Here is a 72089-nt window from a genome sequence, read left to right as displayed (position 1 = left end):
GAGAGAACAACACACACCAAAATAAAACATTGGTTGATAAGATGCAACCAATCAAATAGGTTCAAAATCTCACTGGTTTTGTGTGTTCGAGCTCTAAAACCATGTTCCAAATATAAATTCTTTCAAGCAATGTTCAACAAAAAAGTTTTTCAAATTAGTGAAATACTTTAAAGCAGTGTCTTGTAAAAGAAATTATCACTTCAACCAAGTAGTACCTAAAGGCAAGCAACTAATTACTCATGCAAGTTATCCTATGTAACATAAGAAAATTAAAGTATTCGTGTTGAGAGAGGGTTGTTACCTTTGGGAGTCAATTACTAACCTCCCCACACTTAATGCTCAGCACGGTCCTCCGTGCCATCACTGATCTGCAAGGTCGGTCTGGGATCCCCAATTTCAATGGCTAAATGATGGGGGAATAGGGGCGCCTCCATGTCCATATCTTGATCGCTCGCCTCGCCATCAATGGAAGTAGAGTCTGAGGTGTCGGGTTCCTCCATAGGTGGGTTAGAACACCCAATGAGCTCCTTCAAGTAGTCATAGCGGCGCTTGTTGCGTCGCTCCATCTGCCAAATTCTCCGGCCTTGCCAGTCTACCTTCTCGATGAGCTCAAGTAACAAATGGTGGGTGGATAGTGGTGGTGCATGTGGTGTCGATGATGGTGGAGCAGAGGATGAAGAGGCGTCAAAGGATGGGTCTTCATTCCGTCTCACAGGTGGCACCAGAGGCCTGGTATATTTTCCATTCGGGACAAATTTGTCATCCCTAGGAATCATGGTCTTCACGTCCCCAGCCCGAGATGAAACTCCCGCTGCAGACACCAAGTTTGTAACCAATGCGAGAAAGGTTAAGTTGCCCACTATTTGCACTGAGCCTATAGTTTATCGGATGAGTCGTGGCAAGTTGAGAGATTTCTTTGTGAGAATGCACCCGATAAGAACGGCCATGTCGATAATAAAAGTGGACTCATGGGTGCTTGGAAATATGTAGTGGGACATGATTTGTGCCCACACTCAAGCCTCCATAATAAGTGCTTAGGTGGAGATGCTCTTGGGTCGAGTCTGGTATTGCCCATGGATCCACTCGCTTCCGGGTTGGGCGATGACTCTATGGACGAGGTTCCAGTCAAACTAGAATGTCTTGCGCTCAAGCTGTGCCTCTTGATAGGCATCCATCCCATCCGGATTAGGTAAAAGATCAAGTACTTCCTGAATAGAACCTTCTGAGATAGGGACTTGCTTTTGGTGAACAAAGACTGACTGAATGGTAGGCGAGTGATAGTTGACATAGAATTCAACTACCCAAGAGAGATTAGCTTCTCGCGGCCGCCTCTTTAAGAATCTCCACTGTCTTCTTTCAATGCGGAGCACCACAAATTCAGCGAAGTATTCTGGAAGAATGAGGAGGTGCTCATTATGGTAGTTTCTCTCTACTAAGACGGGGAACATCCGCTCACAATAGCGGTTAGTGAATCGTGCGGAGTCCCATGCGGGAAATTCTTTCTGCGCTTCATCAACTCAGATGGTTCTCTTCACCTGCTTAATAGGTGGCTTGACCCTTGAGGATGTTTGCACCTTAGCCGGTGCTCTTTTAGTTCCCTTCTTCGTCTAAGGCCCTACATCGGTTGGGGAGGGAAACGAAACATGCCTTATAAGGGTGTGGATACCTCTCCCTAGCATGACGTATTTTGACGAGTGAGTGTGGGGGGCTTCGGCTATCATCCCTATCGTCAAAGGCAAAACCGTGAGGCCTTGTGTGCCAAAGCGGACAATATCGTGCTAGCGGGTGGTCTGGGCTGTTACAGATGGTATCAGAGCCGGAGACCAGATTGATGTGCCAGCGAGGGTGCTAGGCTCCCTTAGGGGGGTGGATTGTAAGGTCTCACATCGGTTGGGGAGGGGAACAAAGCATTCCTTATAAGGGTGTGGATACCTCACCCTAACATGACGCGTTTTGACGAGTGAGTGTGGGGGGCTTCGGCTATCATCCCTATCGTCAAAGAAAAAACTGTGAGGCCTTGTGTGCCAAAGCAGATAATATCGTGCTAGCGGGTGGTCTGGACTATTATAGAGTCTTGTTAGAAGCCTTCTCTTTTTCTCTCTTGATGGCCATCCTGAAAAAAGAAGAAAAAGAAGGAATATTAAACTTAGAGAGCTAAACACCGGAAGTAAGAAAGCGCAAGTGATAATGAATGCCAAAGAAAAAGACAGTGTCTTAAATACATGGTAGCGACAACATGCAAGTAAGACATCAATTAAAATCATGAAGGCATGTCACTAACACTAGATGCAAAAGGGATAAAAGCATGCAAGTAACAAGCATGAGAAGAATAGCTCAAGCATCAATATCAACAATGATAATCACATGTAAAGCAAGCACAGAATAATGAGCATTTTTATGATGAAAATTAATGAATACCAAGCTCAATGCACATGTATTGCAAGTGTTGTGAGAAAGAAGCACTAAGTTGCAAGAATAAGATAGAAAATAAATCAAGATACCATTAGAGCTTTTGCACAAACACTTAGTGTGCATATTAAAAACAAGAAGTAAGATAATCAATCCAAGTGTATAGTAGACCAAAATCGAATGCCAATTGTCAAAGCACGCCTCATAACACAAAGAAGCTAAGAAATATCAAAATAATCCACCAAATGAAATTCCAACACCAAAACAAAAAATGCAAGAAGAGAAAAGAATTAAATAGAAATTACAAATAACAAAACTAATATGTAATTGAAAATAATTAAAATATTCGAATGCCAGAAATAAAAGAAGAATTAAAGAGTAGAAGAAAGTAAGAAAAGAAACCTTGAAAAGAAGATGAAAAGAGGGAGATAAATGGGAGTAAGAATGAGAGAAGAGGGTGGAAAGAGAAAAAGAAAAGAAAAGGAAAGTGGGACCGCCAGAGGTGGTGGTCACCGCTGGTGGTCCGACAGTGGTGGTGGAGGGGGGAAGAAAGAAGGAAGAAGTAAAAAGAAAGAAAGAAGAAGAATGAAGAAGAATTAGGGTTTGAAGGAGAGAAGAATTGGGTGTGCAGCTGGGGTAGCGCGTTGATTTAAGTGATTCGGCGCTTATAACGCATGCGCGTCATCCACGCATATGCGTGGGTAGCTAGAAAACTCAGTGACACGTAAGCATCGGTCACGCGTACGCATGACTGCTTGTCGTGCCAGACACACAATTCTAGCATAGTACCGGCACAACTCTCGGATTTTTGTACCAGAGTGCGCCTCATTGACGTACGACGCGTGCGCATTGCTCACGTACACGCGTGAAAGGATGAAATGGCTGGGTGACGCGTACGCGTCAGTGAGGCGTACGCGTGGGCTGGGGTGTGCGGCAGGCACCCCACCTGCACAGTTCCAGGGCAAATCTCCAGTTTTTTTTAATAACTCAGAACAAAAGGGAAACATGCTTATTGGAAAAGTAACAAAGACAACTAATGAAACAAATATAAGCAAATAAATAAAACAGAACTATAAAAAAGGAAGATCATACCATGGTGGGTTGCCTCCCACCTGGCACTTTTCTTTAACGTCCTTAAGTTGGACGGTCCATATTCTCAATCCTCTTCCTTTGCTGGATCCTTCAAAAGGAAGATCTCCAGCTCCTTGTTGTTCTTCACTTTCACACCATGATACAGCTTTAAACGGTGGTCATTGACTTTGAAGAAGGTAGGGCTTGAGGGGTGACTTAGGTGGACAACTCCATACGGTTCAACCTTCTCCACCATGCAGGGTCCATCCCATCTTGACCTCAGTTTGTCCGGCATTAATCTCAACCTTGAGTTATAGAGAAGGACTTGATCCCAAGCTCTAAACTCTCTTCTCTTGATGTTCTTGTCATATACCGCCTTCACCTTTTCTTTGTAGAGCCTTGAGTTTTCATACGCTTCTAGTCGAAGGCACTCCAATTCATCCAGTTGTAATTTTCTTTCAATTCAGGATCCTCCCAATCCTGAGTTGCATTCCTTCACAGCCCAGTAAGCTTTGTGTTCCACCTCTACCAGAAGGTGACAAACCTTTCCATAGACTAGGCGGAACAGACTCATGCCGATTGGTGTCTTGTAAGATGTTCGATAAGCCCATAGCGCATCTCCAAGCCTAGAGCTCCAGTCCCTTCTATGAGGTTTAACAATCTTCTCGAGTATGCGCTTGATCTCTCTATTAGACACCTTGGCTTGGCCATTTGTTTAGGGATGGTAAGCCGTCACCACCTTGTGAATGATGCCATGTTTCTTCATCAAACTTGTCATTCTTATATTACAAAAATAAGAGCCTTGATCACTCACGACTGCTAGTGGTGATCCAAAGCGACGAATAATATTATTCCTAACAAAAGAGACAACCACGTTAGCATCATCAGTATGGATAGAAATTACTTCCACCCACTTAGAAACATAATAAAAATCTAACAGAATATATAAGAAATCATTAGAGTTTGGAAATGGACCCATGAAGTCAATATCCCAAACATAAAAAATTTCACAAAATAACATGAGTTGTTGGGGCATCTCGTCTCTCTTAGATATGTTTTCAAACCTTTGGCATTGGTGGCAAGAGTCACAGAAAAGATTAGCATCCTTAAAAAGTGTGGGCCACCAAAATCCGCAGTCTAAAATTTTTCTTGCAGTTCTTTGAGGACCAAAGTGTCCACAACTCTCAAAAGAGTGGCATGCCTCTAAAATAGACTGGATTTCAGATTGTAGAACACACCTTATAATTATTTGGTCAACACTACATCTCCACAAATATGAGTCGTCCCATATGTAGTACTTGGACTCGCTCTTGAGCTTGTCCTTTTGATGTTTAGAAATATTTGGAGGAAATGTGTGACTAACCAAATAATTAGCTATGGATGCATACCAAGGAACCACCTCAGATATTGCTTGCAAGCTATCAAGTGAAAATGTATCATTGATAGGAGTGGAGTCACTTTTAATATGTTCTAGGCGACTCAAATGGTCCACCACCAAATTTTGGGAACCACTCCTATCTTTGATCTCTAAATCAAACTCTTGCAATAATAATATCCAATTGATTAACCTTGGTTTAGACTCTTTCTTAGCTAGCAAGCATTTCAAAGCCGCATGGTCTGAATATACTACCACTTTAGTTCCAAGTAAATAAGCCCAGAATTTATCCAAGGCAAAAATAATTGCTAAAAGTTTCTTTTTAGTGGTAGTATAATTAGACTGGGCACCATCTAAAGATTTAGAAGCATATGCTATACTATTGGGATCCTTACCTTCGCGCTGAGCCAGCGCCGCTCCTACCGCATAGTTAGATGCGTCACACATAATCTCGAACGGCCTACTCCAGTCAGGGCCTCTCACAATAGGAGCTTGGGTTAAGGCAATCTTCAGCTTGTCAAATACTTCCAAGCAGTCTTCACTCAAGTCAAACTCTATGTCTTTCTGCAGTAGACGAGATAGAGGTAGTGCAACCTTATTGAAGTCCTTGATAAAATGCCGGTAGAAACCTGCATGACCAAGAAAATAACGGACTTCCCTCACAGAACAGGGGTAAGATAAACTAGAAATAACATCAACCTTTGTAGGATCAACAGATATACCAGTATTAGAAACAACATGACCTAGTACAATACCTTGCTTTACCATAAAATGACATTTTTCAAAATTAAGTACAAGGTTTGAACTAGCACATCTTTCTAATACTCTAGTAAGATTATCCAAACAAAGGTCAAAGAAATCACCATAGACACTAAAGTCATCCATAAATATTTCCATACAATGCTCAAGAAGATCCGAAAATATACTCATCATGCACCTTTGAAACATAACTGGTGCATTACATAAACCAAAAGGCATTCTTTTATATGTATACGTTCCAAAGGGGCATGTGAAAGTTATTTTCTCCTGATCTTCTGGAACAATATGGATCTGAAAATAACCAGTATAACCATCTAAAAAGCAATAGTGTGATTTACCTGACAGGCGATCAAGCATTTGATCGATGAAAGGTAGTGGATAGTGATCCTTGCGAGTGGCCAAGTTCAAGCGCCTGTAGTCAATGCACACTCTCCAGGAATTCTGCACCCTTGTAGCCATGAGTTACCCATTCTCATTCTTCACTATTATGATGCCGGACTTCTTCAGAACCACTTGTACTAGACTAACCCACTCTCTATCCGAGATTGGATAGATAATGGCGGCTTCAAGCAGTCGAGTCACTTCCTTCTTCACAACTTCCAGAATTGTAGGGTTCAACCACCTTTGAGGTTGATGGATAGGCTTGGCTCCCTTCTCTAGAAAAATGCGGTGCTCACAAACTTGAGGGCTTATACCAACCACATCCGCCAAACTCCACCCAATAGCTTTCTTGTTTCTTCTCAGTACATTAAGCAATTGTTCCTCTTGTTGGGAAGTAAGTTCCTTTGTAATGATCACTGGGAGCTTTTGATTGTCTTCAAGATAAGCATACTTGAGGTGAGGTGGAAGGGGCTTTAACTCCATAGTCAGCTCATGACTTGGCACCTGATCATCTGGAACCACTGGAGGTGACAAAGTGTCTTCATCACATTCAGGGGGTTTCCCTGTAACACCCTACCATACAGAGTCTTATGCTTAAGTCATAATTCAGAGATGGCAAGGTATTACGACCTCTAAAACAAAAATTTAGTACGTATAGTAGTATGAATAATTGATTATAACTAGGAGCCTTTATAGAAAAGGGGGTAAACAAAAACCGTAACTCGAAAACGCAACACTCTGATCGATAACGCAACGAGCAAAGGATAAGCGAACGCGAGATAACATATATACAAAGGAGTGTCAAAAACAGGAATATCAAGACTCAAAATCCGGCCGCGAAGATAACCGGTCCGAGCATAGTAATATATATAAATAATAAAATAAGGAAAACCCCAAAGGAAACCCAAAGGGACACAAATACAGAAAACCTATTCTCCAAAATCCCCTCTAGAAGGAGTCATCACAGTTTGTATTATTAAATGGAGATAAAAGTATCTAAACAAGATATATAAACCAAAACAGAGTCCCAAGAACAAAGGATCTTCGCTAATCCAGAAGTCTCCAGCATGCCTCAGCGAGAAACCTCACGTCCTGCATCTGAAAACCACAAAATCCGCATGGGTGAGAACCAAAGGTCCCCAGCACGGTAACAGCTTCCACATATATAATACATAATAATAGAGGAAAGCCGAAGGCAATCCTAGAACTTCCTCCAGATAATATCAAAGCTTATAAACAAACTAAACCGTAAGTGGCAACTGACTAAAGATCCTTCAGTCTAACTAATACTTCCCTTTCCAATTCCTTCAGACCTCCCGACCACCAGCAGGAGTATAATATAGCAAACACAGTTATATCAGACAAGAGATTTACAAATAGAAACAGATAAGGCATTTAGTCAATTAGCAAGTAATATGCAGTCAAATAGGCAATCTCAAACAATTCATGTAGTATGCTTATGATGCATGCCTGTCCCTAGTGGCTGATGATATCATCTGTCGGTTATAGAGCCAACCCGACAAGTCCTAGTAGCTAACCATTGGACTGTCCCTCTGTCGTGCATCCCCAACTCGAGTTATACTCATCATAAACTTGATCATAATCATGATCCATATCCATCACCCTCACTGGTGAATATTTATCCATCACCATCACTGGTGAATATTTATGGGGGCGAGCTCATCCGGGCCTTTCACAGTGCCCGGCCACACTTACGACATTGGGTTAACAGAGCTTCGAGTCTCAATCTGGAGCACATGGTGGTTAGCCATTGCTACTACCCAGGGAAACCCTCATCTCCAATGGTGGAAGTGCAAACAATCACAATTCATTCGATAGCATATATGCATTTATACTTAGCCATAAACATGGCTCCGCCATCACACGGTATAATCCAGCCATCCGGCTCACGGTTAAATCCATAACCAGCCAATTCATTAACAATTATGGCCCTTCGGCCCATGGCATAACAAGCACTTCCACCGCCATTCTCTGCATCTCACATAATCATCTTTGATCATCAATGATCATTCATTTTTTCCCTTGCTTCACTCGCAAGTTACCACATTCACTAGCCCTTTTTCTCATGCTAGGCATATCATAATGATTTAAGACATAAGTGGTGAGATCGGAGGCTTAGAAGTATGAAATTTGGCTTTTAAAACTCAAAAATCAACTTTGGGATGAAAATAGGGCCACGCGTACGCGCACTCCACGCGCACGCGTGGATGGCCTTAAAACTCATCGACGCGCAAGCGTCATACACGCGAACGCGTGGGTTGAAAATTAGCCAAACGACGCGCACACGTCAGCCACGCATACGCGCGAATACATTATGCCCCAGGCACAAAACTGGCACAACTCTCTGGAAAATGGCTGGGCATTCGATGCAGCGCATCGACGCGCTCGCGCACACCACGTGCACGTGTGGATGATGCTTTCTCGAAGAACGGCGCGTACGCGCCAAGTGCGCCTACGCGCGAGGGGTCATTCTGCTAAAAATTTTCTAAGTTAAAAGCTGCAGAATTCACAGATTCAACCCCCAATCTTCCGACGGTCATAACTCTCTCATTTTAAATCATTTTTCACCCGTTCTTCGAATGGCATGGACATCCCGGATCCAATTTCATTTCTAAACAGATTTGACACAAATCAGAGATTCGTAGTCCAAGTTATGTCCCATCAAAGTATGCCCAAAAACCATGTTTTCATACAAAACCACAAAGTGCCATTTTCAAAACAAGCCACTTTCAACTCTTTTCAAAATCAATCAAAACATGCCAATTTCATCCCTTTTCTTGAAATCAATCAAAATGTACCAAAATCAATATCAAGCCATCCTCAACTCACACATTGACATTTTACCAAAATTCCCAAACCACATCCAACCATCTTAACCCTTCTCAATCAAATGGCTAAAGGACAAACACAATATCATGTCATACATCCTTCTCATCCCAATTTCTAACAATATCAATTTCCAATCAACCATCATTATACATAATCATCATACTCACCAACAATATGACACCACCCATCAATTCAACCTCAATCATTCATCAAGCATATATCACAACATGCATTTTCTCACATATCACACAATCAAGGCATCAATATTCATAATCACATATATGATCACATCATATATCTCAACCATTCCACAACATCATCAATTCAATGCCTATCTTAGGGCCTCTAGCCTAAGTATTTCCTACCACATTACATATTAGATACGGAAAACCGAAACCATACCTTAGCCGATTTCCCAAGCTCAACCGGAGCACTTCCAAACCACTTGTCCTCAAGCTCTCAAGGTCTCAACACCTCCAAGAACAGATTTTGTCACATAAAACCCTCTCCCAAGCTTTCCAAAATCACCAATCAAGCTCCAATATTCACATATACACAACCTAAGCCACAATCATCATATCCATACACAACATCTCAATACCCAAACATCATAGAACAACAATTTACACTAGGGTTGAGAATCTTACCACACCCAAGGTCCAAGGAGACAAGATTAACCTTCTCCTTCAAGAGAGTTGGGTCCTATAACATCAAAGAACCCAAAATCTCAACATTTTTGCTCATGAAACTCGAAATCAAGGGCTGGAATTTCGAACAGTAAAACGTGGCTTACCTCAAGATTAATTGTATGGGTTTTGTAGAGCTCTCCACGGTGAACGCGTGGCCGCAAACGGAGCGGCAATCGGAGCTCTAGATCAAAAGTTATGGTGGTTTGAAGATCAACCAAGGGAGAGAACTTGAGAGAGTGTTCTTCCCCCCTCCATATTAGTTTTCAGCGTGTTTGAGTGTGTTGTGAGGAGAGAGAGTGCTGAAAACTAAGGTTTTGGTTTAGTTATGTTGGGCCAAAGGCCCACTTTGGGTCCGGTTGGTCCGGTTTGGCCCGTTCGGTCCAATCTTGGTCCGATTTCTATAAAATTGGTACCGAAATTCTCGTCTTAATCTCCTCTATCACATTTAGCCATAAAAATAACATTTTTGGCTTTCTAGAATAAATTCTCATCTTATGGGTTAGTTAGCCGTTAATTGACCGGGTCTTACATTCCGCACACTTGCACCTTGAACCATTTTCTTTTCATCAACTGTCTCCTGGTGGACTTCGGCCACAATTTCATCAATCATATCACACCGAAAAAGAGAGTGGTCTTCCGATGGATGCTTCATAGCTTCATCAAGGTTGAAACTCACTGCTCTTCTATCAATCTCAAAGGAGTAGGTACCCGAGAAGGCATCCAATTTAAACCGAGAGGTTTTCAAGAACGGCCTTCCAAGCAAGATAGATGATGGTCTTCCTGAATCATTAGGGGACATCTCAAGAATGTAAAAATCAATAGGAAAAATCAACCCCTTAATGTTCACTAAGATGTCTTCCGCTATGCCAACCACTGAGATTATGCTTTTATCTACCAACACAAAACGGGCTGCCGACCTTCTCAATGGTGGAAGCTTCAAAGTATCATAAACAGATAATGGCATAATGCTAACACAGGCACCTAAGTCACACATGCAATCAACAAACTGTACACCACCTATAGTGCAAGTAACTATACAAGGACTGGGATCACCACATTTCTCCGGTATAGCACCCATCAGAGCAGAAATCGAGCTACCCAAAGGAATAGTTTCTAAATCATGGATCTTTTCCTTATTCATGCACAAATCCTTTAGAAACTTAGCATACTTAGGAACTTGGCGAATAGCATCAAAAAGGGGAATAGTTACCTCAACCTTTTTGAATATATCCACCATCTTGGGATCTAGCTCTAATTGCTTTTTAGTACTCCTAGCTAGGTGTGGAAAAGGAATGGGAATGGCCTCTTTCAAAACATTGTCTTCCTTAGATACTCCATCCTTCGGTTGGGCAACTTCTTCTTCAACCGCCTCTTGTACCTTATCCTCGTCTGCCACATCTTCTACCTCAACAACATCTTCATCCTGAGTGGCTTGTCTTGAGCTTGGCTCCTCGGGACTCCTCTCTTGTAATGTAGTGCCGGACCTCAAAGTGATGGCATTTATTCCACCCTTGGGATTGGGTAAAGGTTGAGAGGAAAGTGCACTAGAGCTTGAAGGTTGAGTATTGGAGGTAGAGGGTGGTTCCATAAGGGATATAAGAGCTTGGAGAGTGGAGGTAAGACTGGTGAGGCTAGAGGTAAGTGAAGTTTGAAGATCTTTTTGTCTTTGAAGAATAGAACGGAGTGTTTCATCTTGGTTGGAGGAAAAAGGATGGTAGGTAATTTGGGGACTTGTGGTTGCTTAAGTTGAGGTGTTTGAGCTTGCCTTTGGTGAGGTGGTTGGTATCTTTGGCCTTGGTTTTGTTGTTGGTACGGAGGGTTTTGTTGGTAGTTATTATTCCACCTTTGATTTCCACCATTGTCTCTGCCTCCTTGGTTGTAGTTGTCTCTCCATCCTTGGTTGGGATTGTCTTGCCAACATTGATTATAGTTACCACCTTGATTATAGTTACCGCCTTGTTGATAGTACCCTTGATTCGGACGGTTGTAATAAGCATTGGTAGTCGCCAAGGTGTTGTCCTCTTGGAGTTGTGGACATTCATCAGTATAGTGAGAATAGCAAGCGTGAATTCCACATACTCTCTGAGGGACTAACTATTGACATTGTTGTTGTGGAGGGGGTGGAGATTATTGTTGATTGAGTTGGAGTTGCTTGAGTATATTGGTCATCTCTCCCAAAGTCTTGGTGAGAGTGACGGTCTAGTTACTAGAAGAAACTTCCGCAATAGCATTGGGATGATTATTCCTTTGCCTTGCATGTTGGGTAGACTCGGCTAAATCGGTGATAAGTTGCCACGCTTCCGTCACCGTCTTGTACTTTGTCAAAGAGCCATTACTCACAGCATCTAAGAGGGTTTTATCTTGAGGTTTCATGCCTTGGCAGAAGTAACTAATTAACACCAACTAGTCAATCATGTGATGGGGGCACGAATCAAGGAGATTCCTAAAGCATTCACAATACTCATAGAGAGTCTCTGATTCACCTTGAATGACACAAGAAATTTCCTTCCTCCATCTATCTGTGACCTCCGGTGGAAAGAACTTGTCCAAGAATTCCCTTCTAAGCAAATCTCAACTAGTAACAACAGCTTCGGGTTGAGTGTAGAACCACTCCTTTGCCTTTTCCTCAAGAGAAAATGGGAAGGCATATAACCAAACGGCAACCTTATCCGCACCATGCTACCTAGTAGTTGAACAAGCTATTTGAAAGTCTCTAAGGTGCTTGATGGGCTCTTAAGCGGGTAAACCATGGAATTTAGGAAGTAGATTGATCAATACGGTCTTCAGTTCAAAATCGGCAGTCAAATTCGGATGACGTGCTTGAAATGGTTGAAGAGTAAAATTCGGAGCTCCCGCTTCCTTGAGAGTGATCCTTCTAGAAGCGGCCATAGTATCTGCACCTAAATCAATAGAAGAGATGTCAATGGAGGAGTTAGTTTCTTTCTCAAATGACATTTCAGAATCAACCTTGGGTAAGATTGGTGAATTGGGCAAAACCCCTCCACCACCCTCGGAGGCTAACCGACGCCAAGTTTGCCTAATAAGTGAAACGGTTCTTTCAATTTCAGGATCAAATGCGGCTAGGCTCGGATCCGATAATGAACGCGTCATTCAATAAAAGAAACATAGAGCTTAAGGCAACAAAATATACCAAGAAAAATAAATAATAAATACTACTAATAAACAAAAAGCACACATATAAAAGATGCAATTATGTGTATATATATATATATATATATATACAACTTTTCCGCAATAACTTAGCACACATATGCAACTTTTCCGCAACGGCGCCAAAAATTGATGGTCGGATAAATGCCGATTAAGAATTTCTGAAAAGTATTTTCTAAACAGCATTGCAAGTACAGCCTTAACCGATGAAATTTCCACTATCAATTTCAAATGTGTCACAATTAATAATAAATAACCGGGAGTATAATCCCGGTCGTTTCCCTAAGAGTTGACACAAGATGCAAATTATTGGTTAAGATTTTCCTGAATATTTTTTTTTAAATTGAGAACGGAAAAATAAATAGTTAGAAATTAAAACAATGGATAACTAGCAAGAGTTGATAATTAATCATAATAAAAGGCCTTAGTTAGGGGAGAGAATTGGAATTTGTATCCTTGTTGTCTTTTTCAAGTGTAATGATAAAGGTTCATTGCTCCCACTTAGTTATCCTCTAGGAATTGAAGGAAAGTCAAGTGGGCGTTACTAACTCTAGCTCACAAGTCCTAGTCACTTCATGGGGAAGGACTAGAGTTGGTGAGATTCGAGCTAGCCATCAATTTCTAATTACAGATTAATACATGGGTATAACAACTCAAGGGGTTCCAATTACTCAAGCCCCACCCAAGTTGGGAAATTTACTCCATTAACATGAATGCCATTTTCACAAACACATGGTAGGTGTAAATAAAAGACATGATAATTATGAGAAATTAATTAAATCAAAATTAGCACTAACAATAATTAACAATGATCAAACAAGCAATAAAATAAACATAAAAATAATTTAATGCATTAATAAAATTCAAGAGTAACAAGATCCAGACATGAATTCAATAACCAAATGGAAAAGAGTATTAAGGGAATTAAAGAAGAAACTAAAAATAAAATGATGAGGAATGAAGGTAGTAGCAGCTCTATCAAGATCCAATTTGAAAATCAAAATAAGAATGCCAAAATCCTAGAGAGAAGTAGTAGTTTCTCTCACTAGAATTTAAAACTAATCACAAACTAAAGTGAAAAGTGGAGTGTCTTCAGTTTTAGCTCCATCCCAGCCTCTAGTCTGCATTTTCGGGCTAGAAACTGGGTCCAAATCAGCCCAAAAATTACCCCCAGCGAGTTCTGTTAAGTGAATAACGTGACGCTCGTCACGCGTACGCGTCAGCCACGCGTACGCGTCGCTAAACCTTGCACCTGGCCACGCGTACGCGTCATTCATGCGTGTGCGTCCCTACTAGATTCTGAAATCCTTAATTCCTTGTGTTCCTTCCACTTTTTCATGCTTCTTTTCCATCCTCTAAGCCATTCCTGCCCTATAAAACCTGAAAACACTTAACACACATATCACGGCATCGAATGGTAATAAGAGAGGATTACACTTTGCAATTTTAAGGCCAAGGAAGCATGTTTTCAATTATAGTACAAAATTAGGAAGGAAACTTAAAAACATGCAATTTACATGAATACGTGTGAGAATATTTGACAAAACTCACTCAATTCAGTCCAAAATATATCATAAAATAGTAGTGTATCACGTAGCGGTGGCGGTGGATCTATACAAAGGAGGAGACGCAGCGACGGCGCTCGAATCTGGACAAAAGGGGAAATGCAACGGTGGCGGCTGATGAGTCCATATTTGCTAAGATATTTTGACTTGATTTGGATGGATTTCATCACATAAACCTACTTAAGCACCAAAATAGCATACTTTTGTGATTTCTCCCTAATTTGGACTTAAATGTGAAAACATGTGATTTTGTGCTTAATTTAGTGATTTAATTCCACTTTTATGCCATTCGATGCTGTGATATGTTTTGTGAGTGATTTCAGGTCTTTTAGGCAAGAATGGGTTGACGGAAATTGGAAGGAAGCATGTACAAGGGAGAACACTTGAAGAAAACAAAGGAGAAGCACTCACTGACGTGTGCGTGCGCACAACTACCTGTGCCTATGCACAGGAACCAAGTTCAGCAAAGTGTGCGTACGCACACATCTGTGTGTACACACAGGACCCTGCACATGGTTTCATTAAAGAAACACGTGATCCGTGATTTTGGGGGTCTTTGGCCCAATTTCGGAAGGCTTGAAGGCTGAATTGAAGTGCTATATGAAGGGGATATCAACACTTATGAAGGCATGATGACTTAGAACTTTATTTTTACATTTTTTCATATAGTAGGAGTAGGAGTAGTGTAGATTAGGGAGAGATCTCTTAGGGTTTTAATTAGGGTTCATTGTAGCATTTTATAGCAAGCTTTGATTTTGGATTTTCGCTCCTCATTTGTAAGTACTCTTAAATTTCCTCTTTAATTTCACTACTTTTGCCTTTATTTTCTTATGGTTCAAGTACTTTGTTAATATATGCAATTTTGAGTTCTTGAAGTTTTGATTGATGAATTTTATGTTTTATGCTTTATATATGCTTGATTGCTTATTTATAGTTGGTTTTGTGAATATTTTGGTTATAGCTTTTATTTGTCTTTGCAGTTTTCCATGTTTTACTTTTATGCCCACAAGGTATTTGGAAAAATGCCAATTATGAGCTTTGAGTAGATTTTCACACCTTGACTTGGGGTTTGAGTTCCTAGGATACTAAAGTCATAATGTCCGATATTTAGTGGTAATTTTTGGGTAGTTAGTTGACTCTTGTTTCCATTGACGCTAGCTTTTTATCAACTTGTTTGATAAGTTAGCTAGGACTTATGGATTAAGGTCAATTATGCTTGCTTGACTTACTCCTCGATGTTAAGGGTTGACGAAGAGAGATTGACTCATCATAGTTGCCATAGTTGTGGTTATGACGATGATAGGATTCCTTGGATCCTCATTCCCAAGTCAAGGCTCTTTTATGCATATCTTAGCATTTTCACTAGTTTTGATCTTGTTTTCCTTTTTTTGCATTAATCTCAATTTTGATCATTTCTTTGTTCTTTCATTTGTTAAGTTCTTTTAATCTTTCGTTCTTTGATTTCAAAACCTTTTTCTCCCCACAACCGAAAGTGTGACACTTCAATTGCATCCTAGGGAGAACGACGTGAGGTTGAACTACTCTCGATCTCGGTTATTTTAATTTGAAATTAAGCTTTGATTCAGAATTATTTGTTGGTCTAGGCTATACTTGCAACGAACCTATATTTTGTGAAATTCTAGATCGACAATAGTTCTCACATCAAGTTTATGGCGCCGTTGCCGGGGACGCAATTGGTGTTATATCTTAGGTTGTTGTAAATATGTTGATAGTGTAAATAGCTTACTTTTTGGTTATTTGGTTGATTTTGTTAATATTTAGGTGTTTGCTTTTCTTGTTTATTTATGTCTTCTGCTTTTCTCTGTGAGATATCACCCTTGTTGCTTGGAGCTTCGTTGTGAGTATTTTGTAGGGTATGATGAATTCAAGTTGGGATTGTATCAAGGAGCAGGAGAATCGATGGAGGGAGGAGCAATCTTCCCCATACTACAACGAGCCAAACCCTCCCCCAAACTCTCCCCTATGTGAATATCAACCCCAAGGATATGAAAGATACCTCATACACAACCCTCAACCACCAAACCTTCAAGCACCACACCATACACCTCCATGGAATCAAAATGTCTATACACCTTGTTACCAACCATATGAACCATCACCCCTTTATACACCACCTTAATATCCCCGCCCACATGACACACCTTCTAACTACACAACCTTTCTCCCAACCTTTGAACCTTCTCTTTCACCTAAATGTGAACTTTTCCAACCCTTGCCCCAAGAACAATAAGACCTTCAAGTATTCTTCCAAGAGCAAGAAGGATTCCGAAGGAATCAAGGGGAGTTCATGGCTACCATAGCCGAAGCGGTGAACCGCTTAGCCTCACTACGCTCAAGCAATCAAGACATTCTCTTTGAGGAACGTGGAGGAGCAACGAAGGAGTGTAGTAAGGAGGAGAACATGGAGCCTCAAAGGAAAGAAGAAGAACTAGGACAAGAATTGCAAAAAGATGAGGAAGGTAAAGTTAGTGAACCTCAAGAGGTGAATGGAGAATTGAGGGAGTTTGATCAAGAAGTGGATTCCATCATCAATGATTTTTTGTCCACCTTGGTCAACCCCCTCAATAATCTTGATGAAGCTTTCCCCCTTTGAGTTTGAGAAAGATGGGAAAGAGCTAGAAAAGAGTGGTGAGGAAGAGGTAGACCCCCAAGAAGAGAAAGCAATTGTGCAAGAGCTTAATAGGATAACTCCACCCCAAGGACAAATTGAGTAGGTAGCAATATCTTCAATGAGCTTCATAGGCCCATACCAATTTGATCTCTTGGAAACGGATTATCAACTTAGGGTGCTTCTTGAAGTGTGGGATGGCCAAGGACTGGATGTTGGTTGCCAAATAGATTCAAGGTATAAATCGTGCAAGGCTCAAGTAGGAGGATTCCAAGGTTTATTTGGGTACTTCAAAGGTGATTCAAGAGGTTGTTTAGCCAAGGACACAAGTGAAAATCAACAAGAGGATGATAAGGAAACCAAAGTGTGGGATCCGGGCATACATGTCTACAACCAACAATTTTGGCTCCCAATTGCTTGCTTAAGGATGTTTGAGAGCTTAATGTACTTCGTTTAGGATCCCGGAGGATTTTGGGAGAGCAAGCATGGTTAGCAACTCAAGGATGGATGGAAGCACAAGGCTCCTTGATGTGAGCTCCAACTAAATGTCCAACTTGAGGATTTTAAACCAAAGTGCTAGGTGGGAGACACCCCACCATGGTAATTGTAACACCCTCACTACCAGAATGTCACGCTTCCGGCTGCGCCACTCTGATAGCAAGAAGTATTACGACTACTTTATATACTTAATATTAAAATAGGAGCCTATGACCCGACACCGTATCGCTGATTTTTTGAAAACCGGAAATAAATATTTTACCTTAAAAAAATAAACAGGCATAGATTCATATACAATACTTCTTACATATTAGCTTATAATGTAATTTACATATAAAACATACAACTCCTATCCCTCTTATAAAATTGTAATAACAAAGACGAGGGAAGAAAAATTATCTAATTAATACAATATCATATAAACCAAAACGCAATATAACTCTTCATAATACTTCTTCATCCGGTTCCTGAAAAGGTAAAGCTGTAGGGGGGTGAGAACCTAACCACACGGTCTCACCACGGAGTTTCAGAATTGTCATAAGAAGATACTTAATAAGAAAACTATTTTCAAGCTCAGTGATTATCATTGCCTTATGAATCCCTTAAAAAACCAATAACTAATCGTTCAAAACCTTTTCAATGAAACAATGTTTAACCTTTCAGAAATCCAAAACCTTTCTTTTCTTATAAGAAAATCTCAATCAGAAACCAACCACGCGATCAATCAACACAATCATCAATTCAGCACCAAAGTTCATTATCAAATGTAGCACACCAGGACAAACACAGGCAAGACAGATAAGGAAAGCACAAGTTTAGGTAGCAGTTACAGCAAATAGTTCCGGTAGCAGTTAAGAAAAGTTTAACAATTAGTCAAACCAAAACAGAATTCAAACCCAAGCAAAGCATACAAATGTATATGATGCATGCCTGTCCTATGGCTAATGAGCTCATCTATCGGTTACCCAGCCAACCCGACAAGTCCGAAAACCTTAGACTGTCCCCCATCGCGCATCCCCATGAGTCTATGCATAGCTTTTTCTCATATTCAAATATCAATTGCTCAATGGGGGTACCATTCCTGGGAATTTATACGTGCCCGGTCATCCTCACGGCATAGGGTCAACAAAGTATCGAATCTCAACCTGGAGCAAGTGGTGGCAAGCCACTGCATCTACCCAGGGAAACTCGTGTCTCAGATAAATCAAATTCATAAGCCACATGAATAATTCAAAGATCATATCTCAACATTCTCAATCTATATCTCAATATTCTCAACATCATCATCATTCATCAATCCATATCTCGTTTCCAAATTCATTCAAAAACCATACTTCAAAGAAAACCTCATTATCTTTCTTTCCATTCCGTTCATTATAAATCAATCTCAAAACATATAATGTTTAAAAACAAATCTTTTTAAATAATTACTTCGAATGAAACTTCTATTTTTATAAAATTTCAGCAGTATTTCCTCTAAAACTCGAACTCTGCCACCCTTTTCGGGTCCCTTCCAAACATTTCTCAAACCCTTCTCAACCATTTTCAAGTCTCAATCATTTTCTAAATTTCAATTAGTTCCAATATCAAATTATTTTCAAATTGAACCAATTCCAATAATAAAACTCTTTTTAAAATTAAACCAGCTCAAATACTAAATCATTTGTAAAATCATACTAACTCAAAATCAAACCGCTTCCAGAATTAATTTATTTTCATATCTCAAATTATTTTCAAAATCGATTCATTTACATTACCAAATAAACTCCAAAACCAAGAAAATTCACTTTTCATAATAATCAAGTAAATAATATTTCAAACCGATTTCTTATCAACAACCATACACCACTCACGCAATCAAGCAACCAATAATTCAGTCTAACAAACAATCACATCCACAAGACAAATATAATCACAGAAGTATATCTTTTTGCATTAATATCTATTTATAACAACTCTGTAATATAAAATAGATTTTAAGAAAAACCCTACCTCAATTAGTCGAAACCCACAAAGCCAAAAGCGACTAAAAATCCTTTTCTCTTGGCCCAAATTCAATGACATCGAATCCAACCATTTTCCGTAGCAGTGACAGCCATAGAAGCACCGTACACAATAGTCAACCCTAAAACATTAACGTCGCAAAATCCTCAATAAATTATAACAAATCACTAACAGCGAGAGTTCTGAAACAAGAAAAACTCACCGAATTAAGAAGGAAACAAAGGTTGGAGCTGTTGCAAATCCAACGGCCATTACCGGCAAGAAGGAACCTGACAAAAATAATGGAAAGTGAAGGTGATGCAGAATAGCTATGATGGTTGATCCGATTAGCACCGAGAGCGGCGTCAGTAATCCCGACAACACTGACCATGGTTACAGTAAAATGGAGAATTCAAACCCAATGGAATTGAAAACATAATTGAATTCAATGGAACTAAAAACAGAGACCGCTTACGATAAAAGAACGAAGCAACAGCAATAGGAGAGGCTGCCCCCTTCTCTCCAGTCCGTGATTCCAGCGACCAGAGGCACGACGGTTGTTCCCCAGTGACAATCGATGGCGGCGGCTGAAGCTTCATCGACGGTGACTTGGCAGTGGCTTGAACGGCGACGGCGAGGCACGAATGGCAGCGACTGGGCAACACTGGCTCTGACGGCGCACGGGTCTCCTTCCTACTCCTCTCTTTAATCGCGTCACTCCCTCTTTCCACGGCAGTGGCACAGCAGTAGTGACGAGCTTCAGCGGCGGCGAATCACTGGCGACGGAGGTTTGGCAATGGTGAACGACTTCTCCTCCTCTGTGCGTGCTCTGCTCCTCCCTTCCACCAATCAGCGACGGCAACGCGGATAGGGTGCGGCGATGCAGATGGCAGCAGCTCCCTCCCTCCCTCCCTCTCTCTCTCTCTCTCTCTCTCTCTCTCTCTCTCTCTCTCTCTCAAATGCGTCGCTCTCTCTCCCCTTGGTTCTCTCCTGCGATGGTGGTGCGGCGCGATGGCAACAGAGCGGCGGTGCAGCAGTGATGACTGCACGCGGTCCCCTCCTTCTCGGTCTCCCTTTTACTCCCAGATCTCTTTCTCTCTGCCCTCACCATTTCTTTCTTTCTTCTTTTTTTTTCTTGCTTTCTACTGTTGCTGCCGTGTGTTTTATTAGAAAGGGGAAACAAGGGTGGCTAGGATTAGCTTAGAAGGAATTAGGGATTATTATTTCAATTAGTGTTTTATTTGGAAATTTAGAGTTAGGATAAAATTCATATGAGTAATATAACAATTTTATAAAATTAAGAGTAATAGGATAATTGAAAACCTGTTTTATCCTAACACTAGTATTTATTAAAAAAATACTATTTAATTTTCAACTCACAAATTATTTTCAAATAAATATTCTAATTTGATAATTAGAGATAATATAATTAATTTCCTTTATTCATTAAAATTAAAGTATTAAGGTTTCAAATCACAATTATTTAAATCAAACCATGTAAATTCTTATTATTCTACAATTCCTAAATTTTATAATTTAAATATGGAAATTATCCAATAATTATAAAATTAGATAAATTTTCTAATTTAATTATCAAAACTTGATTTAGTTAGCTTTAATAAAATAATTTCTAAAATTAAAATCTTTAATAAATAAATAAACTGAAATTGACTCATAACAAGATCTTTCAAAAATTTTGGGCTTACATCCTACGACCCACCTTATAAAAATTTTCGTCCTCAAAAATTAAAGTAATATACAAGATACTACATATTTTTAATGGTTTGCTTTTGAATATTTTAGAAAAGCAAAAAGTCTTGATATATATATAAATTTTCAAATACCGGTTAAGCCATAAGACTTATATATAAGAAAAGAGTGTGGTGTAAAGCAAAAATTACAAGATAGGCTCAAAACAAGGAGGTTACATGGTAACAACATTAAGGGCTTAACATAGGTCACCATCGCGACTCCCAACTGTACTTTATCACACAATTCATCTGAGAGTTCTCAACTTCAATTATTTCTCAAACCCACACTCGGTCACAAGCATAACATCGAAAAAACTCTTTCGCGTAGAACATAGTTCCATAACATTTTGTGGCATCTCACATTTACAAGTTTCACCGTTCGCATTCACTAACCGTGTCCTAAGAATTAACGTATTACTTGCCGTATCTAAGATCGCACATGACATTGAGACAAATTTCGAGTTTACTCATAAGGATACAAGACCTCAGAAAAGAAGGATAAATGACAATGACAGCATTCACAAGGATTTGAAAAACTGCTGAGATCACAAGTACACAAGGATATACAAGCAATAAAGAATGTTGGAACGAAAATCAAATCACAAGTTTAAGAAAGGATCTCAAATCAAAGAAACTCAATAGACACATTAAGAAGAAAATAGTGCAGCAGTTTGAAACAAAATTAAACCGAGTCAAAGAAGTATGAGATCGTAGGAGAAAAATAACTAAATCCAATGATAATGCTCACAAAATTTTAAAAGTATGATTAGAAACGTCTTCGAATACATTGTTCATAAAGAATGAAAAACTTAAGGAAAAATCATTTCATGTTCTGAAAGAGAAAATGAGTAATAAATATCCTTCAAAAGATTAATAAAAACGTAAATATGGCATTATTTCAATATAAATTCAAGTGAAAATAGATTACACAAAGTTTGTAAATGGAAGGATTAATTTGGCTAAAAGCAAAATTGTATTTTCTCTTCTTTTTCAAGCATGCATGAGAACTATGATCTTGTTGGAAGGAAACCTGAGATAAAGTTTTGCTTATAAGAGGAAAAGAAGATGCATTACAATGAAACAGATTTAAATCACATACAAAAATTTTCAAAGTAAGGGAGTGTAAACTAAGTTAAAAGCAATTTTATTAAAACTTCAAGAGATGGTTGTGTCACTCCAAAACAAATTCAAATTACAGCAAAGAGAGGCACTGCCCAAGTAAAGGAATGCAAAGTCAAGAACAACCTTGCATAAAAATAAATCAAACCTTGTTTAAAAAGGTTTAAAAAAAGTTTAAAACAATCCAAGAATATACTAGAAATCACACCTTATAAGGATATTCAATAATATTAAGATGCATTAAGTATGTTCAAAGAGATATAAATCGCAAGAAGAGAAGAATAAGCGACAAGGATAAGATTCATATGAATTCGGAAGGAGGTGTAGGATTACAACTAACCAACAATGTATAGACATAAGAAAACGTTCCAGAAAGAGTTATTTCGCATCTTAACAGGAAATATTGAATCTAGGAACTCCAAAGAAAACAAGAGAAGGGTAGTGGTAAATTAGATCAAAACAAACTGAAACCAAATTAGGGAAGCACAAAGTTCACATAAATATGAAGGAATGGTTCTAGTCACCAACAAACTAGAATGGTCAAAAGTCGTGAAGTATGTCAGAAGAAAGAATCGAAATGCACATAGAAAAGAATTTTGACTTCAAAGAACTTCAATAGAAATCCTAAAAGAGAACATGGCGATTATTTATAAAATTCAAGAGAATTAGTAAAAACATAAATATTGCGTCATATTAAAACAATTTCAAACCGAACTAGATTATGCAAGATTTGTGAAATAGAAATTAGCTAGGCTAAGGATAAAATATTTCCTCGAAAACCTTGAAAGACACTTTACATAATCAAATAAGAATTTGCATAAAAATAAATGCGAGGTTGGTAGGAAATCAAGTTGTAATCCTAAGACGAAATTTGAATCTAAAAACTTCGAAAGGAACAATCAAGAGGAAGAACGGTGCATTCATTTAAACCGGATTTGACCTGAGTTGTAAAATGAAATTTAATTGGGCTATGAATAAAAATATTCTCTCAAGAGTCTTGAAAAATACTTAGATGCAAAATCACATAAGAATACGTTTAAAAATTGTGATAAGGTTGAAAGTAAATCAAGTTGTAGTCAATGAAAGAAATCCAAAGTAGAAATTATTTTCACATGTCTATAGAAAAATAGGTGAAGTATTGCAGATAAATAGATTTAAACCATATAAAGAAATTCTTTAATCCATATAAGAAAGTATATGCTAAATTAAAAATGATCTTATCAAAAATTCGAAGGGTGGTTGTGAAACAAAATTTGGTAGGGAAAGAGTCAATTCAAAACTTTTTCAATTTAAAATAAAAACCCTAGAAATAGTCTGTAAGAGATGATGCATCTCACCAACAAAAGCTCAGTTTACGTCAAGGAGATACACAGATCACAAAGAAGTCAAGGTTAGAAACTATGATGTTGAAAATTTAAGAGATAATCAAGAATATGATCAAATCAAAGTATACATTAATAAGTATAATGCAAAAGAATCAAGTTACATAATTAGCTTAGTTCGAACCATAACTTTCAAGGTTCAAATCGCTCAAGACTTAAGAATCATACATCACACCAAAACAGGTTTAAGATCAAATTAATGAGAACAAGATTTCATGAAGAAGAACATAGTCAATAATAAAGATAGATATGTTTTAAAAGTCTCAGGTAGATCCTCAAGAATACAACTAAACAAGGTTATGGACGAATAATAAAATATGGTTAGAGAATGGTCAAATCATGGTTCAAAGAAGAAACCCGAGTCAAGGAACTTCCATGAGAATAGTAAAGAAGAAACAATATGCCAACCTAAGCAACATGAACAAGAATCATAAGTTGAAACCAAGCACGAAAAGTGAATTCTAGTAACCCCGAACCACGTGACTCGTATTACCTATTACTTATCAATTCCAATTCGCCTATAATTACCTATTAACTTTCCCGTTCACATAAATTATTAACATTAAGTTGGCCAGACTTAACATCAACAGATATGCAACGGTAAGCTAACAGTGTTAATTGATAGGCAATTATGTGCATAGAGCTCTAACTCTTGTTACTTGGATAAGACCTACAACATGACAGATACTCAGAGAATGCAGTGAAGCATAATCAGTCCATTCCCAAGGCTCTAATCAGGATGAACTGCTCTGATACCATAATGTAACACCCTCACTACCAGAATGTCACGCTTCCAGCTGCGCCACTCTGATAGCAAGAAGTATTACGACACACTTAATATTAAGATAGGAGCCAATGACCCGCACCGTATCGCTGATTTTTTGAAAACCAGAAATAAATATTTTACCTTAAAAAAAACAAACATGCATAGATTTATATACAAGACTTCTTACATATTAGCTTATAATGTAATTTACATATAAAACATACAACTCATATCCCTCTTATAAAATTGTAATAACAAAGACGAGGGAAGAAAAATTATCTTATTAATACAATATCATATAAACCAAAACGCAATATAACTCTTCATAATACTTCTTCATCCAGTTCCTGAAAAGCTAAAGCTGTAGGGGGTGAGAACCTAACCACACGGTCTCACCACGGAGATTCAAAATTTTCATAAGAAGATACTTAATAAGAAAACTATTTTCAAGCTCAGTGATTATCATTGGCTTATGAATCCCTTTAAAAACTAATAACTAATCGTTCAAAACATTTTCAATGAAACAATGTTTAACCTTTCAGAAATCCAAAACCTTTCTTTTCTTATAAGAAAATCACAATCAGAAACCAACCACGCGATCAACTAACACAGTCATCAATTCAGCACCAAAGTTCATTCTCAAATGTAGCACACAGAACAAACACAGGCAAGACAGACAAGAAAAGCACAAGTTTAGGTAGCAGTTACAGCAAATAGTTTAGGTAGCAGTTAAGAATAGTTTAACAATTAGGCAAACCAAAACAGAATTCAAACCCAAGCAAAGCATACAAATGTATATGATGCATGCCTGTCCTATGGCTAATGAGCTCATCTGTCGGTTATCCAGCCAACCCGCAAGTCCGAAAAGCTTAGACTGTCCCCGTCGCGCATCGCCAAGATTCTATGCATAGCTTTTCCTCATATTCAAATATCAATTGCTCAATGGGGGTACCATTCCCAGGAATTTATACATGCCCTGTCACCCTTACGACGTAGGGTCAACAGAGTATCGAATCTCAACCTGGAGAAAGTGGTGGCAAGCCACTGCATCTACCCCGGGAAAATCGTGTCTCAGATAAATCAAATTCATAAGCCACATGGATAATTCAAAGATCATATCTCAACATTCTCAATCCATATCTCAATATTCTCAACATTCTCAACATCATCATTATTCATCAGTCCATATCTCATTTCCAAATTCATTCAAAAACCATATTTCAAAGAAAAACCTCATTATCCTTCTTTCCATTCCGTTCATTATAAATCAATCTTAAAACATATAATGTTTAAAAACAAATATTTTTAAATAATTACTTCAAATGAAACTTCTATTTTTATAAAATTTCGGCAGCATTTCCTCTAAAACTCGAACTCTACCATCCTTTTCGAGTCCCATCCAAACATTTCTCAAACCCTTCTCAACCATTTCCAAGTCTCAATCATTTCCAAATTTCAACTAGTTCCAATATCAAATTATTTTCAAATCGAACCAATTCCAATAATTAAACACTTTTTAAAATTAAACCAGCTCAAATACTAAATCATTTGTAAAATCAGACTAACTCAAAATCGAACCGCTTCCAGAATCAATTTATTTTCATATCTCAAATTATTTTCAAAATCGATTCATTTATATTACCAAATAAACTCCAAAACCAAGAAAATTCACTTTTCATAATAATCAAGTAAATAACATTTCAAACCGATTTCTTATCAACAACCATACACCACTCACGCAATCAAGCAACCAATAATTCAGTCTAACAAACCATCACATTCATAAGACAAATATAATCACAGAACTATATCTTTTTGCATCAATATCTATTTATAACAACTCTGTAATATAAAATAGATTTTAAGAAAAACCCTACCTCAATTAGTCGAAACCCACAAAGCCAAAAGCAACTAAAAATCCTTTTCTCTTGGCCCAAATTCAACGACATCGAATCCGACCATTTTCTGTAGCAGTGACAGCCATAGAAGCGCTGTACACAATAGTAACTCAACCCTAAAACATTAACGTCACAAAATCCTCAATAAATTATAACAAATCGCTAACAGCGAGAGTTCTGAAACAAGAAAAACTCACCAAATTAAGAGGGAAACAAAAGTTGGAGCTGTTGCAAATCCAACGGCCATTACCGGCAAGAAGGAACCTGACAGAAATGATGGAAAGTGAAGGTGATTCAGAATAGCTATGGTGGTTAATCCTATCAGTACCGAGAGCGGCGTCAGTAATCCCGACAACAGTGACCATGGTTACAGTAAAATGGAGAATTCAAACTCAATGAAATCAAAAATAGAATTGAATTCAATAGAACTGAAAACAGAGACCGTTTACGATAAAAGAACGAAGCAGCAGCAATAGGAGAGGCAGCCCCCTTCTCTCCAGTCCGTGATTCCGACAACCAGAGGCACGACGGTTGTTCCCCAGTGAAAATCGATGGCGGCGGCTGAAGCTTCATCGACGGTGACTCGGCAGTGGCTTGAATGGCGACGGCGAGGCACGAACGGTGGCGACTGGGCGACACTGGCTCCGACGGCGCACGGGTCTCCTTCCTCCTCCTCTCTTTAATCGCGTCACTCCCTCTCTCCGCGGTGGTGGCACAGCAGCAGTGACGAGCTTTAGTGGCAGCGAGTTGCTGCGATGGAGGTTTGGCAGTGGTGAACGACTTCTCCTCCTCTGTGCGCACTCTGCTCCTCCCTTCCACCAATCGGCGACAGCAACGCGAATAGGGTCCGGCGGTGCAGACGGCAGTAGCTCCCTCTCTAGAAATGCGTCGCTCTCTCTCCCCTCGGTTCTCTCCTGCGATGGTGGTGCGGCGCGAAGGCAACGGAGCGGCGGCGCGGCAGTGACGACTGCTCCCAGTCCCCTCCTTCCCGGTCTCCCGTCCCTCCTCCCCCCAGATCTCTTCCTCTCTGGCCTCACCATTTCTTTCTTTCTTCTTTTTCTTTCTTGCTTTCTATTGTTGCTGCCGTATGTTTTATTAGAAAGGGGAAACAAGGGCAGCTAGGATTAGCTTAGAAGGAATTAGGGATTATTGTTTCAATTAGGGTTTTATTTGGAAATTTAGAGTTAAGGTAAAATTCATATGAGTAATATAACAATTTTATAAAATTAAGAGTAATAGAATAATTGAAAACCTATTTTAACCCAACACTAGTATTTATTAAAAAAATACTATTTAATTTTCAACTTACAAATTATTTTCAAATAAATATTCTAATTCGATAATTAGAGATAATATAATTAATTTTCTTTATTCATAAAAATTAAAGTATTAAGTTTTCAAATCACAATTATTTAAATCAAACCATGTAAATTCTTATTATTCTACAATTCCTAAATTTTATAATTTAAATATGGAAATTATCCAATAATTATAAAATTAGATAAAATTTCTAATTTAATTATCAAAACTTGATTTAGTTAGCTTTAATAAAATAATTTCTAAAATTAAAATCTTTAATAAATAAATAAACTGAAGTTGACTCATAACAAGATCTTTCAAAAGTTTTGGGTCTTACAGTAATATCCTTCTAACTTTCTCTCTTTTAGTTTTTATCCATTGAATAATTGGTTATTTTGCTTGGTTGGTTAGTTTCATTTTGATGTTTGTTAGGTAATTTTTGTGGAATAATATGTTTTTGAAGTTTTTTAATGTTTTGGGACTTGAAAACTTGTTTTGGATGTCATCATTGGTGCCTTAGAGGCATAATTTTTGTTGCAGGAACAGAGTCCTGTGCGTACGCACAGCATCGTGCGTGCGCACACGCCCCTTATTTTTTGTTCCTTATGCGTACGCAGAGCCTTGTGCGTATGCACACCCCCTTAACATCCACTATGTCCACAGCACTCGCACGGCTTGTGCGTGTGTACACCACCCTCTTTTCTCCCTGTGCATCCGCACATCATGCATACGTACGCACATTTCACCCTATTCTTCTTTTAAAAAAAAAAGTAAAGTCCCTGTGCGTGTGTACAGCCTCGTGCGCACGCACCTCATTTAGCAACACTTCTGTTCATGGCGCCCGCACAACTTGTGTGTGGGAACAATCTCTCTTTTCCCTTCTGTGCACACGCACACTTTTCTGTGCGCACGCACAGGTCCTACTACTCATTCTGTTCGCAGCGCCCGCACGCGACTGTGCGCGCTCATACCTCGTCCTTTTTCCCTTGTGTGCGTCGGCACATAGCCTTGTGGCACTTTTTGAATGATAATTCGAAAAAGAGACCCCTCTCGCGCTTCACTTTCTTCCAAACCCTTTCTTCTTCCTCTTCTCTGCAGCAACACCACCACTCAACCCAAACCACCACTACAGCCACCACCTGCGTCCGACCGCCACGCCACCACCGGCGACCACCGTCGCGCCCTCTCTCTATCTCCCTTCTTCTCTTTTTTCTCCATTTTCCCATCTCCTTCCCCTCTGTACGCGACAGCAACCCCAGTCTCCGCACCAGCCGGCCCTAATCTGCGTTCTTCAGCGCCGGCGAGCAACCACCCGCAGCGGCAGATTTCTGTGTCGCTGCGACTCCGCCTCGCTCCTCTTCCTTCCTCCTCCCTTCTTCTACATCGCAGGTTCCATTCCCTTCCCCCCTACATGTCCTGCTTCTTTCTTTTCTTTATTTTCACTGCTTTTAAATTCTGTTTTAATGATTAGGAGGCCCTAGGTTAGATGATTTCTATGTTTTGGATTGAACATTGTTGTTGGCTGATTGTTTTAAATTTTTTCTGGGTTGCTTCAAGCTTGAAAATGAACTGTGAATGCTGCCTGAAATTCCTGCACACAACCTGCATGATTTATTGCCTGAATGAGTGTTTTTTATTTGATTCCCTTGTCTGATCAACATAGGCTTTGAATTTTGTTTACATTTGGCATTTTAATTCATACTTGTACAATTTTCGGTAATTTTGGATGATGGATAAGATGAATTTTGATTATGCATTTCATGCTATTTTTTCTTGAACACCAAACTGAACTTGAAATTGCAGCTGTGATCATTTTGTTTGGTGCATTATAAGTGCATATCATGTTGTGTTAGTGGATTGACTGAACATCCTATTCATGTGATTTTGAACATAAATGATCACATATATAGCCAATTGTTCCTTTGGAGTTTTTGAGCAATTCAAATTGAACTTTTTCAACTTATTGCTTTGTGAACAAGTGCTGTATGTGTTTGATTATTTTCCACTTTTAACATGAATAAGTGAGCTTATCATTGACAGGTTGATTATTCTCTTGGTGCTGAATTTTGATTGAATCTTACACTGTAAATGCACAATTAGGCAATAATCAATCTCTCTTGATTCAATTCACTTGCATTGATTATACCTAAGTTGTTTTTGCTTTGATTTTCAATTATTCCTTTATATGTTACTTAGGTTGCTTGATGTGGAAAACTTCATTTCTTTTTGAGCATTTAACTATTTCTGATTATGTTTTCCTCAATTAAGTGTCTACTTATCTTATTGGCTCTAATTTGAATTGTTTGATTATACCCTCTTTGTTTTGTGATTTTTATATGTTTCTCCTAAGTTGTATTCTGTTTTTGTCTTTTGCAGGATGCGTCGCAAGGGTAAGGAGAAAGCCAACCCCTTGGCTCCTTTCCCTGCACGTCCGAGCACTCAGCCGGATACTTTCATCAATGAAACGGCCCAAGAACAATACAGAAAATTAGAAAAGAAAGCCTTCCACTATGAAAGGAAGCTCAATGTACCGAATAAATATGCGGAACTCATTCATAACCGACTTGATTTCTACTAGTGGAAGTTCGTAGAATTTGACCCGGTGGAAATTAATGAACACCAGGTCAAAGAATTCTATGGAAATCTGCTGAAGAGGGAGGCCACCACTGTTTTTCTGAGAGGTGTCACCCTAGACACCTCTGATCATGCTTTAGAGGCCCTCTTACAGATTCTGCATATTTCTTTGGCCAATGATGCTTACCCTAAAATAGTGATGGACTTGACATCGGGCAAGCTTTTATTGGACGTGGTTCTGAAGAAGATTGGCCTACCTGAGGCCCGCTGGGAATACAACAGAGGAGAGAACGCAATCCTGCAAAGCATAGCGTGCTCTGACTTACATCCTGAGGCAAGGATCTGGCAGTAGATCATTGTCGATTACATCCTACCGAGCATGCATGCCACTCATATTCGCGTCCATGTGGCCGTTCTTCTTTGGGCTATTCTGGAGGGGAAGAGGATTTCTGTTCTTCCCCTTATCAGAGATTCGATGTGGAAGATGACCCAGATGCAGAAGTATAACATTCCCTTCCCTTCGATGATCAGCAGATTGGCTACTTTATCTGGGATGGAGAGACGCCCGATAGACCGGACGTCTGTCTTCCTGAGCAACCAGCCATACCTGCCATACGGGGAGTATGATGGACCGCCACCACAGAAGAAGAGGAAGACCACTGAGCCACCATCATCAGCAGAGTCTTCAGCACCTCCTGCACCTTCCGAACCCACACCCCTACTTCAGACACCTTATGAGCTGGGTCGGGAGATTCTTCAGGCCATCCACCGCTTCGAGCGCCGCAACGCTCGCCGCTTTCAGTGGATTGTGGCAAAGTTTGAGGGTAGAGACCCTGGGCTACCTCCTCCGGATACACCAGAGCCCGAGCCTGAGACTGAGCCTGCAGCTGCGAAGCCGGCAGTCGAGCCAGCAGCTGAAGCTGGCCAGGCAGTTGAGCCCACTGAGCAGAGAGCCGAGGATAGGGCTGAGGAGGCAATAATTCAGAGAGTTGAGGAGCCGATAGCTGGAGTTGAGCCGATAGTAGAGGTAGCAGCAGAGCCAACTAACCATGCCGCTCAGGAGCTGGCAGCTGAGACCACCACAGAGCCGACCCGTGCTATCATTGTTTATCAGCGTCATCAGCACCTACCACCATCAGCTGGTGGAGATTCTCTGAGTTAACCACCCCCGGTCCAATTTTTTGGCACGGAGGACCATGCATCATTTAAGTGTGGGGGAGGATCTACGATTTTTTGGGTGTAAATATTCTCTCCTCAACACTTGTTATTTAGTTTATTTTGAATTTTATTATGCTTTTGGTGAATATTTCTGGTACTTTGACTTATGCACTACATTTTAGTACTTTTTGTATATATATTAGTCGTTTCTAGTTATCTTTAGTATTGCACTTCTATTTTGGTATATATAGAGATATTGCACTCTATTTTGTTTGGTATATAGTATAGATATTGGTTGCGATTGGATGATGTATGTGAATAGCATATGCTTAGTTCATTTTGATCCTAATTGTTCATGTTAATTTTTTTGTTGTTGAAAATTAGGAGAAGAACTAGGAAATGTTGAAAAAAATTTGCATCCATCACAACATGCATACATATAGGAAATAATTTTGGTGAAAAACAATAAAGATTTTTCCAAGAACTTTTGTTATAGGGCATTCTATTGAATTGATTTGGAAAATTGTTTTTTAAACCTGCTTGAATGATTTTTTTTATGGAAGATAGAAAAGGAAAGAACAAATACCTTGTGAGCTTTGAGCTATATTGAGTGGTTACACATTTTAACCACTAAATTTGTTCATTGTGTGTTATACCTCTTCTATGATTGTGATCTTGGTTTTGCTTGATTCTTTATTTCCAATAATTGATGTTTTAAATGCATTAAGCATGATTGATGCCATCTTTGATAAAAGCTTACTTTACCCATATGGCCTACCCTTTTACATTTACCATTGTTAACCCCTTTGAGCTTTATTTACCCCATTGTTCTTGATATTAGCACATTACAACCTTAAGCAGAAAATCATGATTTACCTTGATTTGTATCCTTGATTAGCTTAGGTTAAGAAGTGTGTTATATTTAAGTGTGGAAAAATTTTGGAAAACATTGGTAGTGAATGAAAATGTTTAATTAGGGTGCTTCCTTGAAAATTTTGAAAAATGGGAACACTCATGTATGAACTATATAACCATATGCATTTACTTTTACTTTCAAAAAAAAAATCATCAACAAAGGGGACAAAAGTTGCCCCAAAAAAAAAAGAGAATGAATAAGGAATGCATATGTGGTGTGAATGAAAAAGCATACATAAGTGTTTGTGGAAAAGTATGATGGAAGGTTAGGATTGCATATTTTTGTTATTGGATTGATAAAGGTTGAGTTGGATACTTAAACTAATCAAGGATTCAAATCAATTTAGTCCACTTAGCCATATCTATCTTACCTTAGCCCTAACCTCATTACAACTCATGATAATTGCATTCGGGCATTACTTGTTTGTTAATTGTTAGATGAAGAGCGAAACCTTAAGAGCATGATTAGGAGGAGACTTGAGTGATTAAACCCTTAGACACCGAGTGATTAGAGTATATACACACCTAGTGAGGGTTCAATTACTCAACTCTATGTTCCCATCTCTTTTGTCATGAATTCTTGCAAGTTGCTTCATTTTGATGAGTTGAATCAATTCTCTAGATTTTGGTTGCATTGGATTATTTCTTTGCTTAGCCCTATTGGTCTATACTCTTGCTTGGGAATATAATTGTTTGTTTTCACCAATTTCATAGGAAACTATAGTATAGATAAGTATAGATAGTATATATTATACTTGCATGCATATAGATAGTTGCATTTAATAAGTTGATTACCCCTTTTTATCATTCTCCTTGTTAGTTTAGCATGAGGACATGCTATTGTTTAAGTGTGGGGGAATTGATGAGTCCATATTTGCTGAGATATTTTGACTTGATTTGGATGGATTTCATCACATAAACCTACACTTAAGCACCAAAATAGCATACTTTTGTGATTTCTCCCTAATTTGGACTTAAATGTGAAAACATGTGATTTTGTGCTTAAATTAGTGATTTAATTCCACTTTTATGTCATTCGATGCCGTGATATGTTTTGTGAGTGATTTCAGGTCTTTTAGGCAAGAATGGGTTGATGGAAAGTGGAAGGAAGCATGTACAAGAGAGAACACTTGAAGAAAACAAAGGAGAAGCACTCACTGACGTGTGCGTGCGCACAACTACCTGTGCCTACGCACAGGAACCAAATTCAGCAGAGTGTGCGTACGCACAGGACCCTGCACATGGTTTCATTAATGAAACACGTGATCCGCGATTTTGGGGGCCTTTGGCCCAATTTCGGAAGGCTTGAAGGCTGAATTGAAGTGCTATATGAAGGGGATATCAACACTTATGAAGACATGAGGACTTAGAACTTTATTTTTACATTTTTTCATATAGTAGGAGTAGGAGTAGTGTAGATTAGGGAGAGCTCTCTTAGGTTTTTAATTAGGGTTTATTGTAGCATTTTATAGCAAGCTTTGATTCTGGATTTTTGCTCCTCATTTGTAAGTACTCTTAAATTTCCTCTTTAATTTCACTACTTTTGCCTTTATTTTCTTATGGTTCAAGTACTTTGTTAATATATGCATTTTTGAGTTCTTGAAATTTTGATTGATGAATTTCATGTTTTATGCTTTATATATGCTTGATTGCTTGTTTATAGTTGGTTTTGTGAATATTTTGGTTATAGCTTTTATTTGTCTTTGCAATTTTTCATGTTTTACTTTTATGCTCATAAGGTGTAACAGCTCAGACCACCTGCTAGCACGATATTGTCCGCTTTGGTATACAAGGCATCACGGTTTTGCCTTTGACGATAAGGATGATAGCCGAAGCCCCCACACTCACTCGTCAAAACGCGTCATGCAAGGGAGAGGTATTCACACCCTTATAAGGCATGCTTCGTTCCCCTCCCCAACCGATGTGGGACCTTACAATCCACCCCCCTAAGGGAGTCCAGCGCCCTCGTTAGCACATCGATCCGGGCTCCAGCTCTGATACCATTTATAACAGCCCAGACCACCCGCTAGTACGATATTGTCCGCTTTGGCACACAAGGCCTCACAGTTTTGCCTTTGACGATAGGGATGATAGCTGAAACCCCCCACACTCACTTGTCAAAATGCGTCAAGCTAGGGAGAGGTATCCACACCCTTATAAGGCATGCTTCGTTCCCCTCCCCAACCGATGTGGGACCTTACAATCGGTTTTGCCTTTGACGATAGGGATGATAGCCGAAATCCCCCACACTCACTCGTCAAAACGCGTCATACTAGGGAGAGGTATCTACACCCTTATAAGGCATGTTTCGTTCTCCTCCCCAACCAATGTGGGACCTTACACAAGGTGTTTGGGAAAATGCCAATTATGAGTTTTGAGTAGATTTTTCACACCTTGGCTTGGGGTTTGAGTTCCTAGGATACTAGAGTCATAATGTCCGACATTTAGTGGTAATTCTTGGGTAGTTAGTTGACTCTTGTTTTCATTAACGCTAGCTTTTTATCAACTTGTTTGATAAATTAGCTAGGACTTATGGATTAAGATCAATTATGCTTGCTTGACTTACTCCTCGATGTTAGGGGTTGACGAAGTGAGATTGACTCATCATAGTTGCCATAGTTGTGGTTATAAAGATGATAGGATTCCTTAGATCCTCATTCCCAAGTCAAGGCTCTTTTATGCATATCTTAGCATTTTCACTAGTTTTGATCTTGTTTCCCTTTTTTCTTGCATTAATCTCAATTTTGATCATTTCTTTGTTCTTTCATTTGTTAAGTTCTTTTAATCTTTCGTTCTTTGATTTCAAAACCCCTTTTTTCCCACAACCGAAAGTGTGACACTTCAATTGCATCCTAGGGAGAACGACCCGAGGTTGAAATACTCTCGATCTCAGTTATTTTAATTTGAAATTAAGCTTTGATTGAGAATTGTTTGTTGCTCTAGGCTATACTTGCAACGAACCTATATTTTGTGAAATTCTAGATCGACAATAGTTCTCACATCAGCGGTGCGCGGATCTGGACGAGGAGGAAATGCAGCGGCAGCGGATTTGGACAAGAAGATGTAGCTGGCAGCGAATCTGGACGACGAGATGCGGCAGAAGGAGGGAGGAGGGAGGAAGGAGAATGGTCAATCATCAGTGGGTAGAAAAGGAGAGGGAGAGAAAATGAATTAGAGTTAAGGATAAATATGTTATTTTTCAAATTAATAAGGGGTAAAAAAGTAAAAAATTATGTCTAATTGATTGTATCTCTGTGTCTCAATATTTTGGAAGTATACTAAATACATGTATTTTGTGTATATTTGTGTACTAACGTGTCCATCAAAGATTTGTGTCTCAACAAACAAACACAGGACATGTTCTAGTGTATCCATGTCTCTATGTCTGTGTCTTTGAAACCAAATGATGCCTTAGTGATTTAGTCCTCTTTATTCAACTTTGTGCATTGTCCATCCAGTTTTTTTTAAAAAATAGCCATTTATGTTTCTAAAATGATTTAGGACTAAGAAGTTCTTGAAAGACTTGCTTATTATGTGATTGATACATCTGATATGATAGAGTCCTTGAGCAATTAAATGGGTAAGAAGATTCTATATACCTGTCTTTCTTTCTTATTTGTTTATGAAAGAATTGTATGCTAATTTTTTTTGTCTATATATTGTGTTTCAATTTTTTTCATTTGAGGGATATAATTTTGGCTTTAAAGATTTTGGATTATCATATTATTTAATTGATTTCAATGCTTATTACAAAGAAATTTACATCATAATCTTTCATGATTTTGGATTTAAAAAAAATGCCTAAGCTATCTCTCCCATATCCTTTTTTCACTTGCTCACTTATTGATTTATTTTACAGTTTAAATTATAGTTGTTAATTTCTAATAACTTATGATAGTTGTATGCACTCTTTTCTCATAGCCATGCTAATTGACATAGAAATATATAATATGCAACAGATTTTGTAATTGACACTCTTCAAATTAAAATGAAAGTTGTAAATAGTTATCCTTTATTCGGTTTCTTTTTGCTTATATGCATTGTATTTTATGTGTGGTGGCTACTTTTTATCAGTGCTATTATATTAACAAGTTATACAATAGCATAATAATTGCTTATAGTTGTAATAATGTAACATGATCTTGGCTAATGAAAATTTGTTGAAGTAAATAAGTTACTTGTAATTATTATTCATTACTTACAAATATCGTAAATAGGAACAAACAGGGTTTGCTTCTTAAGTCTTTCAATACAGCCACTACTTCTGCTCGTGGCATTCTTCTTTAGATTTTGAGTTCTAATTTTATTCTCCTATTTTTATTTTGTTATCTTTTATTTTATCCTGATTTGAATGATGTTTTAATTTGATTATAAAATTTGTCTTCTTTTTGTCAGATAATTGAAAGTAAGAGCTGAGGTGGTCTCTATAATGCCCTTAAGCCTTCTATACTTGGAACGGCTGCTTTACAGGTTATCAATTTTAATATAATCCTGTGATATGATGATTGTATATTTATATTATTATTGTGTATACTATATTTGTAGCTGCTAGGAAACTTAAATTTTGGGGTTGGAATGCATATATGGTGTTTGTCGATTTGCTAAACTGATAATGCCTTTAGCACATGTATCTTTAGCACATTAATCTATGTTATTTATCATCTTAGTTCCACCTTTTTTTTTCTATTTCTCTCTTGGATTTTTGTTTGCTTTGGAATTTATAATTTCTCTTCGTGTTATTGTTGGTGTGTTTACTATTTAAATATCTTTTTTTTAGTAGTTTAGTTGAACCATACATATCATGATATATTTTGCTAAGAGACATTTTGTCTATAACAATCTATAAAAATTAAAATTCTGCACTATCTGTTTCTTTGGATAATAGGTTTGGATTGGTAGCATTTGCTTTTTTCAGACTTGGATGCAGGAAAGTAGTAATCTTCAATTCTTTTGAACGATTTGTTATACAAGTGATATAACTGGAATTCCAAAAGAGTACTTTGAGAGACTTCTCAACTTCAATCCATTAGGAAGTAGTCTATATATACAGATTAAATTTGTTATATCGTTCATTTTCATTATAAATCTAATGAGAGATCAATGTTATTTCTAAAGTTTATAGAATATATAAGTACATTCTTGCCATATTAAATAATTGTTGACACGAGTATTGATGGTTTAGTTTGAATATAACCATTAATAAAATGGAATACCATGCTTTTATGTTTACTTTTAGTATGGCCAGTAACATTTTGATCAAGTTTCATTTTATTTAAATCTACTTATAGTCTATATAAGCTATAATCATGTGCTATGTAGCTATGCAATAAATTCCACTACTTTGTTTCTGTGCGTGTGTGCACTAAGTAATAAGACTTATATCTTATAGATGATTATATTAAGAAAATTATATTTTTTTTAATTTAATTGCCAAGTAGTTTTTTTATTATTTAACTCTCTTCTTGATTGACAATATGAATATTTAAAAATTTTAATTTATTTTAAAAAATTAAAAGTTTAATTCATCCTCCTAATTATTTTTAGCATAATCACCTCATCAAGTTTTCAAAACAAAATCTTCAATTACTTTTAGATGTTTTTTCTTTTCACAAGTTAAAAATTGTGGGGTGCCACCAAAATATGATTTTTCGTTTTTAATATGAGGTCATATATATTTTTGCAAAGTATTCTCAATAAACATTGCCAATTTTCTCATTTTAATTATTTATTTATTGCTGAAAACTAATGGCTAAAAAATCTTCTATTTCTATAATTCTCATAAACGGTGAAACTTTATGAAAGATATCTGATTGTGTGTGCCAACTATCCTGAGTACTAGAAACATTATGTGGAGTTCATAAAAACTAAGGGAGAAGAGAAATTGCAAACTATTCTCTAGATCAAGCAAGAGAAATTTATTTGAAGGTATTCTTCTTAAAATACATTTATTTGATTGAATTTCGTATTAATACTCAATTTATCATGTGATTTTACTCTTTTTTTACATGAGCTTCTCTAAAGTGATTTGACAAATAATTATAAATGATAAGGCTTTTTAAAGAATGAAAATATGAAGTATAAGAATTAATATCAAATAGCAATATAACACGTCCAAGATGTAGAGACTATATTTTTAATAAAAATTTTTAAGTTAAATTACAAAAGTGAAATCTATGACTTTAGAAGTTGAGGTCAACATGTATTGTAAGTCATCTTTAATGAATTAGAAGAGAAAAGATGAATAATAAGCTGGATAAGTTTGGTTTTTAATTGTCTTTCAAATATTCTGAATATCTATTTTTTGCCTCCATCTTTGTAGTTCCTAAACTATAATAAAACTGAAATTCTATCAAGTAAATGCATAATTTGTGTTTGCACTAATATTTTTTCGTTTTACTATTTTCATGCTTTTGTATTTCCCCTAATTTGGTATTACTCAGGAAAAGTCAGGGATAACTTTGTAAATAATAGTGTACCAAATTTCTGGTGATAATATATTGCAAAACTTATCAAATATATTTTTGTTTTTTTTATTTTCTCTTCATTATTTTTTTTACTCAATTTATTCATTATTATTATTATTTGTTTATTTATTTTTCAGTTCTAACTATTGTATGACTTAATGATCTCTCTTTCTTTTTTCTTTCTTTATAACATATTTTATTCTATATTTTAATTTTTATTCTAACCTTATCATGTTACAAAGATAACATTAAAATGTTCATGTAAATCTTGGATCAAATTACATATATCAATTCTTATTGTGTTTATATGGATTTTAGGTGATTCGAAGGGTATGGTTGAATTTTAAATTTTTGTGTAAATGTGTTGAAAAAATTTGATAATATCAGTGTATTATGGGTACAAAGAAGTTCAAAAAAGAAGTTCAAAAAAGTGTAATACGACATTAATTTTGGTGATGTTAGCATATTTATTGATTATTGAAGGTGAAATTTTAGTGTTGTGTGAGTCATTATGTTAGTAATCGAGATTATTGATAGGTTAAGATTCTGCAACTTTTTCCTTTTAAATTTTTTTTATTGTGCATTATTTTCTTTTTTTTTTTTTTAGATTCAGCCTATTACTTGTAAGCATAAACATATAGACTATGGATGATATTTATAATTGGATATAAGTGAGAGGAATACAGATCAATTTAGTTGAGGCTTAGAGAAGAGATTAAATTTAATTTTACTTTTTCTGGTGTTGCTTTTTGTAACACCCTACTACACAAAGTTTTACGCTTATATCGTAGAACAGAGGTAGTGTGGTGTTACGGACCTCTAAAGAGCAAAATAAATACATAATAGAGAAGAAGATAATATACTAGGAGCCTTGAAACAAAACGGGTAAGCAAAAATCGCAAAATGAAAAGTGCAACGCTCAAAAGAAAGGATTACTTGCGTGCTAAGCAACCTAATAGGAACATGATAAAAATAAACAAAAGGATAAAGGAAAGCCAAGGAAACAGCATAACTAGCCCCTGACTCAGCTTACGAAGCTAAGACTGGCCGGAGGATACATATATACATATAAACATACATAAGTGTCCCAAAATACACTAAAATACCAAAGTAACTCCTATCTCTCCCTCAACCTATAAGAAGAGCAACGTACATAAGTTACTTGGAGAGTAAGCTAAACATATATATACATATATACAAACAGAAACCAAAATACACCCAAGGACTACTTCGCTTCCCAGGATCCAGACGCCTAGCGAGGAGCCTCTCGACCTGCATCTGAAAAGCAACAATACAATATGGAATGAGAACCGGAGGTTCTCAGCATGGTAAAAATGCCACGCGTATAATAGATAAGGTCCTGAGAATGCCATGGGCAATCCTAGAACTCCGTTATTCAGTTATCCAACTAAAGTACTAAACAGAAGCCATAAACAGGGGTAGGTGTTCTAAATCTACCTAACTTACTCAAGTTCAATCTTAACCTAACACCAAATCATTTCCCCGCTTCCTCCATTCCTCCATCATTCATAATGCAACAGAAATAAGCAACCAAACAAGTTCACACACAAGTAATGAGCAGATAGTACAAATAGCAAGTATAATAGATAGCAGATGATATATCAATTAGGCAAACCCAGGAAATGCACAGCAATCAAAACAAACAAATGCATATGATGCATGCTTGCCCTATGGCTGATGGGGCCCATCTGTCGGTTATCCAACCAACCCGACAAGTCCGAAAAACCTTAGACTGTCCCCCGTCGCGCATCCCCAAGAGTCTATGCATAGAGTTCTTATTCATTCATCGTATAATCACTCAATGGGGGCTATCCATACCCGGAAATTTATGCGTGCCCGGTCACCCTTACGACGTAGGGTCAACAGAGTGTCGAGATTCAACCTGGAACACATGGTGGCAAGCCACGGTTTTTACCCAGGGAAACTCGTATCTCAAATATCATTATTCATAAGCCATGGCAATGATCATCAATATATAATCAAATATCAAGCCTTAACTTTAAACTTTATTAACATTCTTATTTTCTTCATAAAAGCCACCATTTACAACTTTCTTCACCCTCAAGTTATCTTGTTTTCCTAGATTCTTTTATCTACTGGACCTAGAACCATACTTTAAGCCTTAAAGGAAAGAAAATGGAGGTTTATAAGTGGAAAATTGGTTTAAAAATAGCCAAAACCGGTTTTTGCAGCGGGCAGCATCCACGCGTACACGTAGGTCACGCGCACGCGTGGGGCGTACATCAAGTCACGCGTACGTGTGAGTCATGCATATGCGTGAATATGCACACACGCGTACGCATGCCTCTCGCGCATGCGTCGCCAAAATTTCACGCCACGCGTATGCGTGAGCTACGCATACGCATGGGTGGGCGTTTTTCAAAAATGGGCAGAATGCCCAGAAAGCTTGCAGCAAACCTATTTGGCCATCCTGAACTCAGATTTAAACACCAAACTTGCAACATCCATAACTTTCTCCACAAAATTCCAGTTTCCACAAAGTTGATATCAATCAAAAGCTCTTAAAACCATCTTTTATTTGCAACAAACCACAATTCAATCCAAAATTTGAGGAGCTCGCTGAAAAGCACCCCAGAACCGTGATGTAAAGCTAGGATCTCTATCCGACACAATGGTGAAAGGTACACCATGTAATCTCACAATCTCCTTTATGTATAAGCGCGGCAACTCCTCCATAGTACAACTTATCCGAATAGGCAGAAAATGAGCTGACTTGGTCAGTCGGTCTATAACCACCCAAATAGCATCACAACCTGTCCGAGTCCTTTGTAATCCCAGTATAAAATCTATAGCAATACTCTCCCATTTCCACTGTGGAATTTCCAAAGGTTGAAGGGTTCCTGCTGACTTTTGGTGTTCAATCTTGACTTTTTGACAAGTTAGGCATTTAGAAACATGTAACACCACATCATTTTTCATTTCTGACCACCAAAACATCGTCTTTAAGTCTTGGTACATCTTAGTGCTTCCAGGATGAATGGAGAACCCGCTCTTATGAGCTTCCTCCAATATGCTCTGCGCAAATTCCCGACATCTGGCACAATTATCCGGCCCTTGAACCTCCACAACCCATCTTTATCTTCTGACACTCTCCATTGCTTGCCTTTCTCAATCGCCGGCAAAATCTTATACAATTCTTGGTTATTCTGATGAGCCTTTATCAGCTCAGCCTTGAAGTCGCTTGAGATCTGTAACTGGCTTAGGCATAAGGTCCCGAACTCCTCTCTGATTCCCAATTTCAATCCTTGGAAGGCTCTCAACAACTCTTCCTCTCTTAGCATCAATGGCATAGAAGCTCACAAGAATAGAGGAGAAGCTCGCATCAATGGAGGAGAAGAAGCCACGGGAGGAGAAGCTCATTGCTCAAAGCCATCAGAAAAGCTATGCTGACCAAAGACGGAAGCCCTTAGAATTTGAGGAAGGAGAATACGTCTTCCTGAAGGTTACTCCGACCACTAGAAAAGGGGGGTCCATCAAAACCAAGAAGTTAAATCCCCGTTACATTGGGCCGTTTGAAATCCTGAAGAGAATTGGACCAGTGGCGTATAGGATCGCGTTACCACCACATCTTTCAAACCTGCATGACGTGTTCCACGTATCGCAGCTTCGTAAATATACTTTTGACCCTAGTCATGTCCTTGAACCAGAATCAGTCCAAGTAAGAGAAGATCTGACGCTTCCAATAACTCCAGTTAGGATTCATGATACCAGCATTAAGCGTTTACACGGAAAGGAGGTTTCCTTAGGGAAAGTAGCTTGGAGTCGGGTTGGTATTGAAGAACATACCTAGGAGCTTGAATCAGAGATACGGAAGGACTACCCACACCTTTTTTCAGGTAATTCCCTCTGAATTTTGAGGACAAAATTCCTAATTAGGTGGGTATGATGTAAATTCCTGCAAAAATTCGGTAAATTATTAGTTAATAAATTGAATTTTAATTAGAAAAGCTAAAAATTCAAAACTAATATCAAAATAGGATAGAGCTCATCGAAACGAGAATTTTGATACCAATTTCGAAAATTTAGCCCAAGATCGGACCGGAAGGGTTGAACCGGTTGAACCGAAGCCCAAATCGGGCCCGTGGGTCCAACCGGACCCAAACACTTAAATGAAACAGCAGCTTTCTTCTTCCTCATCAGCTGTTGGATGCCATAACAGGAAGGGAGAGGAGGAGAGCACCCTAACCCTAACCAAATACTCCAACCACCATATCTTCCTCATTTGAGCTCCGATCGCTGTACCGTTCGCGGCCACGCACTCAGCACGTCGAGCTCTATCTTTCTATTTGAACAACTTCACCGGTAAGCCTCATATTTGGTTCAGAATCTCTATCCCTCTTTCTTTGATAAACTTGAAAACCTATGGTGAATCTTGTCCAATTTTTGTGTTCTAGGTTCAAGTTAGCTTTCGGGACTTGTGGGCTCAAGCTATTGAGCATATGGATATGGTAAAAACACCCTAACCCTAGCTCAATCTTGTATTTATGATGGGAAAACTGAAATTGGAACATGTATATGTATTAGGTGTAGATTAAGTGGGTATATAAGCATTGGAATTGACTTAGGAGTAATTGGAGGCTTGTTGGTGATCAAGCTTGGTTTGGGGGCTGTTTTAATTGAGATTGGAGGGGCTGTAATTTTGAGTTGTGAGGCTGCCTTGGGTGAACTAAGTGATCGGCCAAGGTATGGTTTAAGTTTCGCACGTTTAATATTTACGGTGTTGTGAAAACATAGGTTAGAAGAACCATAGGATAAGTTGAATTTGTTAATGGCATTTAATGAGTAGCTTAGTATTGTTGTTGGTATAATTGTTGATGAACATATATGGGAATTATGAGACATTGAGATTATTAATTTTATGCTATTGGACTTGCTTATAAAGGTTTGTGTTGATGTTGATGTATTGATGGATTGTGGTTGGTGTTTGTTACTAAAATGTGTTATGTGAAGTTGATGGATTAATGTGTATGAAGGGTTGATTTATGTTAATGGCATTTAATTTGTATATGTTGATGGAAGGTTGACAAATATATGATGAAAGTTGGTATAGGTGTAGAATTGATATGAATAAATGAAGGGTTAATGATGTATGAGGTAAATGTGGATAATTGTTGATGATCAAGGTTGGTTAAGTTGATTATAGGTTATATTGGCAATGGTTGTTGATGAATTGGGTTGATATGGTATTGTAAGGCAAGTTTTAATGGTGAGAAACTTAAATTGGTGAAAGTGAGGTTTTGTTGGAAATTGGTTAAACCATCTTTTATTTGCAACAAATCACAATTCAATCTAAAATTTGAGGAGAATATTATGGACGTCCAAAGTTCATCAAAATTTGGTTTTAACCAATTTCCAACAAAACCTCACTTTCACCAATTTAAGTTTCTTACCATTAAAACTTTTCCTTACAATACCATATCAACCCAATTCATCAACAACCATTGCCAATATAACCTATAATCAACTTAACCAACCTTGATCATCAACAATTATCCACATTTACCTCATACATCATTAACCCTTCATTTATTCATATCAATTCTACACCTATACCAACTTTCATCATATATTTGTCAACCTTCCATTAACATATACCAATTAAATGCCATTAACATAAATCAACCCTTCATACACATTAATCGATCAACTTCACATAACACATTTTAGTAACAAATGTAAGACCCAAGACTTTTGAAAAGTCCTATTTTAAACTAATCTCAAACCATACGTTATTTACAGTTTTATTTTCAAGAAATTGTTTTATTAAAAATAATTAAAGGCAGTTTTGATTAATTGGATTTGAGATAAATTAAGATTTTTATCCCAACTCTATAATTATGGATTATTTTACTATTTACAATTTAAAGTTTTAGAAATTCGAAAATAATGAGGTTTGGCTATTTAAATCAGAATTTCATCTAATTTATGATTATTGAATTATTTTCTATATTTAAAATTATAGAGTTGGTAGTTGTGAAATAATAAAAATTTTTATATGATTTGGACTAAATAATTAATATTTTAAAATATTAATACTACTATTTTGGAAAATAAAGAAATTAACTATATTATTTCTAATTTTTGGATTTGAACATTTTATTGAAAATAATTTGTAAAATTGATGATCGAATAGTATTTCTATATATTATTATTATTGGATTAGAATTTATTTCCAATTACCATATTATCCCTATTTTTATTTGAAATTACAGAACTACCCCTAACCCTAAATCTAACCTAACACCCCCACACCCTCACTCTCATCAAACAGCATAGTTTTCCTATGAAAGAAAGGAAGGAAGAAAGAAAGGGGACAGAGGGGAAGGAAGCCGTAGGAAAGGGGAAGGGAGAAGAAGAGGAAGGTGGCGCGGTGGGTGTCACTGCCACCGCCGCCGCCGCTGTTGGCAAGGAATGGAGGAGATCCGAGAGGGAAGGAGAGCGCCGGTGAAGAGAGGAGCCCGCGCCATCCTCGCGAAACGCCATTGCCGCCGCACCATCGAGAGTCGCGAGGAGAGGAAGGCGTCGCCGTTCCGTGTAGCCGCGCCAACATTGCCGTCAGGGTCTTCTTCGCCGTCGTCCTTGCTCGTCGTTTCCCTTGGAGTCATTGCCGTTGATCCTTGCCCCCGTCGCCACTGCGAGTCGCTAACAAGGATCGGAGCTGAGGGAGAGGACAGTGTAAGGAGGGGGAGTTGTTGCTGCCGAAGACGCGAGCTGAAGGAGCTGCCTTCAGCCGCCGCCGTTGCGCCAGTCGCCGCCGTGTGCTATCACTGCTGCGTGTGCCACCGCCGCCACCTCTGGTCTGTCACCGTTGAGCAGATCCGCGAAGAGAGAGAGAGAACCTGGGAAGAGGCCACTGCCGGAGGAGAAACCAATCTCGCCGCCGTGCCTGGCCGCCGGAAAACCTCGCCGCCGTCGCCGAAAAATTTTGCCGGTAAGGATTTAAGTTGGTCTTCGTTTCCTTTGGATTTCCGGAAGCTTCATTGTCGTTGTATGATTGGTTTCAGTTACCGTCGTCGGAGATCTGGTCGCCGCCGCCACTTGAGGTGGTTGCCGGGGATGCCGGCAAACCAGTTCAGCTATCACCGCTGTTTCGTTTTCTTAGTTTGGTAAGTAATTGTGTTTCGAAAATCCCCGCTTTAGTGTTTGGTTATGTTTGGTTAAAGACCTTGAGGTTTGGTAACGTACGTTGAGTCCTGATGATTGCGTGTCGCATAAGTGTTGCTGTGACTGCTGTGCCGTTCCTTTTCTTTCTGTAAGTGTCTCTATCTCGAACCTTCACCTTTAGTTTTCAGTTATGAGTTTTGAGATTTTTCGCGATATTGATGTGTTAGGAATTAGTATCTGAGCTTATATACGTGGCGTTGAGGCTGTTTCTGCTATTGAGAAAAATAAGCGGAGCTGGAATGTTGGTTGTTGGTTTCGGGCCGAGACGAAAGGCTTTCCTGTGACGCATTTGGTTCATGTATTCGACGAGCCAAGGTAGGGGATTTTTATACAAACTGATTCATTTTAAAGTGGAAGTTGTTATAAATAGATATGCTGTACAAAATGTATTTCTGGTGGTTATGTGAGTCTTATGAATTGTCTGGTTTTATCTTGAATGAATATGGGTGCTTGTTTGATTGTAACAATGTCTGATTTTGATAAATTAGAGATTTCTGGATTGGTTGATTTGAATGATTTTTGATAATTTTAAAGTTGAGTTTTGTTTTATTGGAAACTGATTTAGTCTTGAACTTGTCAGAAAGGATTGATGATTGGTTTTGTTGGGACCCGAAAAGGGTGACAAAGTCCAAGTTTTAGGGGAGATGCTGCCGAAATTTCTACAAAATCTGAGATTTTGATTGGAATTGTTATTTTGGAAAAGAATGAATTATGATTTGACTTAAATATTTGAGAAATAAATTATGTTTGAACTTGCCTTAGTAGGAAAATCTCTATATCTTGGATGTAATTATTAAGAAAGGAATTATGCCTTAAAAATCAATTTAAATATGAAATTTTTATGTTTTTAAAATTGATTTACGTAAACAGATTTTGGAAGGGATTTTAATGGGTTTAAAATAAACGTGGTTTTCAATTAATCTATTTCACTTTACGACATTTAGGAAGAGCTTGAAGTATTTTCTGGAACTTTGATTTATTAAAATTGAAACACTTCCCGAGCCCTTGGAAACAGATTTAAGAATGAAACTGAAATTAGTTTTCGGTTTAAAAATAATTTGGTTTTGGCTTAAGTTTGGTTGGTTTTGAAATTGGTTCGGAATAATTGGAAACACGATTTGGTTTTGGGTTTAAACCCTATTCTATTTATTCAACTCAAGAAGTTAAAGTTTCGGAAGTTTTCAAGGAATTTAAGAAATGAGTTAGGTTATTCTCCCCTGAAGTCTTGAGACTCCGCTGAGGAATCTTACGACCAAATCTTGATTTAGAAATGAATGATTTTGAGTCTTTCAAAGAGATTTTGAACTTGGCATGGTTTTGAGATCTTTGGAAGTGTTGGAAAGATGTGAAAAGTGGCTCCATTTTGAAAAGTGATTCTTGGCTAGTTGTGATTTGACTACGTTTGTTACTTAAAAGTAAATGGGCCAAGAATGATTTTGAATTAAGATTTTGAGCCTGATTGATTGTAGATATCATCAAGATTGATGAGTTATTGTTTGGTAGGCGTAAGGGCCGGGTTCGTCCCGCTTATGCTGAGAGATTTGATAATTGACGAGATTGTTGATAAGTCGTTTGCGCCTGGCAAGGACGGTGGTTAATCCCGCTTGTCGAGGTTGCGGCGCCCGCGTAAGGACGGTGGTTAATCCCGCTTACGTGTAGATGTGAGGTCGGAGGCAAAGTATCCCGCTCACATCCTTTCGGATCACAGGAGTGTGCAGGCACTGACATCCTGGACCGTGTGGCGAGCACGTTATCCCAGAGGGTTCCCATTTATACGTGACCGAAAGGCAACATTCCCATGGGAATGTGTCGGGTTGGCAATTGAACCGACAATGTGATATCACAGCCAGTAGGACAGGCATTCATCATTTGCATCTATGTGATATTGTTTGGGTGTGCATATTGTATTTGGTTTGCCTATGTGAATACTTATGTTAACTGCTAACTGTTATACTTGTTGTAATTGCTCTTGATTGTGCTTGAACCACATTAATTGTGATTGTATTTGAATTGATTGGTTTGTGATGAGTTGGTTGCTGATTGAGCTGTTTGGGCCGGGGGCCGTGTTGGATTGGATGGGCTTGAGGCCGTGATTGGTATATCGAGTCCTAGTTCTGTATAAAGTATCTGATCGGTTCAGCATAGACTTAATGAACCTATGCTTGGGACGGGATGATCATTTATACCGCGTAGGTAACTGCTTTCATGATTGCGGTCTAGGAAAAACTTTTCAGACATTTTTTTTAAGGAAAAAGGTTTTGTTTTAGAATATTTGAGAAATTTAGCAAGTCTTCAAAAAGGAATTTTCTGGATTTCGAATGTGAACCTATGGTTTTTGGAAAGACTCATAAGATGAGCAATGATCACTAAACTCTAAGAATGATCTTATCTTTACGTATCTTGTTATAGCAAATTCTGTAATTCTATAGTGAGAACAAGCGAGGACGACGTTCTCACTCCCCTACAGGTTATTCCTTTTCAGGATATGGAAGACGAAGCTTCAGGAGAGTTATGTTTATTTTCTGTTTATTCGGTCTTTTTGTATCACCGTAGCTATTATTTTTCCCTCACCTTTATCTTTATGAAGCTTGTAAGAGGGATAGGAAATTATGATATGTATAATTGTAAACTAGTGTTATGTATATGTATATATATATCTTTAGGTTATATCTGAATTTTATGTACATGTATGTTTAGGTTTTCACGAAAAAGAGTTATCGAAGTGTTATGCGGTTTTAAGTTTTAAACAGGCTCATATTTTAGTCTTAAATATTATAAAACGTGGTAATACTCGAGCTATCAAAGTGGCGCAGCCGGAAGCGTGACATTTTGATAGTTAGGGTGTTACATTTGTGGTATCAGAGCGGTCTTTCCTGTAGAACCTGAGGAATGGACCGACTATGCTTCAATTGCATACTCTGAGCGTTTGTCATGTAATAGGTATTGTTGAATGACGAGAATTAGAGCTTTATGCACATGACTATCTATTGATTAATGCCATTAGTCTTGCGTTGCATAATTCCTGATATTAAGTTTGGCCAGCTTAATATTAGTGAATTATGTATATGAAAGCACTGATGGGTTATCATAGATGATATACGAGTTTTGAGTAAAGTAAATCGCGGGTTTTGGAAACGTTAGAAACTATTTCTCGAGGTTACTCAGTTATGTGCTTTGGATTCTGTTGGATGTCATGTGACTTATTGTTTCTTAGCCTATTTTGATGTTCTTGTCAATTCTTTTGGGAAGCAGTTTGATGTTTTCAATCCTATTTTTTTTGTTCATATGCATTCTTCTTGATTCTAAATTGCATATGCCGGTTTGAATTTCTTGGTGTATCCGTCTTTCTCTGTTTGAGCTCTTTTCTTGATTCATGTAATTTTTCGACATGATTTTGAACTTGTCTTGATGCAACGTGTCTTTTTATGTCTTTACTTCTAGTCTTTAAAAAAAATGGTGATTCAGTTTTTCTCTTAGTTGACTATATTTATAACCAATTTTCAAACTTTTATAAAATCGCTTTTGATTTGATATACACCTATCTATATAAAACTTTGAAAATTCCTTATGCAATTTAAAAACTATTTATTTCTAATACCTCGCATGTTCTTTTACTGGTTTACGGAACTACACTTACTTTAAATACAATTTGACTTTTCAAAATAATTTTATTACGGTCCCTATACGTAACTCTATTTGATTACGTACTTAGGTATTTTTTTAAATTCTTAAAGGAAAGGCTTTTCACTTTATTTCCAGTTAGTTTTTGTTTGACAAATTGACTTTAATTTAGTATGATACATTATTTACGTAATTGTTGTTCTTTTGAAAATATTAGGTTCATACCTTTCCTCTCAAGTATGGGCTAATTCTTTAAGCTTGTGTTTCTATGGTCATGATACTTGATTTTGTTTTTAACTACTCTTTTTCTTTTCTGAACACCACTAGTAGTCGCAGTTTTTCTTCTCTTGTAAATTTCATGCTCCTCTAAGTCAACTTAAATTGTTTCTATCTAGTGTGTTGTTTGTCCTCCCATTTGTCCTTCTTTAGTCAAAGGTTCTTTCTTGAAAATTCACTGTTGATTGAGTTGTTCTTTTTTCCTGACGAGTTTTGCATTCTTTTGGACCAATGGAAAGCTTGTTTAGTATCCCATGCTTCGTGGATCTTATTTGAACTCCCTTGATTTAAAATCTTTTCTTGTTTGGTCTGATTTCTTTTAAGTATATCATAAATATTCTTGAATTTTCTTATGTGATGGCAATTTCAAGTGTATTCTTAGAGTTTTGATGTGAGCTTTTAAAACAAATTTTGGATTCTCTTAAGAAGTCTAAATCAATTCTTCTTGCTTAAATTGCATCCATAGTTATTCTTTAAATTGACAAAGTTGTTTTGAAGTTGGCATGCACTAGTTTAAATGAAGTTTTGAAACCGACTGATAATCAAACTTTTATCTCAGAGTTTTCTTTTCTAAATAGAGTTTAACTTGTTCCATATTTGCTATAAAATTTTATGCATGCTTGTTTGAATTTAAACTTTGAGAGTTCTTGGACAAACGTTTGATTTTCTTACAACCTTGCCACAACTTCAGTGTATACCTTTATTTGATTGAGTACCTAAATGTTCTTCAGGATTTTCAAAATTGTTTGGCCTTAACTCAATTGACTTTCATTTTTCAAACCTCACCTATTCCGTCTTTTACTTGGAAGCTATTTAGAGAAAATGCAATTTAATTTTCTTTTAACCACATTGCAGTTTTGATATGTGTTTCTGTCACCCTTTTTGTGAAATGCGAGTTATATACCTTTCTTTTAGCACGAGGTGATCTTCTTTCAGTTTTTCATTCCTTATATTCAAATGTATTATGTGTACTAAAACAAAAAATTTAAATCTTGAGAGTGTCATCACTAACTTTAGTTGACCTTCTTCTATGATTTTATACTTGTTAACTCAGCTTGATTTAGTTCCAAATTACTGTCTTGCTTATCCTTTTGTGTTCCTATCAGTTGTCTCTGATTCAGGAGTCATCTTTGAGGTTGTTAAACTGAATTTCTTTCCAATACTCTTCATCGATTGTACATCCTTGTTTACTTGTAGATTCAACAATTCTTTCAGAACTCTTGCGGAGATTATCCTTGTTGTTTGTCCTTCTATTTCAAAGTCTTTTACCTTTCTGAGTAAACTCGAGAATTGTTTTGATGTCACGTGCGATCTTTAGGTATAGTAATGCGATGCGTTAGTTCTTTAAGGCCTGTTCGTGGATACGGAAGGTGAAGTGGTAAGAGTGCAACGTTATGAGAAGTTGTGGGAGTTTTGTTTCTCGTGGAAGAATCTGCGGATGTTAGGTTTGTGATTGGTTATGGAGTTGTGAAGTGATTGATGGAGTTGGGAAGTGAAAGTTTCGAAGGGGTAAGAGATCTGTGAGGAAATGCTATATCCGTTGTTTTAATACCAACTTGTCTTGTAGCCTTTTGCCACATTAACTATAGCTCTGCTTTGTGAACGCCTATCTTGACTTGCACCTTATATTGTTTCTCCAAGCTTTTGTAAGATTTTGAAACCATATAACCTTTTGCATTGAGCCTATCTTGTATCCTTCACCTTACACTATACCTTACCCTTACATTTAAATCTTATGGATATTAGGTATTTGAACTTATGTATATATATATATATATATGTTGAGATCTCTTGCTTCTCTAAAAGGTTTTTTTTTTAAGGCTATGTATTATCTTATGTATTATTTTAATTTTCGAGGACGAAATTTTTTATAAGGTGGGTGGAATGTAAGACCCAAGACTTTTGAAAAGTCCTATTTTAAACTAATCTCAAACCATACGTTATTTACAGTTTTATTTTCAAGAAATTGTTTTATTAAAAATAATTAAAGACAGTTTTGATTAATTGGATTTGAGATAAATTAAGATTTTTATCCCAACTCTATAATTATGGATTATTTTACTATTTACAATTTAAAGTTTTAGAAATTCGAAAATAATGAGGTTTGGCTATTTAAATCAGAATTTCATCTAATTTATGATTATTGAATTATTTTCTATATTTAAAATTATAGAGTTGGTAGTTGTGAAATAATAAGGATTTTTATATGATTTGGACTAAATAATTAATATTTTAAAATATTGATACTACTATTTTGGAAAATAAAGAAATTAACTATATTATTTCTAATTTTTGGATTTGAACATTTTATTAAAAATAATTTGTAAAATTGATGATCGAATAGTATTTCTATATATTATTATTATTGGATTAGAATTTATTTCCAATTACCATATTATCCCTATTTTTATTTGAAATTACAGAACTACCCCTAACCCTAAATCTAACCTAACACCCCCACACCCTCACTCTCATCAAACAACATAGTTTCCCTGTGAAAGAAAGGAAGGAAGAAAGAAAGGGGACAGAGGGGAAGGGAGCCGCAGGAAAGGGGAAGGGAGAAGAAGAGGAAGGCAGCGCGGTGGGTGTCACTGCCACCGCCGCCGCCGTTGTTGGCAAGGGATGGAGGAGATCCGAGAGGGAAGGAGACCGCCGGTGAAGAGAGGAGCCCGTGCCATCCTCGCGAAACGCCATTGCCGCCGCACCATCGAGAGTCGCGAGGAGAGGAAGGCGTCGCCGTTCCGTGTAGCCGCGCCAACATTGCCGTCAGGGTCTTCTTCGCCGCCGTCCTTGCTCGTCATTTCCCTTGGAGTCATTGCCCTTGATCCTTGCCCCTGTCGCCGCCGCGAGTCGCTAACAAGGATCGGAGCTGAGGGAGGGGACAGTGTAAGGAGGGGGAGTTGTTGCTGCCGAAGACGCGAGCTAAAGGAGCTGCCTTCAGCCGCCGCCGTTGCGCCAGTCGTCGCCGTGTGCTGTCACTGCTGCGTGTGCCACCGCCGCCACCTCTGGTCTGTCACCGTTGAGCAGATCTGCGAAGAGAGAGAGAGAACCTGGGAAGAGGCCGCTGCCGGAGGAGAAACCAATCTCACCGCCGTGCCTGGCCGCCGGAAAACCTCGCTGCCGTCGCCGGAAAATTCTGCCGGTAAGGATTTAAGTTGGTCTTCGTTTCCTTTGGATTTTCGGAAGCTTCATTGTCATTGTATGATTGGTTTCAGTTACCGTCGCCGGAGATCTGGTTGCTGCCGCCACTTGAGGTGGTTGCCGGGGTTGCCAGCAAACCAGTTCAGCTATCACCGCTGTTTCGTTTTCTTAGTTTGGTAAGTAATTGTGTTTCGAAAATCCCCGCTTTAGTGTTTGGTTATGTTTGGTAACGTAGGTTGGGTCCTGATGATTGTGTGTCGCATAAGTGTTGCTGTGACTGCTGTGCCGTTCCTTTTCTTTCTGTAAGTGTCTCTATCTCGAACCTTCGCCTTTAGTTTTCAGTTATGAGTTTTGAGATTTTTAGCGATATTGATGTGTTAGGAATTAGTATCCGAGCTTATATACGTGGCGTTGAGGCTGTTTCTGCTATTGAGAAAAATAAGCGGAGCTGGAATGTTGGTTGTTGGTTTCGGGCCGAGACGAAAGGCTTTCCTGTGACGCGTTTAGTTCATGTATTCGACGAGCCAAGGTAGGGGCTTTTTATTAAAACTGATTCATTTTAAAGTGGAAGTTGTTATAAATAGATATGCTATACAAAATGTATTTCTGGTGGTTATGTGAGTCTTATGAATTGTCTGGTTTTATCTTGAATGAATATGGGTGCTTGTTTGATTGTAACAATGTCTGATTTTGATAAATTGGAGATTTCTGGATTGGTTGATTTGAATGATTTTTGATAATTTGAAAGTTGAGTTTTGTTTTATTGGAAACTGATTTAGTCTTGAACCTGTCAGAAAGGATTGATGATTGGTTTTGTTGGGACCCGAAAAGGGTGGCAAAGTCCAAGTTTTAGGGGAGATACTGCCAAAATTTTTAGAAAATCTGAGATTTTGATTGGAATTGTTATTTTGGAAAAGAATGAATTATGCTTTGACTTAAATATTTGAGAAATAAATTATGTTTGAACTTGCCTTAGTAGGAAAATCTCTATATCTTAGATGTAATTATCAAGAAAGGAATTATGCCTTAAAAATCAATTTAAATATGAAATTTTTATGTTTTGGAAATTGATTTACGTAAACAGATTTTGGAAGGGGTTTTAATGGGTTTAAAATAAATGTGGTTTTCAATTAATCTATTTCACTTTACGACATTTAGGAAGAGCTTGAAGTATTTTCTGGAACTTTGATTTATTAAAATTGAAACACTTCCCAAGCCCTTGGAAACAGATTTAAGAATGAAACTGAAATTGGTTTTCGATTTAAAAATGATTTGGTTTTGGCTTAAATTTGGTTGGTTTTGAAATTGGTTCGGAATAATTGGAAACACAATTTGGTTTTGGGTTTAAACCCTATTCTATTTATTCAACTCAAGAAGTTAAAGTTTCGGAGGTTTTCAAGGAATTTAAGAAATGAGTTAGGTTATTCTCCCCTGAAGTCTTGAGACTCCGCTGAGGAATCTTACGACCAAATCTTGATTTAGAAATGAATGATTTTGAGTCTTTCAAAGAGATTTTGAACTTGGCATGGTTTTGAGATCTTTGGAAGTGTTGGAAAGATGTGGAAAGTGGCTCCGTTTTGAAAAGTGATTCTTGGCTAGCTGTGATTTGACTACGTTTGTTACTTAAAAGTAAATGGGCCAAGAATGATTTTGAATTAAGATTTTGAGCCTGATTGATTGTAGATATCATCAAGATTGATGAGTTATTGTTTGGTAGGCGTAAGGGCCGGGTTCGTCCCGCTTATGCTGAGAGATTTGATAATTGACGAGATTGTTGATAAGTCGTTTGCGCCTGGCAAGGACGGTGGTTAATCCTGCTTGTCGAGGTTGCGGTGCCCGCGTAAGTACGGTGGTTAATCCCGCTTACGTGTAGATGTGAGGTCGGAGGCAAAGTATCCCGCTCACATCCTTTCGGATCACAGGAGTGTGCAGGCACTGACATCCTGGACCGTGTGGCGGGCACGTTATCCCATAGGGTTCCCATTTATACGTGACCGAAAGGCAACATTCCCATGAAAATGTGTCGGGTTGGCAATTGAACCGACAATGTGATATCACAGCCAGTAGGACAGGCATTCATCATTTACATCTATGTGATATTGTTTGGGTGTGCATATTGTATTTGGTTTGCCTATGTGAATACTTATGTTAACTGCTAACTGTTATACTTGTTGTAATTGCTCTTGATTGTGCTTGAACCACATTAATTGTGATTGTGTTTGAATTGATTGGTTTGTGATGAGTTGGTTGCTGATTGAGCTGTTTGGGCCGGGGGCCGTGTTGGATTGGATGGGCTTGAGGCCGTGATTGGTATATTGAGTCCTAGTTCTGTATAAAGTATATGATCGGTTCAGCATAGACTTAATGAACCTATGCTTGGACGGGATGATCATTTATACCGCGTAGGTAACTGCTTTCATGATTGCGGTCTAGGAAAAACTTTTTAGACATTTTTTTTAAGGAAAAAGGTTTTGTTTTAGAATATTTGAGAAATTTAGCAAGTCTTCAAAAAGGAATTTTCTGGATTTCGAATGTGAACCTATGGTTTTTGGAAAGACTCATAAGATGAGCAATGATCACTGAACTCTAAGAATGATCTTATCTTTACGTATCTTGTTATAGCAAATTCTATAATCCTATAGTGAGAACAAGCGAGGATGACGTTCTCACTCCCCTACAGGTTATTCCTTTTCAGGATATGGAAGACGAAGCTTCAGGAGAGTTATGTTTATTTTCTGTTTATTCGGTCTTTTTGTATCACCGTAGCTATTATTTTTCCCTCACCTTTATCTTTATGAAGCTTGTAAGAGGGATAGGAAATTATGATATGTATAATTGTAAACTAGTGTTATGTATATGTATGTATATATATATATATATATATATATATATATATATATATATACATATATATATATATATATATCTTAAGGTTATATCTGAATTGTTTGTACATGTATGTTTAGGTTTTCACGAAAAAGAGTTATCGAAGTGTTATGTGGTTTTAAGTTTTAAATAGGCTCATATTTTAGTCTTAAATATTATAAAACATGGTAATACTCGAGCTATCAGAGTGGCGCAGCCGGAAGCGTGACATTTTGATAGTTAGGGTGTTACAACAAACACCAACCACAATCCATCAATACATCAACATCAACACAACCCTCTTTATAAGCAAGTCCAAGAGCATAAAATTAATAATCTCAATGTCTCATAATTTCCATATATGTTCATCAGCAATTATACCAACAACAATACTAAGCTACTCATTAAATGCCATTAACAAATTCAACTTATCCTATGGTTCTTCTAACCTATGTTTTCACAACACCGTAAATATTAAACGTGCAAAACTTAAACCATACCTTGGCCGATCACTTAGTTCACCCAAGGCAACCTCACAACTCAAAATTACAGCCCCTCCAAGCTCAATTAAAACAGCTCCCAAACCAAGCTTGATCACCAATAAGCCTCCAATTACTCCCAAGTCAATTCCAATGCTTATATACCCACTTAATCTACACCTAATACATATACATGTTCCAATTTCAGTTTTTCCATCATAAATACAAGATTGAGCTAGGGTTAGGGTATTCTTATCATCCCCATATGCTCAATAGCTTGAGCCCACAAGTCCCGGAAGCTAACTTGAACCTAGAACACAAAAATTGGACAAGATTCACCATAGGTTTTTAAGTTTACCAAAGAAAGAGGGATAGAGATTCTAAACTAAATATGAGGCTTACCGGTAAAATTGTTTGGATAGAAAGTTAGAGCTCGACCCGCTGAGTACGTGGCCGCGAACGGTGCAGCGATCGGAGCTCAAATGAGGAAGATATGGTGGTTGGAGTATTTGGTTAGGGTTAGGGTGCTCTCCTCCTCTCCCTTCCTGTTATGGCGTCCAGCAGCTAATGAGGAAGAAGAAAGCTGCTATTTCATTTAAGTGTTTGGGTCCAACCACGGGTCCGGTTTGGGCTCCGGTTCAACCAGTTCGGCCCTATCGGTTCAATTTTGGGCCAAATTTTCGAAATTAGTATCAAAATTCTCATTTCGACGAGTTCTATCCTATTTTGATATTAGTTTTGCATTTTTAGCTTTCCTAATTAAAATTCAATTTATTAACTAATAATTTACCGATTTTTTGTGGGGTTTACACTTTTACTTTTAGTATTTATCTGTAATTATCCGTAAATATGACTATTAAACATGCTTAGTCGTCAGAGTTAATATCTGCATTATTTTTGTGACTTGATTTTTTGTTTATCACTAACATACTTCATTATTTAAAAGCATTTATAAGAATTTGAAGAAGTTGATTAAAGTTCTAAATTTTGTGATGTGTGTCATAAATTTTTTTAATTGGTTTAGCTTGCATGACATGGAAACAAATGGGGTTAGGGTTGGATTTTTTTAATTGTTCCTTTTTAAAACAACTTCTTCCGCTCACCCGTTTTACTTCTTCTTGATTTTTTTTTTAAAATACAAAATAACCACATTTGTTTTTTTGTCAGATTTGTAGATTTTCATTATGAATTGTTTTTTTGGGACTATATTTGTAACTAATTAATTACCTCTTTTTTTTAAATTTTATGACAATGTTAAAAATTATTTATATCATGCATTTAAAAAAATTTTTAATTTTTCTTTAAAAATGTTTCTAAAATATTAAAATAGTTATTTCTTTTACTACCTCATTCATTAGAATATATTATTTTACATATTGAGTTAGTTTTTGAAGGCAAGAGGAGAGAAATATGTTGTTGGTTGGATTAAGTGAGTTCTAATTTATGGTGGAGGACTGGAGGAGACGAATTTATAGGAGGAAGAGTTGAAAGTATTTTTGGATAATCAAATCACGGTAGATTGAATTAATGGTATAAGCGTAACAAGTTGGAAACAACGATTTCTGAAAAATATAACCACAATCATAGCATAAGAGTTTTAAAATGCATGTGTTGAATTCAAATGTAAAGGAGAGTATAAATCAAGAAAAAAGTGGGGAAAAAAAGACACTAAACAATAAGAATAAATGGGTATATATAATGGATGACTTGAACAAACTGTGACACAAAAAATAAAGCAGACGCAAGTATTGAAGTGCAGCAATGCCTATAAATTGATATTTTATAATATAATACGGTGTCATGTTTTTTGAGTTGCTAAATTACTTATATTAATAAGAATTCATATAATTATATAAATTAATATTAAATTTAATATCGTATAATTATATAATATTTAATAACATTTTAAAAAGAATAAGATGTAAGAATTTAAAATTTATGATTTTAGTATTTTTTTATGTTTGTGATTTATATTAAATTTTTTTTTTCAATTTTTGTGTCTTTGCTATTATTTATTGGGATTTATCGTGTATGATTTTTAGATCCATAAAGTTATTTAAAATACAAATAAATTATATAATATCTTTAATTATATTTTTTATTATTACTCATAAGAATTTGGTGTGTTTTTTTCTAAGTGAAAATTTTGATTCGTTTCATTTGGTGTGTGAATATATAATGTGCAATTATGTGTGGCACATGTCTAATGAAAAAATTAAGAAAGCTAGTACATGTGCTATTGTAATTTTAGTATGATTTATATTATATTGACTGATAAAGCATGGTTTGGTTTAGCATTTTCATGCATCGCCGCGACCTCTTAGAGTCTTAAGTGAGTATGGAAAGACTATGTCATTTGATCTATAACTTATTAGCAATAATATCTTATTTTTATTATCACAAATAATATAATTATATTATTAACTACTCGAAATATACTAAATCTATTTTACAAAAATTTCACATTTATATTTATTAGCTTCTAATAATAATTAATAAAACTTAAGTGAATCTAAAATATAAATCTAATTATTATTATTATTATTATTATTATTATTATTATTATTATTATTATTATTATTATTATTATTATTATTATTATTATTATTAACACTATATCTTCTAATGTCCAAAACCTATTTATTTCATAATAATTATTATTATTTATTATTTTCTATTATATAACCAAAATAATTTTAAAAACACCTCTAATATTATTATTATTATTTTATATATATATATATATATATATATATATATATATATATATATATATATATATACCACCAAATTTATTAATAATTATAAATACTTTATTAAATTTATATTTGAAATTCAGTGTTGCTAACATAATTCATTACCTTAATTATACTAAATTTATTCGGTTTGATTTTTCATGCAATAATAATAATAATAATAATAATAATAATAATATACCTTAATTACTTTTCACTAACTAAAAATCAAGAATGAGAAATTATTATATTTAAAAATTTTAAAATTTTTATTTCCAGTACAATATAATAAAAAATATATTAATTAAATATCTAACTAATAACACATAATAACAAATCATTAATCTTTAATTAAATATCTAAATAATATATTTATAATAACAATTAAGTCAATAATTATTTAAAAATCTTCTAAATTTATTTTATTTTACTCACAACTTCTAACAATTAATAATAATATTATATAAATATACCTATAATCTTAATAGTTATTACTACAATATTTCTACTAATTATAAAAAGTGAGAAGTACAATGCCAGAGAAACTAAAATTACACATCTTGACTTTTTTTTTTTTTTTTTTGTCATGACTCATGACATGAACTTTTGTTTTTGGGATAAAAATTCTCTCCCTCGGTATAAACTATGAACCAGAATTGGCTTAATGAAATCATTTAACTATATGGATAATTGGGTCATATTAGTTGGAGCCCAATAATAGGCCATAACTAGTCTAAAATGCATGTTCACCGTTTCCATAGAGCAAAACTGATGGCACTAATAAGTAACATCAGGAACCACAGTCTTTATCAACCAAAATAAGATAGAAGGGTATGATCTTATCCTGTGCTTCATTTTCTGTCTCTCATTGTTAAATCTTCTTCTAGAAGGGTCACCAAGTTATTTCATGCATCAATGGCCGGTTGTCATGTGAGTCCTGTGATTTTTAGAACCATGGATATCATGAAGCTTCAAAGATTGGCTCCACCTGAGAATCTTTCAAGGATGAACACCTCGAGATTTGGTGACAGACTGCTCTGGTTTAAACCCTTCACTGTTGTTAAAGTTGGAGAACAGAGCTTTGGGTCAGGCTTGGCTATGGATGACACACTTGCTGAGAAGAAAAGAGAGCTTTACCAGGCAGTGGAAGGTATCCCATTTCAACTGTTGAGTTATTCAATCCACTTTTTCTTTTTTCATTATAAGCTTTTGGCATTGTTTAACAAAGCAGAAGGTGTATCTGATATGTTTGAAATCAATTGCAATAAAAAAATATGTTTCAAGGAATCAACAGGGGGATTTTCGGACTCCCATCTGCCAAGAAATTTGAAATTGAGAGTTTGGTGCAGCAGCTAGAATCTCAGAATCCAACTCCAGACCCAACTCTAAAACTAGACAAGGTAACTTTAACTCTGCATATATTTTCTAATATGTGGTTTTGATTGGATTTATGAGCTTTCGCTATCAATAATTTCTACTACATGGAAGGTGGCTGGGTGTTGGAGGCTTGTTTATAGCACAATCTCAATTTTGGGATCAAAGAGAACCAAGTTAGGCCTGAGAGACTTTATCTCATTGGATGAGTTTTTCCAAACCATTGACATAGCCAAGGTACAAACTACAAATACAATACATGGCTTGGTCATTTTCTCTTTCAATTTTGAGTAGAGAAAGTGTATAAACTTAGAGAAGATGATGCAAACTATGTTTCCAGTATTTCATGTCTATAACTTTTATCTACTGAGCTTGAACATTGGTGATGTGATTCTAAAATGGAGAGCAAAGCAGTTAATGTGGTCGAGTTCAGCGCAAAGGGGTTGAGTTTGTTGTCGGGACAGCTTAGCATTGAGGCTTCTTTCAAGATTGCTTCTGCAACAGTTAAAGCTCCACCTTCTTGTTTGGCCAATCTCAATTTATTTCTCTGTAATCTATAGCTATTGCTGCTGAGTAACTACCTAATTGGATATTACTTGAAATTCACAGAGGGTTGACATTAACTTCGAAAGCTCCACCATTACCCCTGATCAGGTAATGCTAATTACATACTGCATTTTTCCCTAGGCTAATTAATCGGATTATTAGTCTTATCTTCCCAAGTTCAAATTTCTTTTCTTCCTTGCATGCACAGTTGATGAATGTATTCCGGAAAAACTATAATCTTCTGTTGGGCATCTTCAATCCAGAGGGATGGTTGGAAATCACGTATCCTAATATCATATCATGGACAAATTAAAGGGCTGTGAAGCTTGCTGTTTTTCTGTCTTTTATTCGATCATTGATGAAAATTCTTCTTGTTTCTTAATTCAATCTTTCTCATAGATATGTTGACGACACCATGAGGATTGGAAGGGACGACAAGGGCAATATCTTTGTACTGGAAAGATTTGAAGATAGAAGTAAGTCGTAATCTTCAATGTTAAGTAGTATTTTATTTAGGAGAAATGTTTGGGTGACAAAATTTTTAAAGCTCATACTTGACTCATCACTAGATCATCATAAGATACAGTGTGGGTCTTGCTTTGATTGTGGAGTCACTTTTCATCCATCCTTTAGTGAAGGAATGAGGAGTTAAAGATGAGTTTAAAAAGGTTATGCCATCTTAACATAACTCGATAGGTTTGAGTTAGACATGTATATTCTTATTAATCCATTTTAAGAATTTTGTCCCCTTTTTTCTTGATAGAAACTATGGCTGAAATTTGTGTTATGTTGATGAAGAAAAATAGATAATTACTTTTGCATTGTGATGAGTATTAGTACTCACTAATGGCCATTTACACTACCTTGTGTCATTTAGCATCGACACAAGCAGAAGGAGGATCCTCATATCAAGCAGCCAATCAAGCAGTCAATCAATCAATCAAATCCCTTTACACTTTCTTTTTCCAACTGTAAAGGGCTAACCTGATTTACAAATATCCGATGGGCGATGGTATTACTTTGGAATATTCAATTTATTTATTTAAACAAAAAAATTTTAAAAATTATCATAATTTATTATTTGTAATTATTATTTTTAGTCATTAATTTAATTTTTTAATTTAATAATTTAATAATATATTTTAATTTATATCTTTAAATATTAATAGTTAATTGATTATAAAAATAATAAATTTTAATAATCTTTTATTTCAATAGTGTTATTAGAAAGAGTGCAATACAATCAATATCCATGAAGAAGTTTGTTTATGAAAAAGAAATACCCTATTTCCAAAATAATGTGGCATTTAAGTTATTAACACTATATAATTTACCGTTTATGCAAATCAAATCCCGGATTGAATATCGGCATAAGAACCTACCAATTATTGTATTCTTAAAGTTTGGATATCAAAATCAAATGCATGTCGAATGAAGTATCTACGATGAATAAGAAGCAAAAATCTACATCGTATTTTATATTTAATTTTTCAATAAAATTAAATATCCTTGATAAAAGTATCAAAAAGAATAATTTTTATGTTTTTAATACACATTTAATATATATTAAAATATAAAGTGGACCATTTTGATAGTATGAATGTGAATGGCAAGTGGAAAGTGGCTGGGAAATTTCAAGTTCCAACCTCAATATTTGTGTCCTTATTACTCTTATTATATTTATAACCGTTGCATATACATCCAATTTCGAGATTCGAGTTCTCTCCATTTACTCCCAACATGTTCCTTTTTGACTTGCTGACATCCAACATTTTGCTTTTACTCTCTTCAAAACCAGAGTAAAAATGGTTGTGCAACATGGTAACCTTCCTTAAGTTTATATCTTATCCAAAATGAAAAGAAAACAAAATAATTATTTTTTCCTCCCACAAAATTTTCCAATTCAAGAGATCAAATACTAATTCCTCATTGCATACAGAGGATGAGTGAGGTATTTCTTGCTAACTTGGTTGAATAATAATAAAGAAGATGTCAAAAATATATTCTTATAGATATCTTATTTAAAAGTGTGGTTTATTTATTTACTTAACTATTTTAATAAAAGACAATGTTTTTATAACATATTAAAATCCATCCTTATAATCCATCATCCAAGATCCAAAGATTAAAAAAAAAAAAATCATTTTCACATGAAAATAATTACAGTCTCTTCGCTTGAAGTATCTGCCTAGTGCCTAATATGTAACCTTTGGTGAATAATAAATAGAGCCAGCAAACCCCAACGTTCTTTTTTTCTTGGTCTTGTCGGTTTGAGACAAACACAAAGGAAACGAAACACCGATATCTGTCTTGTAGTGAGCAGCATCAATGGCAGAGTACGAAACGCATCAACAAGGTGAAGGTGTCCCGAAGGAAACAGCAGTGCAAGCATTGAACACCATAATCCAGCTGCACTTCGAGAAGACTCTGGAGAAGAAGCGCGCCATTGACCTCCAAAAGAAAGAGCTCCAGAAGGTGTTCCAGGTGCTCTTCATCTTCCTCTCACTCGTCTTGTTGGCACTCTCTCAGTCGCCGCAGCGCCTCCAATGCCGCCACTGCTGGATCCCGATCACTCTCCTCTCCATCGCACACCTCATGTTCTACGTCTCTGTGGCACAGACCCTCAGATGCATCAATGGATTCAAGTACCAGAGAAGGTGCCACAAGCTCACACTTGGCTTAGCCACCGAGAAGCTCAGAGACATGAAGCTCAGACTCGCCACCACCACGAACAACAATGACTTTGTTTCTGAGGATGACTTTGAGATTCACTACCAGGAACCACCTGAGTCCTACTTTGGTAAGTTCAAGAGGAATTGGGCTCTTCATTTTGCCTTCTTGATTTTCATCTATGGCTTCATGGTCTCTGCCTCTGTCGTTCTTCTCTGCTTCTAACACAATTCTATCACTTTCAGATACACTCCTCAGACAAAATTGGTCTCTATTTGTCATCTCTTTCCTTTTTCTTTTTTTTTTCACTTGTGATCAAATTTACTCTCAGCGAAATTTTCTTGTTAATGTATCTATTGTTAATGTATCTATTATTAAGATGACAAATAAAATTGTGAGAATTTATATTTCAGACAGATTAATTTTTAAAAAAAATATATACTAATAAAAATTTTTAATAAAAAATATGAACACATTATTTTTAAATTAACCATTATAATTAGAATAAAAAATTTTAATTAAAACTAATTTATCATATTTGTTATACTAAAAAATTTTATTGGTATTTTTTTTTATTTTAAAAACTAATCTATTCATAATGTAAATCTTTAAAGTTTTTTATTTGTCGCTTTGCCCCTCCTCTTCTTAATAACCTTGTGTCTTTTTACTACTACATAACTGTCACGAGAGTGACACATTTACCAAACGGGCCTATAGACATAAAAGTAACTAAATGTACACAAAAGGGCAACCATTTTATTTGAATCAAGGATGACCTCGTTTCCATGAATTTACTGCAAGTTACAGCTGGATCTATCACGTATGAATTCATTTGGAACCCACAACATTATTGGCTTAGAGCCTTAAACAACACTATATTATTAGTTGTGCCTATTTTCTTGCCAAAACATTGTAAGTGATAATGATGATCAGTGAACTTTGTCATGCACATTTGAATGTAGTGGTAATATTGCTAATAATGTATTTGGTGAGTGAAATTTGATATGTAGATATTTGTTGCGTGATTATGTGATAAAAGGGAAATTGCTTTTTTTTTTTTTTGGGTCAGATGGATCTTAGGTATCACAACTTTTCAATACTTCACCAAGATTCGAACCCGGGTGCAGCATATTAAGAGAGGCATATGAATTATCATCTGAACTAAGTCTCAGCTGCAAATAAAGGGAAATTGCTTGAATAGTGTAGTTTGCTATATTTGGTTGTGTAATGTGTATTAACATGACCATAAATGCAGTAGATGGTTCAGTCCATGAACTATACTGATTTCAAGGCTAATCCAATTATTGACCAACATCTAACACATGTGAACGTGATAACTGATCATCTAATTAAAGCAAGAATACACATTGAAGCAAAAACGATGTTTGATTGTTTCTTTGTTTGTTTGTTTGTATAAAAAAGAGGGTCCCTGAATTCAAATTCTGACATTCATTCCGTTGCTAGTAGTCTAGTATCGTTTGAACAGTTAAGTTGGGCTGTCATCACAAACCTCATGGGCCTCCATTGCTCCTTTAAAGGTGCCTCTAGCCCTCTAACACTATCCTTAATTCCTTATCTAACAATCACTTTGGTCTAGTTAACACAATAAACAGTTAAACACTATCAAAAATTAAAAAAAAATGTTTCACCTAGCAAACAGGCCAAAAGATAATGGATTATTGAATGATATCCGCCACATGCAATGCTCCCACCATACTCACAATTCACTTAAGGGGGTGCTATTTTATCACTTATTTAATAGTTTTATAAGAAGAATTAAGAAGCATGCATGCATATTATATGAAAAGGAATGATGGCTAGCACGTTGTAATAATAAGCACACCACAACTACTATTTTATTCAGTCGTTTTCTCACATTCTTTTTCTCTCTCCCTCTATATATTTTCGGCGCATAGAAAAACCACCATCATCTCAAGTCTCAAAACTTCAATCATAGTGCAAGCTATGTCTTGGACCGGAGTTGAAATGCGAATAACTGTTTTAAATTTATATATATTTTCTTTGGATTTTGTGTTTTGAATTTCAACACAAAATATCGACCAAATTTTATCACTTATCTTAATTCACGGAGTAAATATGACTCTTTAAGTTTATAAAATACAAGATGCTTAAATGCAAGAATAATTAACTTTTATAGACAATAAGAAAGTATACAACTATTATCAATAATTTTCAAAAGACTTGTTATAAAATAAAATCTAACAATAATTTGAAACAAATTTGAATATTAGAAATTTAGAAAGCTAGAAAAATGGAAAATGAATAAAGTAATGAAATCCGAAAAGCAATAAGAACATGAAACAGGGAATGAAGAAAACAAGAGAAAAAAAAATTGAAAGAAAATATGTCTCCCAACATTCACATGCACTTGTATTCTATCTTTTTTTATTTCATCGGTGTGGTTTGAAATAGTAATATATTAAATAAATAAAAAAATAGTCAGAAATTTTTTTTGTCATCAAATATCTTTTGACTTGACAATTCTTTAGAATTTTAGCGTATTAGTGAGTTTTAGAATAGAAGTTTTCCTAATTGATCTTCATAACATCTATTTATAAATAAGTTTCTTTACTCATGTAGTGTTGTTTTAGGCAAAAATATTTTGTCGGACAACATCATGCTATGTAATATAAAAAATCAGTCAATATATTTATGTATAAAATATGGGACAATTCACTAAAATAAAATATTTGAGGAGCAATTTTATCAAAATACAACTTTTGATATTTTGAGACGAAAATGCAATTTTTTCTAATTCTATGTAATCCGTGGGAGGAGTAGGATGGTTTCTGATTGAACGTAAATCATGGAAGGAGTTCCACGGTTTACATTGAAACGCCAATGCATAGAAACTGTGGTAGGGGTTCCACGGTTTCTGTTTGAATGTGCAATGAGCATAAACCGTGGAAGGGGTCCAGCGGTTTATGCTCTACTATAAATACGTGGTAGGGGTTCAGCGGATTATTCATTCGAAAACACCTCCAACCTTACCGTCTGAACGGTGTCGCTAGAGAGAGTGGCGTTTCTAGAGGGAGGAGGAGTAGAAAAAGTTGAGTGTTTGGAAATTTTCTTGGGCCGGGATCATGGCAGACGAACGCAGTCTTTACCGTTTGAACGGTGTCGCTCACGTAGCCGGCAGCATCAACGAAGAGGTAAGCCTGTTATCTTTTATTCGTTGTATTTCATTTAACAGAGAAATGTAGGTTACGGATTAGGGTTATTTAGGATTAAAATCAGAGTTATTTAGGATTAGGATTTGTTAATTAGGATTATGATTTTGAAATTAGGAGATAGATCCAAATGTTTAAGTAGAGAATTGTTCCTCTCGTAATTAAGACATAGGGTTCAAACTCAAATTTGATGTTTTCTAAGCGCTCCTGTTTGAAAAAAAAGTTTTGAAATTCGAACTTTTAAATATGTAGGTTTAAAAGGTAGTTTTTGAAACGATAACCTCATGGTTATATTTGCACTCTTAAATTTAAAAAATTATAAGTGTTTTTTAGCTTTGTTGAACGTTCGATTTAGATTATATCATGTTATGTTTAGTAATTGCTTATGTTGAATTAAAGATTTGTGTCTTATATTATAGCCCTATTAATTTGAACGTAGAATGGTTGTTAGTGATGGAATCTCACTTGGTTGTTGGTTTTTCATCTCACCTGTTACATTACTAGTGTCTGGAGGCAACAAAACATGCCTCTGCATGACAGGATCATACCGTATCTGGAGAGAGCAGGTCTGTACCACCTGGCGAGGCTCAACACGAGGTGGTTCTGGTTGGATGAACCCCTCGTCAGTGCATTCATTGAGAGGTGGCGTCCTGAGACGCACACCTTTCACATGCCATTCGGGGAGTTGGGCATCCACACCTTCCTATAACTAGGCCTGAAACCATATGTTGCCTCCATAGCTTCTTGCAGCACCTTTATCGTAACCGCTGCATCCGCCCTCACCAAAGGAAATATCCTAGTACAAATGACATGGTGATCAAGTTGTCGATGGTCACTAGAAATCGACGTCGCCAAGCAAGTGTGAGGTCCGTTGTACCTTCTAACCTCCCAAGTACCGTTGCGCTGTCGATGTGTGATGCGAATCAACCACGTGCACCCATTCCCAAACTCCTTGCATCTCCTATGAAACTTCAAATGATCTGACTCAATCACCCGATACTGAACCCCACGATGGATGCTATAATCCTTAACACTCAACACAACTTCCTCCTTAGTCTGGAAAGATTGGCCAATCTGAAAGTCTCCAGAAGGATTTCCCTCGTGTAACCTCTGCCTCCCAGAGGTGGGATCCATGTCCGGGTGCTGGCTGATTGCTTCCACGTTCAACGTAGAGAAATGTTGCGGTTGTTGGGCTGAACCAGAACTGGATGGCCCACGACGTGCGGGTGGCGTGCTCGGAGTATCCTCCTCACTGTCTCCCAATATATTATCTGGCTCATCATCCAGATCATCGTCTCGCATCGCATTCTCAATATGATTCGGCTCACCCTCACCAAACACATACTCCTTGGTTTTCTTTTTCATTGATGCATAATTTCTATAGTAAAAAATTTTAATCATGTTACTCATCACAATTGTAAATTTTGGACCAATAAATTCAGAGAGAACAGAGCCAATAAATTTAGCTCATTGATAATTTTCAGCAACAAAAACTTTACCTCCAAATACGATTTATAGCAACAAAACATTTAGCTAAATTATTATTTCAGTAACATAACAACAAATTCAACCACCTACCAATGATGATAATCAGCAACAAGTGATGATTTTTAGCCAAAAAAAAAAATAGCTTAGTCATATTTTCAGCAACAAATTTAACTTTCATCAACAAATTCAAGACATAGTTATGATTTACAACAATAAAATTGAAATAAAAAAGAATATGACTGAAGCAAGCTCACCTGTCCAGGGACCAACTGCCGGTAAAGGAAGCTCACAAACTGATGGCCGAAGACGATAATGACCAAATGCTAGTTCCGTCTAATTTTGCCGGCGAAGACGAGCGCAGGGAAGGCGACGAATGAGTGCGAGATGGTGACGACACAAAAAGCGAAGACCTCTCTGAGACAATGAGTGCGAGACTGAGAGAGAAGTGAGAGACTGGAGATGAGTCAGGAGTGAGCTTGAGTGTGACACCATGAGAGAGCTTAAGCGAGAGTGAGAGGGTTTCTTTAGAGTTCAGAGAAGTGAGTGAGAGAGCTTGAGTGAGGGTGAGAGGGTTTCTTCAGAGTTCAGAGAAGTGAGTGAGAGCGCTTGAGTGAGAGTGAAAAAAGCTGCTTCAGAGTTCAGATTAGGGCATTAGGGTTGGGGTGAGGGGTGTCCTTGAAACGACGCAGTTTTCCAAAAAAATTTTTAAAATTGAACATGATCCGGTCCGGGTTAGATGAACCGGCCAAGTCACCAGCTTTCACAAAACTCGTCCGGGTCGAATCGGTTTTACCCTGTTTAATGCTTAAGCGATTCAACGAGTGACTAGGTCTGGCCAGATGACTGGGTTTCCAGTCGAACCGGCCAGATCGAGTTGAGTTTGATAATTATGGTCTTACTAGAGTAGTAAAAGCCCTTTTTCGATCCCTAACCATTTACTCGATGGATATTGTGCCTCATAACAATTATGAAAACACAAATCGGTCCTCACCCACCTTTGTATTTGTTCAATCCGGCCCCTGCAACCAGTTAGCAGTAGGTCACACTTTGACGTGTCAAGTAACATGTCTTTGTGGCTTTGTTTCCTTCGTAATTGGGACAAATTGCCCCCTTAAGTCCCTCAATTTCTCAATCATCCAGCATGATTCCTCCATCGCTTCTCCCGCTCTCTCGCACTGCTGCCTCCTCCCTCTCCCTCTGAAACTCTCTCTCTCCCTTCACCTAACTCCCTGCTGCGCTAAAAACCTCCGTCTCCGATCCAAAATAAAGCGCAAGAAGTGGTCGGAGTAGGAAGAACAAACCCTCCTATCCAAGTACTCTGAATAACTACTCCGCTTTGGCACCCTCGTTAAGCTCAACACCCACGATAAGAAGTTCAAACTCGTTGCTGACCACGTCAACTCCCTCCACCACTACTGCCATCCCTTCGCCTCCCCTTTCACGTGATCATGGCGTAACATCTCCATAAAGGTCCATAACATACGCCACCAATTCCTCAGCGTCAAGCAGAAGATCCAAGCTCTCTCAGCTCACTCTTTCAACTGGTCGGATGGTCTCTGTCACTGGGAGAATTTTCTTTATTACAAGAAAGTCTTCAGAGATATTCCTTCATCTTCCTCGATGCAAGAAATGGTTCTATTTTTGTTGTTTTGTTGCGAAGCTTTAGATTTTGAGTTCTGATGATGATATTATTAATGACAATGATGATTGTGATGAGGATGAAGAGGAATGTAAGTACAGTAGTGATGATTTTGATGATGATTCTGGAGAGGACGTGAGGCGGATTGGGGGTGTTGGGGTTACGGTTTTGGAGCTAAAGGAGGCGGTGGGAAAGAGGGAGGAGACCGAGGATGAGGGAAAGAGAGTTTTGGAGGGAGAGGGAGGAGGCGGCAGCAGAGAGAGAGCGGGAGAAACGGATGAGGGATTACGCTGGACGGTCGAGGGACTCAGGAAGTGATTTGTCCATATTAGGAAGGAGACAAAGTCATGTGACTCATTATCTGACATGTTAGCGTTTGACCTGCTATCAACTGGTTGCAGGAATTGGATTGAATAAATAAAAAAGTGAGTGAGAAATCAATTTCTAATTTTATAATTGTTAAGAGACCTAATATCCATTGGATAAATGGTTAGAGACCGAAAAAGATTTTTATTCATAATATATTACGGGTTAAAAAATTTATTAAGAAAAGCTTTACAGTCAACATAATAATACCCTCTAGTCGAGCAGAATTATCTAAAAGATACATGTGGTTGTTGAATGTTGATAATGTGTGTGCGAAGTGTTTATTCTTTATGGATACTTGATATTTGATAATGTGTGTGTAATATTGTTATACTTGTAATGAAGGCTTATTAATTATATATGAGTAATGAGATGCAAATTACAATTAATTTCATACAAATTCAGAAAAGGGTTTCAAACTTTTCAGTGTGGTACTGTACATGATGATAATGCTTTTTGGATGTAGCTGATTAAGAAGCATCCCTTGCATTTCTGGGAAATGCTTGCATGCCTTTTTCTTTTCGTTTTTTTATATGTTTTCTAAAGATTCTTAGATTCTCACTGAACTTTTGAAATTTACATGAAAGGATCCAAAGGTAGTACAAATTAAAAGGGTTCGGTTTTGTTAGGTTCATGTGATTGAAATTGAGAAGAGCTATCCAACACTATAAATGGACTATGGACCTGCTTTCTGGTCACCTTCCCCTTTTCAACTTTCACGCCTTTGTCTCCCAAAAATTGAAAAATGAAGGAAAATATCCCAATTAATGTTTAAATTGGTCATCAATCATCATCACACATAAGTTAATAGCGAAATTTAGTTCACAAAAAATACCAACGAAAATTAAGTTGATTTTTCTGTTAATTTTTTGTTAATGTATATTAACGTTAAATGTTATGTGACATATTTTTTATATAATATCTTAGCAGTATGATGCGTTAACAAAAAATTAATTATTAAATTATTAATTTGATTCACATTGATATTTTTTAGGAATTAAATTTAAACACTAAATATTCTGAAAATCATTTCAATTATTGACCTAAACTCTCCAAATTATTAGATTAGATACTTCTTATGCAAAAGAAAAAAAAAATCAAATGAAGATATAGATGTATGTGCCTATGTGGTGTATAAAATATAACATTATTTATGTATTTTTTTAATAGTTTAAAATTTTAGGAGAAAAGTAATTTAGTACTACATTATATTAATGTCTATATATCACTATTTGTTTTGATTAGACTTCAATGATCTTTTAGTTGACGAAATAAGATTATTTTAAGTAGAATATTCTCGTAGTTATGTTGTTGGAAAAAAATTGTATATGTAACTTTTAAAGTTAAAACAAAAATGATAAAAAAAAAAAAAAGAGATTTTTAATATGTACACATGATAAGAAAACTAATAATAAAAGTTAATAATTTTTTATAATAAATATAAAATAAATATATTAAAAATTTAAATTTTCATTTTTTTTTAATTTAAAATCTTAACATATATATTAAGAACACAAGTCACTAAAGTCAGATAATAAGTCCATAAAAAAATTATGAATATTTAGATTATTTGGTGCAGTAGTGCAATTCAAGATTAAGCTTTGTTTTCTTCTACGCTGAAATTTAAATGCACAAGTTACTATACTCGTTTTTATTATTTTAGGAGAAAGTTTTCAACTGTAACCTTGTTTTAATACTCTATCAAAATATTCGGTCTTTTAATATTAATAATATAATTTAGGAGTAGCTTTAATCACGGACGAAGAAAGAAGCTACGCCACTTACA

At 36.7% G+C, this 72089-nt stretch overlaps 5 protein-coding genes and 1 pseudogene across 5 annotated transcripts; all 6 read left to right on the top strand.

The window, feature by feature from the left end:
- The first annotated feature begins 28605 nt into the window (after window positions 1–28605).
- LOC107637973 (uncharacterized) lies at window positions 28606–33794 on the top strand. The gene is made up of 2 exons (XM_016341187.3): window positions 28606–28984; window positions 29972–33794. Exon 2 carries the CDS (start codon window positions 30549–30551, stop codon window positions 31329–31331), a length of 783 nt encoding a protein of 260 aa, XP_016196673.1. The 5' UTR covers window positions 28606–28984; window positions 29972–30548; the 3' UTR covers window positions 31332–33794.
- An 11365-nt stretch (window positions 33795–45159) lies between these two features.
- LOC148568965 (uncharacterized) lies at window positions 45160–47510 on the top strand. The gene is made up of 3 exons (XM_088484838.1): window positions 45160–45656; window positions 45752–45929; window positions 47382–47510. The coding sequence occupies exons 1-3, from the start codon at window positions 45160–45162 to the stop codon at window positions 47508–47510; spliced, it is 804 nt and encodes a 267-aa protein (XP_088340964.1).
- A 4921-nt stretch (window positions 47511–52431) lies between these two features.
- LOC110271165 (uncharacterized) lies at window positions 52432–54762 on the top strand. Its single transcript, XM_088484837.1, has 4 exons — window positions 52432–52931; window positions 53024–53130; window positions 53332–53405; window positions 54634–54762. Exons 1-4 carry the CDS (start codon window positions 52432–52434, stop codon window positions 54760–54762), a joined length of 810 nt encoding a protein of 269 aa, XP_088340963.1.
- Window positions 54763–59796: 5034 nt separating this feature from the next.
- On the top strand, window positions 59797–62077 carry LOC107639652 (fibrillin protein 5 homolog). Its single transcript, XM_016343204.3, has 8 exons — window positions 59797–60179; window positions 60314–60429; window positions 60518–60640; window positions 60808–60906; window positions 61013–61057; window positions 61158–61231; window positions 61349–61425; window positions 61827–62077. The coding sequence occupies exons 1-8, from the start codon at window positions 59945–59947 to the stop codon at window positions 61922–61924; spliced, it is 867 nt and encodes a 288-aa protein (XP_016198690.1). The 5' UTR covers window positions 59797–59944; the 3' UTR covers window positions 61925–62077.
- Window positions 62078–63028: 951 nt separating this feature from the next.
- On the top strand, window positions 63029–64035 carry LOC107637974 (uncharacterized). The gene has a single exon (XM_016341188.3). The coding sequence runs from the start codon at window positions 63278–63280 to the stop codon at window positions 63842–63844; it is 567 nt and encodes a 188-aa protein (XP_016196674.1). The 5' UTR covers window positions 63029–63277; the 3' UTR covers window positions 63845–64035.
- A 5205-nt stretch (window positions 64036–69240) lies between these two features.
- Window positions 69241–70310, top strand: LOC148568964 (uncharacterized; annotated as a pseudogene).
- The last annotated feature ends 1779 nt before the right edge of the window (window positions 70311–72089 follow it).

This window comes from Arachis ipaensis, chromosome B4 (genome assembly GCF_059453495.1).
Source record: "Arachis ipaensis isolate K30076 ecotype BB chromosome B4, ASM5945349v1, whole genome shotgun sequence".
In the NCBI taxonomy this organism is placed as follows: domain Eukaryota; kingdom Viridiplantae; phylum Streptophyta; class Magnoliopsida; order Fabales; family Fabaceae; genus Arachis; species Arachis ipaensis.
Note: the sequence above shows the minus strand (reverse complement) of the source record. Positions and strands in the feature narration are given on the sequence as shown.

Coding starts and splice junctions, on each gene's coding strand:
- LOC107637973 (XM_016341187.3), top strand. CDS start 30,549: ATGCATGCCACTCATATTCGCGTCCATGTGGCCGTTCTTCTTTGGGCT.
- LOC148568965 (XM_088484838.1), top strand. CDS start 45,160: ATGGAGGAGATCCGAGAGGGAAGGAGAGCGCCGGTGAAGAGAGGAGCC. Junction 45,657..45,751: donor GGCCGCCGGAAAACCTCGCC/GCCGTCGCCGAA, acceptor TGATTGGTTTCA/GTTACCGTCGTCGGAGATCT. Junction 45,930..47,381: donor AGACCTTGAGGTTTGGTAAC/GTACGTTGAGTC, acceptor GATTGATTGTAG/ATATCATCAAGATTGATGAG.
- LOC110271165 (XM_088484837.1), top strand. CDS start 52,432: ATGGAGGAGATCCGAGAGGGAAGGAGACCGCCGGTGAAGAGAGGAGCC. Junction 52,932..53,023: donor CGCCGGAAAACCTCGCTGCC/GTCGCCGGAAAA, acceptor TGATTGGTTTCA/GTTACCGTCGCCGGAGATCT. Junction 53,131..53,331: donor TCGTTTTCTTAGTTTGGTAA/GTAATTGTGTTT, acceptor TTGATGTGTTAG/GAATTAGTATCCGAGCTTAT.
- LOC107639652 (XM_016343204.3), top strand. CDS start 59,945: ATGGCCGGTTGTCATGTGAGTCCTGTGATTTTTAGAACCATGGATATC. Junction 60,430..60,517: donor CAACTCTAAAACTAGACAAG/GTAACTTTAACT, acceptor ACTACATGGAAG/GTGGCTGGGTGTTGGAGGCT. Junction 60,907..61,012: donor TCAAGATTGCTTCTGCAACA/GTTAAAGCTCCA, acceptor TGAAATTCACAG/AGGGTTGACATTAACTTCGA.
- LOC107637974 (XM_016341188.3), top strand. CDS start 63,278: ATGGCAGAGTACGAAACGCATCAACAAGGTGAAGGTGTCCCGAAGGAA.